The sequence below is a fragment of the Pan paniscus genome, chromosome 1 (assembly GCF_029289425.2).
Source record: "Pan paniscus chromosome 1, NHGRI_mPanPan1-v2.0_pri, whole genome shotgun sequence".
Classification (NCBI taxonomy): Eukaryota; Metazoa; Chordata; class Mammalia; order Primates; family Hominidae; genus Pan; species Pan paniscus.
The window spans coordinates 48,884,155-48,956,243 of record NC_073249.2 but is presented as its reverse complement, the minus strand read 5'-3'; the positions used below and the strand labels follow the sequence as shown (position 1 = coordinate 48,956,243).

At 40.6% G+C, this 72,089-nt stretch overlaps 1 long non-coding RNA gene across 1 annotated transcript; it reads left to right on the top strand.

Annotated features, from left to right (window-relative positions):
* Positions 1-19,337: 19,337 nt before the first annotated feature.
* Positions 19,338-49,583, top strand: LOC100987486 (uncharacterized). Its single transcript, XR_008624750.1, has 2 exons — positions 19,338-20,013; positions 49,018-49,583. It is a non-coding gene; the product is annotated as an uncharacterized LOC100987486 (long non-coding RNA).
* The last annotated feature ends 22,506 nt before the right edge of the window (positions 49,584-72,089 follow it).

The window sequence follows — 72,089 nt, the reverse complement described above, 5'->3', positions numbered from 1 at the left end:
ATGGTGCACGTCTGTAATCCCAGCTACTCAGGAGGCATGAGAATCACTTGAACCTGGGAGGTAGAGGTTGCAGTGAGCTGAGATCGCTTCACTGTACTCCAGACTAAGTGACAGAGTGAGACTCTGTCTCAAAAAAAAAAAAAAAGAGGAATTAATTCTAAGCCAGGTGTGGTGGCACGTGCCTATAGGCCCAGCCACTTGGGAGGCCAAGGTGGGGGAATCCCTTGAGCCTGGGAATTGGAGGCCATTCTGAGCAACATAGCAAGACTTCATCTCTAAAAAAAAAAAAAGAATTAATTCCAGTTCCACTATGGCATTTGTTACGTAAAATAAATAAACCACTATTTTAAGGGCTACTCAACAAATAAAAACTGTAAATTTAGGGGGGTTGGAGTTTGCCTTGTTTGAGATGAAATATATTATAACCCTAATCAGTTTTCAGGTGTTGTAACTGAAGGGCTGTAGAGAGTAAATAAACTAGAAAAACTTTCAGAACAGAATTCTTTTTTTTTTTTTTAGCAGAGGTCTCTTTGTTGCCCAGGCTGAAGTGCAGTGGCTAGACTCAGGTGACATCATAGTGCCCTGCCACCTGGAACTCACCCTGGGCACAAGCAGTCTTCCTGCCTCAGCCTCCCGAGTAGCTGGGACTATAGGTGCACACAACTGCACCTGGCTCAGAACAGAATTTAAAGGGATTGGCAACAAAAAATTTCTTCTACAGCTTTTTTTTTTTTAAGTTAAGGTGATTGACCAGATATGATATAGGGCATACTAGATATAGAAGTATCATTTTACAGATCTATGCCACAAGGATTTCAAAATACTGCTTAAATATTATACGATTTAGGACCTTCTTGTTTGCAAATGACAGAAACTCAACTCAAACCAGATGAAGCATATAAAAGGAGAGGAGATTTATTGAAAGGATGGGTGGGGGGAGCTATAGGGATTGAAGAAATAATTTTTTTTTTTTTTTTTTTTTTTTTGAGATGGAGTTTCACTCTGTGTCCCAGGCTGGACTGCAGTGGCCCGATCTTGGCTCACTGCAACCTCCGCCCCCTAGATTCAATCGATTCTCATGTCTCAGCCTCCCGAGTAGCTGGGATTATAGGCACATGCAATCACGCCCGGCTAATTTTTCTATTTTTAATAGAGACGGGGTTTTGTTATATTGCCCAGGCTGGTTTTGAACTCCTGACCTCAAGTGATCCACCCACGTCGGCCTCCCAAAGTGCTGGAATTACAGGCGTGAGCCACGGCGCCTGACCAGAACTTAATAAATAATTGAAAAATTAAATCTTGAATGGCAAGAAGAGGACTGAATAAAGGATTCTGTATTTGTTTCTCTGCTCAGACCAATTTTTTCTGGTGGAGGATGTGCTGCCTAGCAGTTTTGGGCTCTCAGTCTTACAGCTCCTCTACAGGAAAAGGAATACCTTTTCCGTCATAACTCCTGAATGAAATTCTGGCCCCATTTAGGTCACATGTCCGTCAGTGGACCAATGACTGTGGTGTAGGGAGTGAGCTTTTGCAATTGGCTCAGACTGGCTTACAAGCCTACCCCTTAACCAATCAAGTGGCTAGAAAAGCAAGGTCCCTTAAGATGGCCACTTCCATTCAGATAGTTTAGCTAGAGCCAGAGGAAGACGGAGGGTAGGACAGGGAGAGTCACCTGAGGAATCATCAGCTACTCCAGTTAGTGTTTACTACAGACATGGTCGCTAGTCTTGGGACTTACAACTTAGCGGGAGAGCAAAACAAATAATTTGTGTATAAGAAAGGCACACTAATGTGGATTTATGGTATTCAGAAAATACAAAGTTAAATATTAGCTGGACATAGTGGCGCACACCCGTAGTCCCAGCTACTTGGGAGGCCGGGGCAGGAGAATCACTTGAACCCGGGAGGCAGAGATTGCAGTGAGCCGAGATCACACCACTGCACTGCAGCCTGGGCGACAGAGCAAGACTACGTCTCAAAAAAAAAAAGAAAAAGCCCTGACTAAATAAAGTTAACCAAATTCTGGTATCTCAAAGTGATATAATGTTATGCAGACATTAAATAATTTTTATGAAAAGTTTCAATCATGTGGAAAACTGATTAAGACACGAGTGAAGAAAAACAGTATACAAAAAGGATTATCTCAGTTATGTAAAAAAATGCATTTAAAGAGAATGGAAGGAAATATACCTAAGTTTTAATGATAATTATTATTATTATTCAGTTGTAGGATTGTGGATAATTTTTTATTTTCTTTATACTACTATATATTTTTCAAATTTTCTATTGCTTTTTTTTTTTTTTTTTTTTTTTTTTTTTGAGATAGGGTCTTCCTCTATCACTCAGGCTGGAGTGCAGCAGTATGATCATGGCTCACTGCAGCCTTGACTTCCTGGGCTCAGATGATTCTCCCACCTCATCCTCCTGAGTAGCTGGGACTACATGCATGTGCCACCACACCCAGCTAATTTTTTTGTATTTTTTGTAGAGACAGGGTTTTGCCATGTTGCCCAGGCTGGTTTATTGCTTTTATTATCAGAAAAGTATGTTATAAAAATAGATTTTAAAAATGTTTAATAATGCAGGGCAATAAATATTCTAATCTGTTAAATAACAAAAATCAGCATACAAATTTCTATCACAATGTATTCACAATTACATAAAACATAAAAAGATCTCCATAAACATAAAAACCGAATAAATGTGAAATATCCAGAGTAGCTGCTCTGCTTATTATTTATGAACTATTATACCTGTTAAAATCTAGACTCACTTTCATTTAAAAAGATATCACTACACAAAAAGTATCTTAACATTTTAGCAGAAACTCACAATCTGTTGAGCTTCCTAGAATTTCCCAGAAGATCACAGCTAACAAGTTGCATGCTTCCTGTTGTATCTAGAAGATAATTACGTAAAGTAGACTGTGGAAGGAAAATAGGTGTGTTGTGCTGTTTTGTCATCTGGTGACACAACATAAAGAAGGCAAGTGGATAAGAATTAAAAAGAGGCTGTAGGTGGGCGTGGTGTCTCACAGCCTGTAATCCCAGCACTTTGGGAGGCCAAGGCGGGGCAGCAGGGGGATCGCTTGAACCTAGGAGTTCAAGACCAGCCTAGGCAACATAGCACAACATAGCAAGACATCATCTCTACAGAAAATTAAAAAATTAGCTGGGTATGGTAGCACACGCCTGTAGTCCCAGCTACTGTAGAGCCTGAGGCAGGAGAATCACTTGAGCCCAGGGAGGTCAAGGCTGCAGTGAGCTGTGATCATGCCACTGCACTCCCACCTGGAGGACAGAATAAGACCGTGTCTCAAAAAAAAATTAGGCAAACAAATTCACTAATAATTGCCATGTGATCAGTTGAAAAATCCAAAAAAAGAAAGCATGAGAATTTTGGCATGTTGAACCAAGTTCTCTTTTGCCACAGTCGACTATAATTCATGGAACACATACAACTTTGACTTTGGACTACAGTTTGATAGAGTTCTCATCTAAGCCGGCCTGGCATCCCCTTCAGGTTGAACTTCATCAGGACCCACATTCATTGAACACATATTGTTGAGCCTTTACTATGAACACAAATTGTTGGGTACTTAAATGGCCTGGGTATCTGACTTTCAGAATTCTAGTCTCCTGACTCATCAAACCCAGGGTTTCAACTATTATACATATATTATACATATACTGATTGGTGTAAAATTTGATGTACTGTACATTACACCAAAAAAACTCTTTGAAATAAGAAATATGTATGAAACTTAAAAATCAACAATAAGATGGCAGAAGGCCAAAACGTTTGGAAATCCCCCTTAAATCTAGTCCTAGTCATAGTATTTATATGAGCCAGTACCTCGAAGGCTAGCTCTGTGCAAGTTCCCTTTTCCAGTGTGTGACATTTAATTTGTTCATTCACAAACATTTACATGATATTTTACACATTATAAGTGGCTTCTATGGAACATGATTTCATTTTAGCCTTACTATAACTCCATTTTTAAAAGGAAGAAAATAAATGACTTTCCCAGGATTGTAAAATAAAATAACAGAGTGAAGATAGAACCTACATTTTTGTGGCTTCTAGTTTGACATTTGTTCATGATAGCACGCTTCTGTTTAACAAACAAAATGGCTTATTCATGTTGGCTTCTTATTTATAGTTATCATCTCTGCTCACTTCATATGTTAGGCCAAAAATTAATTGGTGAGTTTCTTACAGAAGATAGTATACAAACACAAATTCCTTAGATGGATTTAAAGTCTTATCTAACCTATTTTTTAAAGGTGAAACTGGGCCAGGCACGGTGGCTCATGCCTATAATCCCAGCATTTGGGGAGGCTGAGGGAGGAGGATTGCTTGAACCCAGGAGTTTGAAACCAGCATGGGCAACATAGGGAGAGCCTGTGTCTACAAAAGTAAAAAAAATTAGCTGTGTGTGGTAGTGCATTCCTGTGGTCTCAGCTACTTGGGAGGCTGAGGTGGGAGGCTTGCTTGGGCCCAGGAGGTCAAGGTTGCAGTGTCCTATGATTATGTCATTGCACCATTGCACTCCAGCCTCAGTGACAAAGCAAAACCCTGTCTCAAAAAAAAAAAAAAAAAAAGTAAACTGATTAAATACACTATTTCTGCCAAATATCTTGAATTTTTTTACTCGAAAAAATTTTGTGCTTAACCTAAAACCTATGTGAAGATTAAGCAGCTTTCAAGAGAAATGAGTCCACTCTACCTCATATTCTGTTTTTTTTTCCACTGTGAGTGGTTGATAATGTAGATCTTTGCAACATAACCAGAACTGGCTCCCTTGACTCCATAAATAGTAACTAAATTGTCCCTAAGTCCCGGGCTATTAGTCATTCTTTTTCAAAAATCATGGTATATTACTGCTAACATCAGAGGAAAGAACTTTCAATCCTAAAAAGTATAAAATAAGGCTTTGTTGTATGTGCCTCTTTATTTTAATTTATAGTTAAATTAAATAACAGTTACTCTATGAACTGAATAAGCATTGGCCTCTTAGCTTATCAACTAGAGTGTTCCTTTCACCCGAGTGCTCACTTCAAAAGCAGCTAATCCTATTGGCTATTAGAGTCAGAAGCTTCAAACATATTGACAGCAAGAATGTTGTATTCAGTAGAACTTCTCAATCAGTTAAATAGACATAGAACAACTGCCCAATCAGATGACATTCAGGTACTTCGGTATGCCTTTGTGGCTAATATACTGAGGCTGGGTTAGAATGCATTACTAAGGTTAGAGTCCCTCAGGCCAAAATGATGTCTACTGTGTTACTGCTGTGAGATTCTGGGATTCCAGAGAGTTGTAAAAATGTTCAAAAACATAATTGCATGTATCCTACCTCGCACATCTACCATCCACGTACAAGTGTGCTAACCCACAGTCTGGAAGAGTGCCGGTGGATCCTAGTATGGCACAAGAGAAGGATGGTGCTGTCTTATCTCTGTCTTCTAAGGTTTATTGGAAGCCCTTCCATCAATGACACAGAACACCAGCTCTCCCCAGGGGTTCAAGCAACATTGACTTGCCCAAAGGCTTATTTGAAACACCTGATATTAATGAGAGATGGTATCTAGGGTATATGTCAACTATTCCTAGATTCTCTGAGTGCTATTTCTGTATAAAGTTAGATCATCAGAAAGCAGTGTATTTGGATCACATTAGCATGGGTTCGTTGAGTGATGACATTCTCTACATGAACTTTTTTTTTTTTTTTTGAGACGCAGTCTTGCTCTGTCGCCAGGCTGGAGTACAGTGGGGCAATCTCGGCTCACTGCAACCTCTGCCTCCCGGGTTCAAGCAATTCTCCTGCCTCAGCCTCCCGAATAGCTGGGACTACAGGCACGTGCCACCACGCCACAGTCTTTTGTATGTTTAGTAGAGACCAGGTTTCATCGTGTTGGCCAGGCTGGTCTCGAACTCCTGACCTCAGGTGATCCACCCGCCTGAGCCTCCCACAGGGCTGAGATTACAGGCATGAACCACCTCGCCCGGCCTACATTAACTTTTTAATTTAATTTTTATCCTTATCACAGTTACACATATACATGGGGTTTCTTTCATTATTATTATTATTATTATTTTTTTTTTTTTTTGAGGCAGTCTCCCTCTATTGCCCAGGCTGGAGTGCGGTGGCACAAACTTGGTTCACTGCAACCTCCACCTCCTGCATTCAAGTGATCCTCCCACCTCAGCCTCCTGAGAAGCTGGGACTACAAGCACATGCCACCATGCCCAGCTAATTTTTGTCTTTTTTGTAGAGACGGAGTTTCGCCATGTTGCCCAAGCCGATCTCCAACTCCTGAGTTCAAGTGATCCACCCGCCTCGGCCTCCCAAAGTGCTCAGATTACAGACAATGAGCCACCGCTCCTGGCCTTGTACATGGGGTTTAGAGTCAAATAGTTCTGCAAGACCTATGATTAAAAAAAAAAAAAAATTGACCTCCACCTTCAATTTCCCATTCCCCAGATGCAAATTTTCCACTCTTTTTCCCCCCTTTTATTTGAGACAGTCTGTCGCCCAGGATGGTGCAGTGGTGCGATCTGCGGTCACTGCAACCTCTGCCTCCTGGGTCCAAGTGATTCTCCTGCCTCAGCCGCCCAAGTAGCTGGGATTACAGGCATGTGCCACCACACCCAGCTAATTTTTGTATTTTTGTTAGAGACAGGGTTTCACTATGTTGGCCAGACTGGTCTCGAACTCCTGGGCTCATGTGATCCACCCACCTCGGCCTCCCAAAGTGCTGGGATTACAGGCATGAGCCACGGCACCTGGCCAAATTTTCCACTCTTTTTAGCTGATTGTTTTCATACTTACCTCCACATATCTAAATAATATATTTATATTGCTACGTCTTGATTTTCAGTATCTTGTTCTATCAGTTTTCCACAATGGAAAATGTAAATTTTGCTGACTGTATGATCAACCTCACTGACTGCTTGCTTTCCGTCCTCTGAGTTTATTTCTTTTTGGTGGAGCATATCCTTCAGTAGTTTTCTGAGAGAGGTAAATGGAAGGCAAAGTTGCTACCATGTATCTAAAAATGTCTTCATGCTGGACGGCGACTCATGCCCTGCACTTTGGGAAGCTGAGACAGGAGGATTGCTGGGAACCAGGAGTTTGAGACCAGCCTGGGCAACAAAGTAAGACCATGTCTGTACAAAAAAAATCAAAAAATTAGATGGGTATGGTGGTGCACACCTGTATCCCCAGCTATTCAGGAGGCTGAGGCAGGAGGATTGGTTGAACCCTGGAGGTTGAGGCTGCTGTGAGCCATGATCATGCCACTGCACTCTAGCCTGGGTGACAGAGTGAGCCCCTGTCTCAAAATTAAAAATTAAAAAAATAAAAATGGGCTGGGTGTGGTGGCTCATGCTTGTAATCCTAGCACTTTGGGAGGCTGAAGTGGGCAGATTGTTTGAGCCCAGAAGTTCGAGACCAGCCTGGGCAACATGACAAAACTCTGTTTCTACAAAAGATACAAAAAATAAGCCAGACGTGGTGGTGCATACAAGCAGTCCCAGCTACTCGGGAGGCTGAAGTGGGAGGATCACCTGAACCCAGGAGGTGGTGGTTGCAATGAGCTGTGATCACACCACTGTGCTCCAGCCTAGGTGACAGAGTGAGACCCTGTCCTAAAAAAGTTAAAAAAGAGCCTTTATTCTTTCTTCATACACAGTTGATAGTACTGAATTCTACTTTAGAAATTATTTTCCCTCAGAATTATAAAGGCATTTATCAGTTATCGTCTACCGTCTAGAACTGCTGTTGAGGAGTTGGATGTCATTCTCATACTTAATCCTTTTTGTGAAACCTACTTTTCTTGTCTGGAAGCCTGTTTCTCAGTATTTACAGTGTTTGATGATGTCATTGGTGTGGGTTAGTTTTCATTCATCATGCTGGAAATTTGATGTCCCTTTCTGCTGCAAATGCCTATTTTTTCTGTCTAAAATAAACTTTCTTAAAATGTTACTTTGATTATTTCTTTTCCTTCCCCTAATTTCCCTGATTTGTCCCCCCTCTTTTTGGAACACTCTATTACTTGAATGGTGGATATCCTGGATAGTGTCTCTACTATTTTCTTACTTTCTATCTCTTTATCTTTTTATTGTGCTTTCTGGAGGACTTCTTCAATTTTTTCTTCTTATCATCTATTTAGTTTTTTATTTATCATGCCATACTATTTTAACTTTCAAAAACTGTTTCCTGCGTTTCCCTTTTTTTCTTTTTAACAGTATTTGCACTTTATGGATACTATTGATATGAATATTAGTACTAATAATAGGATCTGTGTCTCTTTTAAAAGTTTTCTTTTACATATACTTAAGACTGGGACATGAAAAAACAATTTGCCTGGAAGCTCTGTGTTTGGGGTCAAAGGCCTGTCAACTGTGAGCTTCACCAGATGGTTATCTGAAGTGAGGTATTTTATTGGCTTAAAATATTATATCATGAGCATTTTGCTAGGTCATTAAAAATTTCTTAAAATAGGCCAGACACAATGGCTCACACCTGTAATCCCAGCACTTGGGAGGCCAAGGTAGGAGGATCACTTGAGCTCAGGAGTTCAAGACCAGCCTGGGCAACATAGCGAGACCTCATCTCTACTAAAAACTAAAAGAAATTAGCCAGGGGTGGTAGCAGGTGCCTGTAGTCCCAGCTACTCAGGAGGTTGAGGTGGGAGAATCACTTGATCCCAGGAGATGGAGCCTGCAGTGAGGTATGATTTTGCCACTGCACTCTAGCCTGGGCAACAGAGCAAGACCCTGTCTCAAAAAAAAAAAAAAAGGAAAGAAAGAAAGGAAAAAGAAACAAAGAAAGGAGAAAGGGAAAGGAAAGGAGAAGAAAAGAAAAAGAGAGAACTTGAGTACTTAACAAAAATGATAATCCATAAACTTCACTATTTGAGTTCGCAGGAGTGGAGAATATGATTTTGCCCAATACTTTGAATTGTGTTCTAAATGGCATTCATCAATACACTTGACAAAAGCTGAGTCAACATTGCAAAGTCACATGAGTGAAGTTGATTCTAGGTAAATTGACCACTATCAACCCAAAGAAACACAAAATGCACCAATCCTGGAGCCCGTGGTGGGATACTGGGATCCCAGTCCAGATGTAACCCGGATTATTCTGTATGTGACCACAGTCTCTTGAATGAGGTATTCAGGAATTTGGAAGTCAGAACTTTAAACTTGTGTTTTGTTTTGTTTTTTAATCTTGTTTTTGTCCAGTTTATATCATTTTAACGTCTCATCTGACACGGGAGAAGGTGAGGAAAATGCAAAAGGATCTAGAGTATATCAAGTGTCTATGGTGTCTACTGGACATGTTACACACTTCATTACATTTATTCCCAAAATAACCCTTTTATATATAAGAAAAGAGGCTCTGAGAAGCCAACTATCTTGCCCAAGGTCACAAGTTAGTAAGTGGCAGAGCAAGAAATTAAAACTGAGATCCAAGTGCATTTTCTTTCTCCTGAGACTGCACAGCCCTGTCATTGAAGTATATGGAAGAATCATGGGGTACAATGCATCTGTTGACAACTGTGGGGCAATTTTTTAAGAGTAGAGAATGTGGCCGGGCATGGTGGCTCATGCCTGTAATCCCAACACTTTGAGAGGCCAAGGCAGGTCAATCACTTGAGGTCAATATTTCAAGGCCAGCCTGGCCAACATGGTGAAACCCTGTCTCTACTACAAAAAAAAAAATACAAAAATTAGCCAGGCATGGTGACGGGTGCCTGTAATCCCAGCTACTCGAGAGGCTGAGGCAGGAGAATCACTTGGACTCGGGAGGCAGAGGTTGCAGTGAGCCGAAGTCGGGCCACTGCACCCCAGCCTGGGCAACAGAGCCTGAGCAAGACTCTGTCTCAAAAAAACAAAAAAAGTAGAGAATGTACTTGACATTCAAGAAAATTATACTTGGGGAGGAGAGTGCAAGACCCAGTGGCACTATATCCCAGTTATTTGTGGCAGTACCGATTTCTGCCTTACCTCATGAGCAGGAGCTCTGATTTTTGCTTCATACAATCTTTTCTGCATCAGTATATATTCTCATAAATAACAGAGTTAATGGGAAATGGTTCCTTTTTATAGCTCAGGACATTAAATTAGGATCAAAGGAGAGAACTCCTGTGTGAAAACACAAGGATTCTCTTCTGTGGTGCTCTGGATGAAGGACAGACATGTCCAGAAGTGACCAAGCTGCAGTCAGCTGTTCCCACAAAGAAGAGCTGCCATGTGGAAACCAAAAATGAGAGCAGAAACTATGCTGAGGTTTAAGAGAATGAAAATAACCGTCCTTTAGAGTAGAAACGTTTCCTCTAAAGGTCTCTCCTGTTGCGACTGTGCAAGTTTAAGACCTTTGATATCTAGACAGTTTTAGGAAAGATATCATCTGAAAAGAAAAGTCCCCAACACTTGAAGATAGATTGCTATGCCAACAGCAGGCCACTGAGCCTTCAGTGCAATTCAATTTTGGGGATGTTAACTGGGCACCAACTATGTGCGAGGCAGTGTGCCAGGTCCTGGGATATAGTCATGCCAAAATTCAGTCCCTCCTTTTAAGGAGTTAACTCTCTGGAAGAGGAGAGGGAAAGACGAACAATAAAATACAGAGTTTGTCCAGTACCAAAGTACAGAGGTTGTCCAGCACTGGGGTGAGTCAGGGATTTACTGGAAAAGACACCGGCTACTCTGTTAAAGACACTGGACACTATCCTAAGTATTTTTCATAAGTTTCAAAGGATGAATAGGAGTTCCCCAGAGAGCTACATTCTTAATAAATCCTCACTTCTTTAAGATTCGTCTCTGGGAAGAGATTTACCCAGTAGAGATCAGAGCCGGACATTTTATTGTTTTCCAAGTTTGACCTTTTCATTTCAGGAGCATCAAGCATGAAGAGCCAACCCAGTTTAAGTGTGGGCATCTTGAGAGTAACACTGTGTCTTGTTCCTTCTTGTGTTCCTGCTATTGACTGCAATGCTCAGTAAATGTTTCAGGCATCCACGAATGAATGATTGAACAAATCAACAAATTAATCAATTAATAAATGAAAGCTATAATCATCAGGTGGAAATAATACTTTTAAGTAAGACTAAGGGCTTTTATCACTACAGAGCATAATAGAAAGGAAACAAGCCAATTAATAAGAAATAATTTTGCTTAAAAAATAATTTTTCAGGCCTGGCTCGGTGGCCTCACATCTGTAATTCCAGCACTTTGGGAGGCCAAGGCAGGAGGATCACTTGAGCCCAGGAGTCTGAGACCACCCTGGGCAACATGGTGAAACCCTATCTCTACAAAAAATACAAAAAATTAGCCGGGTGTGGTGGTGCGTGCCTGTAGTCCCAGCTACTCAGGAGGCTGAGGTGAGAGGATCACTTGAGCCCGGGAGGTCGAGGCTGCAATGAGCCATAGTTGCCACCGCATTCCAGCCTGGGTGACAGAGTGAGACCTTGCCTCGAAAAAAAAAAAATTCCCCCAGGAATTTCTAGATTTATTCCATCCTAGCTGATTGCTTGTCTCCATATGATGGGCACTATCTTAGCATCCTCCTTCACATCCTCCTTCATTTGACATCTTGACTTCCAGATTTTTGCACCTAAGAAAGGAAACCCAGAGAGAGATGAGAAATTCTTCTTCTACCTCCCCAAGGCCTTCTGAGTTTAGTATTCCAAGGATTCCAAGGATTGCTGAGAATGATAATAAGCTCAGGCTCTGTCATGGAGAAGGAATCAAAGTATTGGATCTGGGCATGGTGTCATGTGCCTATACTCCCAGCTACTCAGGAGGCTGAGACAAGAGGATCACTTGAGCCCAGGAGTTTGAGATTGCAGTGAGCTATGATTGCACCACTGAACTCCAGCATGGACAACAAGACCTAAAGTCAAAGCTATTTTTTTTAATTTAAAAAAAAGGAATAAAGGGATTAGTAAGGTTTTGTGATGGGGCAAGATTCAGAGATAAGTAAAAATTTGGGGTAAGGATTAGAAATACGGTTCAGGGATGGTGTAAGGGGTTAGAATGTCTCTTGCACAGAATACTTGGTCCAAATGATTGTATTTTAAAAGGTATGTTAAAATAACTTTGTACTGTGGCAGACATCAGTGGGTCGTTTGGCATCAGTGTTAAAGTACCCTTGCCAAGAGAAGACAGCACAGTCAAAGCAGACCTACCATGAATAATTTTAATGGCCTTTGCATCATCAGTGGAAAGTAATTGAATGATCATTGCCAATTTCAGGTAGCACTACATATCTTTTATTAACAAAATTTTTCTTTATTGAGACAAATCCTGTAAGTGAAAAGACCTGAGGTTGCCCAGCAGGATTCATTTCCAAGTTTCTTTGGCCTGAGTTCATATCAAGAAATACCTCCTGGGGGTGATGAAATAATCTGCACGCCAAACCCCCGCGACATCCAATTTGCTTATATAACAAATCTGCACATATATCCCTGAACCTAAATTAAAATAATAAATAAATTTTACCACCCTAAAATGCTGGCTTTTGAGCCACAGGCTTCTCCAACTAAGGATTATGGGATTGTGATTTTCAATGACTGATAAAATGAAGATATAGTCCCAAATGAACAGAATGTGGGGCCAATGAGGATGAATATTTATGAAGGAAAAAATTAACCGTTGAACCTTAAAAGTGGGAGGAATCTTGTATGTCATTTGGAACAATTTTCTAGTACCGTAACTTCCTCATCAAGTGATTGCCTGCCCTCTCTGACCACTGAGAACAGTGGGCAACTTACTACTCTTACGGCCATTGTAGGGAGCCAGGTCTGTGGTCTGTTTTGGGGCAGCTTTAATTTATATTGTGAGATTGAGCTGAACTCTGCCTCTCTGTTAATTCCATTCCTTTGCCTCAGTTTTGCTCTTTGGGACAACACAGAAGACTTCTATGCTATTTCCATTGACGGCTCACAAAATATTTGAAGATATCAGACACGTGCCCACTTGTATCTTTTTTCCAAACTAATTGTGGGTTTTCTCAACATTGATCTATGACAGAGTTTCTGACCTTTCTCCTCTGGCTGAGCACACTGTAGATTTTAATGTGTCTTTTTACGGCAGTGCAAAACTGAAACTAAATCTACATGTGGTTGGACAAGCTCACAGTGCAACGAGTGGCACGTAAAAATTCTGTTAATGTAGCCTAAGATTGCATTAGAATTTTAGTATCTACATTATACTATGAGATTATGCACAATGAGCTTGCAATTAGATGAATTAAAACTCCAGATTTTGTTCAAATAAACTGTCAAATTACCCTTCTGCTATCATGTATGCTTTCTTTGGAGGATATGAAATGTGAGCTTCACATTTATCTCTTTTTCGTCTTGTTTTGGTATGTAGACTAGCTTTGTAAGATTAAAAGAAGAGTAAGTTGCTTTTTTAAAAAAAAAACTGTTCATTGTAAAAAATCCAAATAATAAAAGTATTAAGAATATATATTTATATATATATACCCATTATATATACCCATAATTTTACTACCTAGGAGTGGTTACATTAAAAAGTTAACATACAGAGTAATTTTTATAATAATATCAAAGTAAACAAACATCATTTATAATAGTAAATTTATAGTTGCATTTGATAATTTATGTTTTGCAATTCTTAGTATAGAAAGAAATCCGGGCTGGGCACGGTGACTCACGCCTGTAATCTCAGTACTTTGGGAGGCCGAGACAGGTGGATCACCTGAGGTCAGGAGTTTGAGGCCAGCCTGGCCAACATGATGAAACCCTGTCTCTACAGAAAATACAAAAATTAGCTGGGCATGGTGGTGGGTGCCTGTAATCCCAGCTACTCGGGAGGCTGATGCAGGAGAATCACTTGAACCCGGGAGGCGGAGGTTGCGGTGAGCCAAGATCACGCCACTGCACTCCAGCCTGGGTGACAGAGTGAGACTCCATCTCAAAAAAAAAAGGAAAGAAAGAAAGAAAGTAATCCATGACATAATACATGAAACATGCAAGTTGCCAAACTGTAGAATCCCACCCTTGTAAAAGACAAGAATAATCCATGCACACTGACATTATTATGTGGTACTCTATTGTATATGTGAAGTACAATTTAATGAGCAAGTAATTTGTTTCCAAATTACACTCTTACAAGTAGAACCATCATATATGGTCTTGTTGCACTTGCACAATGATCTCCTTTGTATAAATGTTTAGAAGTATTGCTACCACAACTTATAAAAACATTCTTGAGTGTGTCATCTGTTATAGCTCTCCAAGTTTTGCATTCTCTGTAAATGTGATAAGTACACCTCTTTTCCAAATCCAAGTAATTGATAAAAATGTCAAACACAAAACTCAAATCGAGTGTTAACCTTTTCTACAAAGCCTTTGGCAATGGCTTCCTTCTCCCACCTAGAATTAATTGCTCTTTTCTTAGTGTCCCCAGTGAACCCCATTCAGATTTGTATAGCAAAACATCTATAATACTCTTATCATTCTTGTTTTCTTTTAATGTGCTTTCCCATGGAATCTATTAGATGGCAAAGAACGGTACTTCCAAGTTTCACTTAGCTGCTGCCACCCCACACAGTTTCTTGCCCATAGTAGGTCATAATTATGATTGAAGTGAATGAATGAAGAAGTGAATGATTGCAGAGTTCTATACAGAATCAAGGACAAATTCCCACAGCATGCCATGAAGTGTTCATTTTTAGGCTGATTTAAACCTGATCATCTCAGAACTTTGGTTGCAGTTAAGTCATTGGTTCATTCACTTTGTCATTTATCCACCTATTTATTCTATACAGGAGTCATTTCTTTATTTGTTTCTTTGTAAAATTTATTGAGTACTTAAAATGCTGCAAAGTCACTGAGGTAAAGGCTATAGGGAAAGACAAAGGCCACGATGGAGGTATAGAAAAAATGCTTTCAGGATTCAGAGAAGCAAAATCATTTCCATAGCTCAGAGAGGGTGATGGTGGTGGGAGTTAACACGGATGAGTGAAGGGGGTAGTAGTGGGCAAACGTTTTCCTTCTTTAATTTTAATTGGATCAATTAAATAAATAAATTTGATTTGGGCCTTGAGGCAGAAATAGATGGATATGCAAAGATGGCGGAAGGACATTATAATTACATATGCAAAAGTGATAAGAGGATAAAGAAAGCACAGAGCAATGGGATAAAAACATTAGAAAAATAAAACCACTAGCATTCCAATATGTATTCAACAGCAAGCTAACAATATAACAGGAGAAAAGCGATAGCAAAAAAATGAGACAACATTCTGAAGAATTTCACATAAAAGAAGATTCGAATACCTGTAAAGATATGTGTCATGTAAAGAAACTTGCCTTATACTTCGACAGGAAGATTCATTGTAAAGACATTTATTCTCCCTAAATTAATTATTAATTTTAAAATGTAATGCAATCTTGGCTGGATGCGGTGGCTAACACTTGTAATCCCAGCACTTTGGGAGGCCAAGGCGGGCTGATCACTTGAGGCCAGGAGTTCGTGCCCAGCCTGGCCAACATGGTAAAACCCCGTCTCTATTAAAAATACAAAAATTAGCTGGGCGTGATGGCGCACGCCTGCAGTCCCAGCTACTCGGAAGGCTGAGGCAGGAGAATCGCTTGAACCGGGGAAGCAGAAGTTGCAGTGAGCTGAGATTGAGCCACTGCACTCCAGCCTGGGTGACAGAACAAGACTCCATCTAAAAACAACAACAACAACAAAAAAAAAAAAAGAAAGAAAGAAAGAAAGTAAGTAATGTAATGTAATCCAATCCCAATCAAAATAACAATAGGAATTTGAAGGGGTGCAGGGCTTGACAGAAACACACTGAAATTCATCCAAGAAAATAAATGTGTCAGACAGCAATTCCCAGACTTTGCTGCATGTTCTAATCAGTAGGGGAACTTCTGAAATTGCATTGATTTCACTGGGTCACATTGAGAAGCATCCCAGGTGACACTGAGAGTATGCAAAACATTTCCGAAAAAAGAAAGATAATAAGGGGATTAGCTCTACCACCTACCAAAATATACTCTAAAACTATAGCAATTGAAACAATTTGGCACTGACATGGGAGATACAATAGACAGTGAGGTGAAATAGAGCCCAGAAATAGATCAATATACATGGAAATGTAAGATAGAAGTTAAAGTGGTCAAAAAATCTGGTGCAACTGGCTAACCATTTCAGAGAAAATTGAATCTCTTCCTTATCAGTTCTGAATGACTCTCCTCTCCCTACCTCTCCTCCTATCCTCTGTGATCCAGCTTCCGTGCAACAGCCAGAGTAATCTTAAAATCCATGATCAGATCCTGCCTCTTGTAAACTGTTCAATGGTTTCTACTCACTTAGAAGGAAATCCCAGCCCTTGATGGTGACTTCCAAGCCCGGCTCTAATTGGTCTAGGCCCTCTCTTCAGCCTCCTTTCTGCTTCTCTCCCTTTGGCTTCTTCTGCACCGATACACTATTCTGTGAGTCCCAGAACACCCCACGCCCTTTCCACAGCAGGGCTTCTGCGTTCTCCTTGCCCCTCCTGATCCTTATAAAACTAGCTTCCTCTTGCATTCAGGTCTCAGATTCAACGTCACCTTCACGGAGCGGCCTTTCCTGACCTATTTAAGACATTCTCCATCCACTACTCATAATTCTCCATCACTGCATCCATCTGGACACCCCACTTACTTCTTTACTAGCTCTTACCATAATCGATGATTATGATGAATATCTGGGTTTTTTTTCTCCAACTCTCTTAAGCTACATAAGAGAGGACCTTGTTAATATTGTCACTCCTATACTCTCAGGATCTAGCACATAGTAGGTGCTCAATAAATATTTGTTACACGAGAGCTTTGTGTGAGGTAGAAGCTGAGCCTGAGGTCTAAGAGAGAAATTGTTCTTGTTCCACCAGTGGAACCCCGCAACTGCTTTGCATGACTGTAGTGGTACTCTGGGAGAGAGTTTTAAATCTCAGTCAAGGTGGGTTCCTTCCCCTCTTTAGGAGCTGTATCCCTAGGGTTAGAGTCAGAGTCCTAAGCTAAACTGTTTGCTGAAGCTCTGATGCCCAAACTGGGCATCAAATCCTTCTTAATCACTTTGTGCAGTATAAAGGCCATTCTCTTTGATGGGGGAAACATGGAAACAAAATAATAATAGGTTAGCAGCACAATTCTGATTTTTCTCTGTGACGTGAATAGCATCAGTTAAGATTGTCATAAAATGTTAATGCTAGGAAAATGCCTTGAATGTCATCTCCCAATGATTATAAAACAGTGCAGCCCTTTCATTTGACAGATGAAGTAAATCAGGCCCAGGCAGGTTCAGTGGTCTGCTCAGGCACACGGTGAATAGTGGCAATGAAGTCTGTATCTTACCCACATCTTGATGTGCAGTTGAGCACCTATGCTATAACAATATTCTCTTTGTTACATCTAAGAAAAATCATTTAAAACCACAGCTCATTTTGAAAACTTCGTTATTATTCAGTAACTTTATACATCTTCTGCAAGCAGTATACCTAACTCTTTCTTATTCACTTGATTTTAGAAGCTTTAAAAATAATTAATTAATTTGGGGAATGGGCCTAAAGACCCCAAATGAGGACTGTCTACAGAATACAGAGATGGGAAGATGGAGCCACAAGGTGACAGACTTGGGCCTGACTGGTCTTCTCTCTTGCTGTTGTGAAAGAATCTATCCTGGTGTTAGAAAACACCCAAAACAGGCCACCCTGTGAGGAAGCCTCTAAGGATCTGAGCTGATCAAGGGCCTCTTACCAATGTCAAGTCAGCAGTAACAGCAGAAAACCTGGGCTGTTTGAATGGGATAAAATGGTCTTGGCTCATCACCTAGACACTTCTCCCTCCTTGCACTCCTTCTAACCAAAAAGATAATCCAAGAAGAGTTATCTATTTGTTGTAGTATCCAGAGCAAGATGATCTTTGGCCTTTACCCTCTTTATGTTGTGGTTATTTTTGATGGAGGGAATATAAGTGCATGCCAACTCCACAGGCATTGCACAACAAAATAATATGAGCCACTGGAAATGCCAATGAGCACCTGCTTGCCAAGGTCTTATGTCAGACTTTTTTTTTTTTTTGAGATGGAGTCTCACTCTGTCGCCCAGGCTGGAGTACAGTGGCACGGTCTCAGCTCACTGCAACCTCCGCCTCCAAAGTTCAAGCTATTCTTGTGCCTCAGCCTCCCAAGTAGCTGGGATTACAGTTGCGTGCCACCACACCTAGCTAATTTTTTTTTTTTTTTTTTGTATTTTTAGTAGAGGCGGGGGTTTCACCATGTTGGCCAGGCTGGTCTTGAACTCCTGACCTCAGGTGATCCGCCTGCCTCAGCCTCCCAAAGCGCTGGGATTACACGCATGAGCCACTGTGACCAGCCGTGTCGGACTTTTACGATTGAGTAACAGTCTTTAAAAAAAGTTTATTAAGATACTGTGGCCTTAAGAAAACCAGAGCAGATATCACTATTTAAAAAATAATAATAATGTTATCTCAGTTTACTGTGATACTTGGGAGCACTGCTAGTTTAATTGTTTGTTTGTTTTTGAGAAAGGGTAGCCCAGGTTGGAGTGCAGTGGCGCAACCGTGGCTCACTGTAGCCTCAACCTCCTGGGCTTAATCGATTCTTCTACCTCAGCCTCCCGAGTAGCTGGGACTGCAGGTGCATGTCACCATACCCGCCTAATTTTTAAAATATTTTTTGTAGAGGCAGGGTCTCACCATGTTGCCCAGGCTGGTCTCAAGCTTCTGGGCTCAAGCAAGCCTCCCTCCTTGGCCTCCCAAAGTGCTGGGATTACAGGCATGAACCACGGCGCCCTGCCTTAGTTTAATTGTTAAAGTCTACTCTACATTATGAGCAATTATTCTGACTTGGCTAGGATCAGTGTGGCCATCTTATCTCTGTCTTCAATACTAGGCAATGCTTTAATCAAAAGACCTCAAAGCACTTTGAATAGAATATAATTAAACCTTCAGTTCCTGTGGAAGAGATCTATTTTGAATTGCCAAAGTATGCAAATTCATCTTTAATCATCATATAATTACATTTTAGGATCTTGCCAGAAAATGTAACCTTGAACTTACTGTACCCTGTTCTTATCGAAGCCCAGTTATGAAAAATGATACCTATGGGATGATTTCCAGAAAGATATACAGCCTGCCCCTTCCTACTTTTTCTCAATTTTGTCTGGAACCAAGCCAGACCATTAGAGGATCATATACTAGATTGCAATGTTTTTAACTGTCTTAGGATTGTTTTTTTATAATGCCTTTATTGAGACATAAACATATCACTCATTTGAAGTGTGCAATTGAATGGTATTAAGAATATTCACAGAGTTGTGCAAATGTCACCACAATTTTAGAAAAATTTTATCATTTCTAAAAAAAAAAAAATCTGTGCCCTTTAATTATTACCTTTTCCCTAGTCTTTCTACTCCTCCCCCTGCCCCCAATCCTAAACAACCACTCATCTACTTTCAGTCTCTATAGGTTTGCCTATTCTGGAAACTATATAAATGGGATCATATTATATGCCATCTTTTGTGACTGGCTTCTTTCACTTTTTTTTCATTGTTTAACGTAATATTTTCAAAGTTCATCTGTGTTGTGGCATGTATCAGTACTTCATTCCATCTTTTTTTTTTTTTTAATTTAAAAGACAGGTTCTTACGTTGCCCAAGCTGGAGTACAGTGGCCATTCAACAGGTGGGATCATAGCACACCGCAGCCTCAAATTCCTGGGCTCCAGCGATCCTCCCATCTCAGCCTCCCAAGTAGCTGGGGCTATAGGCGTGTGCCACCACACCCAGCTATTCCTTCTTATAGCCAAATAATATTCCATTGTATGGATCATTTTTTTTCTTTTCTTTTTTTTCTGAGATGGAGTCTCACTCTGTCGCCCAGACGAGTGCAGTGGCACAATCTTGGCTCACTGCAACCTTCACCTCCTGGTTCAAGCAATTCTCCTGCCTCAGCCTCCCAAGTAAGTAACTGGGATTACAGGCACACCACCACACTCGGCTAATTTTAGTAGAGATGGGGTTTCACCATGTTGGTCAGGCTGTTCTCAAACTCCTGACCTCAGGTGATCCACCTGCCACAGCCTCCCAAAGTGTTGGAATTACAGGCGTGAGCCACTGTGCCAGGCCCATTATATGGATCTTGCACATATTGTTTATTCATTCATCAGTTGATGGGCATTTGGGTTGTCTCCACCTTTGGGACATTATGAATAATGTGGCTATGAACATTCATATGCAGGTTTTGGGGTGGACATATGTCTTCATTTCTCTTGAATGTATACCTAGGACTGGAATTGCTGAATCAAATGGTACTTTCATGTTTAAATTTTTAAGGGACTGTCAGACTGTTTTCCACAGTGGTGTGTGAGGGTTCTGATTTATCCAATCCTCTTGAACATTTGTCATTATCTGACTTTATTACAGCCATCCTACTCAGAGTGATGTGGTGTCTTGTGGTTTTGGCTTGCATTTCCCTGATGACTAATGAAGTGGAGCATCTTTCCATGTACCTATAGGGTCATTTGTATATTTCCTTAGGAGAATTGTCTATTCAGATCATTTGCCCATATTAGTTAAATTGAATTATTTGTCTTTTTCTTATTTAAGAGTTTTTAAAATATATTTTAAAAGAAGTCCCTTATCAGATCTATGATTTGCAAATATATTCTCCCATTCTGTGGGTTGTGTTTTTACTGTCTTTCTTTCTTTCTTTTTTCTTTTTCTTTTTTTTTTTTTTTTGAGATGGGGACTGGTTCTGTCACCCACGCCAGAGTGCAGTGATGTGATCTCGGCTCACTGCAACCTCCGCCTCTTGGGCTCAAGCGATCCTCCCACCCCAGCCTCCCAAGTAGCTGGGACTACAGGCTCATGCCACCACACCTGGCTAATTTTTGTATTTTTTGTAGGGGCAGATTTCACCATATTGCCCAGGCTGGTCTTAAACTCCCAAGTTCAAGTGATCTGCCTGCCTTGGCCTCTCAAAGTGTTAGGATTACAGGTGTGAGCCACCATACCTGGCCCTGTTGTTACTTTCTTGATAGTGTTCTTTAAAGCACAAAAGCTTTTAATGTTGTTGAAGTTAAATTTATTTTTTATTGTTGATGTTTGTGCTTTTGGTGTCATGTCTAAGGGTCCATTGCCAAATCCAAGATCACAAAGATTTACCCCTATATTTTCTTCTAAAAGTTTCCTAATTATTGCTTACATTTAATGTTATTGCTTACATTTAGGTCTAATCTATTTTGAGTTAATTTTTGTATATGGTGTGAGGTAAGGTTCCAACTTCATTCTTTTGCATGCAGTGATCCTAGGATTGTTTTTCTCAAAGGCCAGTTAGGCATTCCAATAAACAGCTCCAAGGAACACAACTTTGTATGTTTTGAAGAGATGTGGTTGACAATAGTGTTCACTACATCACAGTGTTCATTACATCTTTTATGAAGATCTGCATAAGAAATTTGCTTCCAGGAAACCAGATTTGCTCAACTATTCACTCACTCACTAAATCACTCATTCATTCCCTCACTCACTCACTCAATCAATTCATCATTTAGTACATATACTTAAAATGCTTTTTAGGGGATTCACCTGAGGGCAGGGGACTTTGTTTCCAAGAAACTTTATCTGATAAATAAAATGAACTGACACAGATTGGATACTTTAGCAATTGAGAAGCTCAGACTCAAACATGCTGCCCATCTCTATGAATACCTTATGCCAGTGGTCCCCAACCTTTTTGACACCAGGGACTGGTTTCATGGAAGACAATTTTTCCATGGATGTGGAGGTGGCACGGATGGTTTCAGGATGAAACTGTTCACCTCAGATTATCAGGCATTAGATTCTCACAAGGAATGCACAACCTAGATCTCTCACAGGCACAGTTCACAAGAGGGTTTGTGTTCCTATGAGAATCTAATGCTGCTACTGACCTGACAGGAGGCAGAGCTCAGGCGGTGATGCTTACTTGCTCGCACTCACTCCTGTTGTGTGGCCTGGTTCCTAATAGGCCACAGACTAGCACTGATCAGTGGCCTGGTGGTTGAGGACCCCTGCCTTATGCTTAAGGTGAACATTTTGTGTATACTACTGACTGATTTGACCTTATTTTCCTGCCTTTATATTCCTCGGATTTCCTCATGTTTTATTTTGATTCTGCTGTATCACATGCATCCCTGGAGCCACCCCAAATTGTATTTTGGAACAAAATGAGGTAGAAATAAGTAAACAAAAACTCCCAAAGTATGTTGGTATTTTTGGGCATTTCTCAAATTTCGCCTCATTCTGTGGTTCCTTATTAACATGTCCAAATTCCATACTAGAATTTATGGGCAAATAATAAGTCTCATTAACCTTTGTATTCTGTGCTGCCCCTCTCCAGCCCCTAGGTGAATTCCCTAAAAAGTACTTAAAATGTATCTACTTAATGACTGATTGAGTGAATGAGTGAGGGAACGAATGAGTGATTCTGTGAAGGAGCGAATAGTTGGAAGAATAAATTTGGCCTTACTGAAGGCAGGTGAAGCGCTTCCTCCCTGATTCCATTTTAGGAGCCACCGGGAAAAGTCCAACATTCAACACAATAATTCATCCTGCCCACTGGGTAGTGTTTATAATTCCACCCATCTGAGCTTCTTCCCATTATAAAAGAAAGCATTTCTCTGTGTGGTCCTCTACATCAGAATCAGCTCAGTTACTTATTAATAATGTAGATTCCTAGGCCTCACCCAGGGGAAATAGAGAAGGAATTGCATTTTAACAAGGACCCCAGTAGACTCTTTTGGACCTTAAAGTTCGAGAAATATTGCCTTGAAATGATAAGATTTGGAAAGGGTATCATTTTAAGTGGTTATTGGTGCTTTATGACCTGGTGTGAATGATTTTTGCGTAGAGAAAAGGAAAAATGTGTTAGGACCCCAAAAACATCAATGCAAGAATACGCCAAAACACTGTCTTTAAAAAATGTACCTATGGTTAGTTTTGTGGGGAAATGAACACAATCTAGTTAAAATTCCATAAACATGAAGATTCAGGTGATATGGCTTAAATTATAAATTTCATGAATTTTGTTGGCTTATGATAAGGGACAGCTATACTGTAAGAAATATGACACTAAAACAATAACTTTCATAAGCAAGGTTACTTTTAGCGATCCCTGTATACATAGATTTCAGATGGCTGGTTGGCTTTGAAAAGAGAATGAAAGGGTTATTTTGGCAACTTTGTACTTTCGTACTGATCCTGAACCGTGTCTTCCTGGAGGCCATTTTGAAGTGTGAAATTGAAGAGAAATACCAGGCAGGTGGCCAAAATTTTAGAGATTGGATGGAAAGTAATTCTTTTTTCTTTTGACTGGGACAGTGAAACCTAAAGATCTCTTCTGCATTTGAAGATGTATTTTTGGCCTACTTTTACAGTACTCGTAAATAACACTTTTTAACTGGAAAACCCCCAAAACTCTCATATAGAAACCAAACCTTGTAATTTTATTCTTTCCTTATGTCAGCATGGGTCATTCATGTTTTGAAAGCAGCTTCAGCAAAATCCCCTGGTTTCAATTTTATTAAGATAACTGTTTCATTCATTCTTTTTGATAATATTCTTCTAAGCCAAACTCATTACCCCAGTTCCTCTTGTGTATCCAGAGAAATCCATTGCCTTGGGCCCCAGCTGGATAGACAACCATCTCAGAACGCAAAATACTAAAAAAAAAGTACCTGAAATAACATCTTTCAGAACCTCTGTGGTGAAACTTGCTTGAACTTTCTAAAACGCATAAGAAAAAGATTGATTAACTTAGTAAAGTTGAGTTTTATTTATTTCTTTGAGACAGGAGTCTTGCTTTGTCACCCAGGCTAGAGTACGGCAGCACGATCTAGGCTCACTGCAACCTCTGCCTCCTGGGTTCAAGTGATTCTCCTGCCTCTGCCTCCCGAGTAGCTGTGATTACAGGGGTCCACCACCACCCCCAGCTAATTTTTGTATTTTTAGTACAGACAGGGTTTCACCATGTTGGCCAGGCTGGTCTCGAAATTCTGACCTTATGTGATCTGCCTGCCTCGGCCTCCAAAAATGCTGGGATTACAGGCATGAGCCACTGCATCCAGCTGAATTTTAAATAACAATAAAATAAAAACATATGTGATGTACTGAAGAAAAAAACAAAAACAACTTAAAAGTTCAATAATGAAAACGTGGTTAAATAAATTAAATTTTATCCAAATGATAAACGATTATGCAGCCATTAATTTTTCAAAGAATTTTTAGCAACTAGAAACATTGGTTATGGTAGATACAATTTTAGGAAAGAAGAGTACAGAGTGTGTGATGTCAGTTATATAAATGTATTGAGATTTGCATAATGAAAAAGATGGAAAGGAAATAGCCAAAATAGTAACGGGGATTTTCTCTAGTTGTATAATTTTCTGTGATTCTCATTATCTAAATTTCCTAATTTTTTAAACAAAATAATTGCATTAAATTATGTCATTTTATTTCTTTGGTTTTTTTTGTTTATTATTTTTAGATTTGTGCTGGCAAAACAAGCATTGTAAGTAAATTTTAAAGTCCGAGCTAGGAACATTAAATTATAGTATCTTTCCATTGTGATTTCCTGTTATAGCACTGATTCCCAATCTCTTGGCTGTCACCCTAATTTAGAAATTTTCCCACCTTAGTGTACAGAAGCTCACCTGGTATGCCCTGCCTCCACCCCGGGTCCCAGATTTGCTAAAGAAAGTCTGAGCACAGGCCCAGGAACCTGCATTTTTAACAGGCGTATCTGGTGATCTGATGCAGGTGGTAAGTGGCCCACTTAACAGGCACTACTCTAAAATCTCCTAACCTCATCCCCTCATTTTCGTTTTCTCTCTTCTTATTGTGCCAATCAAATTCTCCTGGAGTAGGGAATAACTTTATACAAGCCTCTTATATCCATCTGGTAGTGGTATTAGAAATTCCTGATGGGAATATGGATCATGGCAGCCATGTGAGGAAGTCGTGTGTCAGGGGATCAATTTTCCTGTCTATCCTCTTTATCCAACCTATAAACCTTTTCCATCAGTCTCACTCCATTTATGAAAAAGGTTCCTCTTTGAAAATTGTGTTTAAGGATTCCTTTTTAATCATTGAGCCACTGGTTGAAAGGCTGTAAGTAAGTTATGTAGTCTTGCTAACCCTAAATTTCCTCATCTAAAAAAGGAGAATACTGTAATATCACCTTGTATAGAGGTAGTAAGGATTAGAAATAATATAAGTAAAATACTACCACAAAGCGAGACTCAATCAAAGACAATATTATCATTATTTACAGGGATACAGTTTATTGAGAAGCAAAACAAATCAACCCAATTTATAGTGTAATGTTATTTTCTTGAACCCACCTGAAAAAAAAGAGTGTCTGAATGTGCAAATAAGAATTACTCTATTAGACTTCCCATATCAAAAAACTTATAATTGTCACTTTATTTTTCAAAAATAAATGAGCTCTGTTGAGCTAAATCAAAATATATTTAAGAAATAATGTTCATGGCGGTGGAGTATAAAACATAATGGACAGCTTTTGCAGGTGATTAAACATCCAAGTGATGCTGAGACACATTGGATAACCACAAATGTAATGACTGTGAGTACCTGCCAATGCCAAAATCATTATTATTAATACATGACAAGGAAGAGCCAACAAACCACAACAGGAGAGGGGGAAAATAGTGTTTTTTTATCTCTATTACTGTAAGATATGGTTATGGTCCTACAGTCGCGCACATACACACCCACACACCAACACACACTCAAGTTACCTGTTACTTCAGCTGGATTCTGAAGGACATCTAAGTGTTTCATTGTCATGTTGGGTCATCATTTTGCTAAGTAAATTTGATTAATCGTATCATTGATACGATGGGTCTTTACAACAGAAGACTACTTTACCTAATCTGTCCAATATGGTCAGCAGAATATGAAAGGCCTAATACCAATGTATATTTGAAAAGACAGATGTGAAAGACCTGGTACCAAAAATATACTCGAAAAGGTAAGGGAAGAGAAATTGACCAATTTAGGGGGAGACAAAAGCAGAAGGTGAAAGAAAGCATCAAAAAAAGAAAATGAATGAAAACATACTACTAATTAAATACAAAATCAATACTAATTAGAACTATAGTATGCATTCATTCAACAAACATCTACAGAATCTCTACTGCATGCCTGGTGATGTAAGAGACTGAGAGATGAGGCTGCTAGAGCCCCTGCCCTACATTGGTTGTTGAATTGGGGAGATAGGGTATATGACACCTAGTAGATGAGTTACTGGGAAGCTTTCATTTGTTCAGTCAACAATCATTTAACACCTCTGATAAGCCGGGCTTTATGCTAAGCAGTGATGCATATACAAAATGATGATGAGAATACAACGATTATTTGAGTTCAGAAGAGATAGAGCACTTATGGGATTAGATGTTGGATAACAATATTAGGATAAATAGATATGAGTGAATATTATAATGATGTTATTCAATAGTGACTCAAGCAAATACCGTATCTCTTGTGCAAATGCATTAAGTTAGATGCTTAATAAGTGTTAACTGGGGGCAGATAAATTTTATTTATTTATTTTTTTACTTGATTTTTCTGCTTTTTTTTAAAATATACTTTAAGTTCTAGGGTACATGTGCACAACGTGCAGGCTCATTACACAGATATACATGTGCCATGCCGGCTCGCTGCACTCATCAACCCGTCATTTACATTAGGTATTACTCCCAATGCTATCCCTCCCCCTGCCCCTCACCCCACGACAGGCCCAGTGTGTGATGTCCCCCACCTTGTGTCCAAGTGTTCTCATTATTCAATTCCCACCTATGAGTGAGAACATGTGGTGTTTGGTTTTCTGTCCTTGTGATAGTTTGCTCAGAATGATGGTTTCCAGCTGCATCCATGTCCCTGCAAAGGACATGAACTCAGGGGGCAGATAAATTTTATTAAAAAACAAAAAGGGAAACATACTTTCTACCTCTTGGTGGTCGTCTTTGTGGTTGCCAACAGGCTAGACTTTTATTTGTTTTGTATTACAAGTGTCCAAATGTGTAATTCTTTCTAATTTATTGATCTACCTTGAATACTATGATGTACCTTGAATACCATCAAATAAGGTCAGTTTAGTTGGCAGGGCATGTCTTCAGAGGAGGGCAAACAGTCTCAGCAGTCTATAAATGCAAATGTACCAATCTGGGGCTTTCTTAGAGAACTAACTGGAGCATTAAATCAGGGAAATAGATAACTAAACTTAAATTTCACATTCAGGCGAGACACACATTCTGAATTCCTACTTGATTAAAAGAAAAATTTATAAATGACAATGTTGTTTATAAATATATCAATATCCATACATTTTAAAATATATTCACTCACAGGGCTAAGAAAGTTCTGTATGTTTTATATGTTCTTCATAATCAATAACCTGTAAGATTTGTATTCAGATTTTAACCCTCACTTACTAAGGACTTAAGAAATAGTAGGGCTTTTGGCTGGATGTGGTGGCTCATGCCTATAATCCCAGCACTTTTGGAGGCCCAGGCGGGCAGATCACCTGAGGTCAGAAGTTCAAGACCAGCCTGGTTTTTAGTGAAACCCCGTCTCTACTAAAAATACAAAAATGAGCCGGGTGTGGTGGTGGGTGCCTGTAGTCCTAGCTACTCAGGAGGCTGAGGCAGGAGAATCACTTGATCCCAGGAGGCAGAGGTTGCAGTGAACTGAGATAGTGCCACTGCACTCCAGCCTGGGTGACAGAGGAGACTCTGTCTGAAAAAAAAAAATAGTAGGGCTTTTTATCAATACAGTTCAACACACCCTTATTGAGTGTTTTGGAGCAAAAATTACTAAGAGTCCTTAACCTCTAACAGTTCACGATCTAATGGGAAAAAGTCACCCCTTTTTTAGACTATTTCACTTCTCTCCTTTTCCAGGTTAAAGGACACAGTCCTTATTTCAAGAGCATCTATAGAGATTTCCAAACTCCCTTGCTCCTCCCTGCCCTCCTGCTACTTAGGACGGCTGTCTCTCCTCCCCTCACCACAGGTCCCATTCTCCCCTTCTTTCTTAGGAATGTTTTACTCTCTCCATGCTTATCCCTTTTCTCTCTGGGAATTTCAATTCACTCTCTCAAAAGAGATTGAAACGTGCTCAAGATTATCTCATCTAAATAAAAACAAACAGCAAAAACCTCCCTAAGACCCTATATCCTTCTTCAGCCTTATCGCTCTCTTCCTTTTTACAGTCAAGTTTCTAAAGCATTATCTGTACTTCCTGTGTATTTCCTTACTTCCCACTGGCTCCTCAACTCACTTTAATACAGCTTCCACCCCTTCCCCCCGAGACAGCTCCTACTATCAATTATCTCCCAAATGCCATGGGTACATTTGAGGCCATATCTCTGTCCACCTCCTTGAAATGCTTGGTTTCAGTGATACTGAGATCTCATGTTCTTCCCACCTAGTGACTGCCATGCTGGAGCAGCCTGGCAATAGTGGTCCTTCAATGTCATCCTCGGAAGAAACGAGAGGTGGCTACCATCTCCCCACTCTTCCTCTGCAGATGCTCTTCTACCCTAAAGCCCAGAGTCCAGGCTGTCCTTGAAGCAGAGCCTCTCCCCAGATGATATGACTGGGGTTTTTTGTTTTGTTTTGTTTTGTTTTGCTTTGTTTTTTTGAGATAGGGTTTCACTCTGTCGCCCAGGCTGGAGAGCAGTGGCGCAATCAGGGCTCACTGCACCCTGATTGTTTCTATTTACAGAATTTTTATAGAGGAAACATGGTCAGGCTCCAGAAGATGGGGAAATTAAAAAAAAAAGAGAGAAAAAAGAAAAAGATGGGAGCAGAGGGAAGAGAGGTTTTCGGGCTGGGAATTGGACCAGGAAATCTTCCTTGCCTTTCCTCCTCTCCATTCTTGCCCCTGCATCTTAAGGTGGCTCCCATCTACCTATTTATATAAGAAAAGGAAAAGGTGCCGAACTTCACTGTGACTTGGAAATGGGGATTAAAAGGTACATTGGAAGGGTTTTGGACAGGGTAGAACTGTGGTGTAAATGCTTTATAAATCAACACATCATTGATCAGTTAAAAAATTTTAGAGCGTGTAACCATCTAGATTTGCCTCAAGACATAAATAACCCGGATTTCAGAGTTTTAGGAACATGAGATAATGTTGGAAAGTTTTTCTCTGTAAAAAAACAGTGTGATATACTGGAATACCAGAATTCAGAAAGCTGGAGTTGAAGTCAGGTCTCTACCTTTTTGGCCCCTCCTCAGCCTCATTCTTCCTTCCCCAAACTTTAAAGGCTAGAATTTCCCATGACTAGTCCCAAACACTGTACTTCTCTCACACCCAACCTCTCCTGAGGCCGTCTGTCTTAGCTGTGACCATAGCCTGGTGACACTCACATTTTTTTTTCTTTTCTTTTCTTTTTTTTTTTTTTTTTTACAGAAACAGTCTCACTATATTGCCCAGGCTGGTCTCAAACTCCTAGGCTCAAGCGATCCTCCCACCTTGGCCTCCCAAAGTGTTGGAATTACAGGCCTTATCTCCAGGCCTGATCACTCACTTGAGCACCAGACACAAATGTCCAGCTGCCACCTCGGCATCTCCACTTGCTTATCTCAGGCCACACATGGTTTTTCAGGGTTCCCTCTGTCAGGAGATGACAATGCCATCCACCCAGTTGTGTGAACCAGAACCTTTCCCCCAGTCCTGATGACTTTTCCTCCTGAACATAAGCCGGGTTTGTAAGCTTCTCCGCATCTTCACCATCCCCCCAGCTCACACCTCCATGGTTGTGCCACCAGGCCGCTCCAGCAGCATCCCAACAAGCTTCCTGCATCCAGGCAGGCCCTTCTCCAGTGTATTCTTCTCAAGTAACAGTAATGATCTTTATAAAACTCAAGCCACATTATATTGTATCAGCTGTTACTTAATGCTCTCTAACAGATTCCCACTGCTCTTAGGGCAAATACTCAAATCCTGAACATGGTCTACTAAACCCTATCCAGCCTGACGCCCCTGTACCTTCCAGTCTCATCTTGCACAGTCCTTGCTTTCAGGTCTGGCCATATTAAATGTCTTTTAGTTTCTTCAGTACATGACACTTCCTTCAGCCACAGGGCCTCTGCGCATGGTGTTTCCTCTCCCCAGAATACCCAGTCCCCACTAATGAACACTTACACTTTTCACCTTTCCACCTAGATATCGTTTTCCTAATGCCCTAGGGCCTGCCTGCACTAGCTATGGTTCCCCTGGGGCATTCTCTCTCTTTTTTTTTTTTTTTTTGAGATGGGGTCTTGCTCTGTCATCTAGGCTGGAGTGCAGTGGTGCGATCTCGGCTCACTGCAGCCTCTGCTTCCTGGGTTCCAGTGATTCTCCTGCCTCAGCCTCTGGGTAGCTGGGATTACAGGCACGCGCCACCACGCCCAGCTAATTTTTGTATTTTTAGTAGAGACGGGCCAGGCTGGTCTCAAACTCCTGACAGGTGATCCGCCCACCTCAGCCTCCCAAAGTGCTGGTATTACAGGTGTGAGCCACGGCACCCAGCCTCCCTGGTGCATTCTCTTATACTGCCATGCATATCTTTCCTTCATAGACGTATCCAATGTAAACCCAGTTGGATCTAGTTTTAATTGTATGCTTCTTATGACTTACTTTATTTTGTGATTTACTAGTCTGCAAACTCCATGAAAACAGGAATAAGGTCCGGTGCTGTTCACCCTGGTATTCCCAGTACCTATAACATTACCTAGCACATTTTTAGGCACTCCATTGAAGATTAACCACCAAAGTACATTAATTTGAATAACCATAAGTTATCTCATGATGACTTTAAATTTTAAGTCATATAGTTCCCCTTTCCCCTTTCATTTTTTCTCAAATCTTTCTTAAGCCTCTCCTACATTTTCTCACTCCCTTAACCTCTTTTAAACCTTCTCACCTTTGCCTCCTGTCCTCTGTTACCAGAGACCTTATTTGATAACATTTATTTTTGTTTATTTATTTATTTATTTTTCTCATTCTGTCGCCTAGGCTGGAGTGCAGTGGCACGATCTCAACTCACTGCACCTCTACCTCCCGGGTTCAAGCGATTCTACTGCCTTAGCCTCCCAGGTAGCTGGGATTACAGGTACCCGCCACTATGCCCAGCTAATTTTTGTATTTTTAGTAGAGACGGGGTTTTGCCATGTTGGCCAGCCTGGTCTCAAACTCCTGACCTCAGGTAATCCACCCACCTCGGCCTCCCAAAGTGCTGGGATTACAGGTGTGAGCCACCATGCCCAGCCGATAACATTTAACAATATAAAGTTAACAATATAAATATAAACATTTAACAATATAAAATATAAAAAAATACTCAGAATGTTCCCTGAGTATTCTTGAGCCTGTGGAAAAATAAAAAATCAAAGTTTTTACTTTCTTCCTTGTGTTTTTCCCTCCAACCCTTTGGCACTGGCTATTAGATTACCCATGAACAGTAGCCAGGGATGACTATGGGCCTGTAGGACTGTCACAGTAGACAGTCTCCTTCTAGGTATTGTTAAATGCCTTTTAGAAGTTGGATCTGGAAGATGATGGTGTCTCAGTTGTGACCTTGTGTCCAAAATACCTCATCAACCAGCTTTCCATCCAAGGCGTCTAGCATGTGCCCTCTTAGCCTCCTATACAGCTCCTTTGAAGTACTCCCCAAATTATAATTACTCACTTTGCAATTACATAGTTGTTTAATATCTGTTTCTCCCAGAATTAATCCCCACAGCTGGTTGTTGGCTGTGTCCACACTGCCTGGCACAAAGTAGAAGCTCAATAAATAACATTGAATGAATAAATATAATTAACCAAAGTAAAGATTTGGCAGACTTTCCCACTTGGTTATGCTTTTCTCTGGACAGCTAAATACTCTCATTAAAGGCTATCATTGCTGTACATTAAATACTATCATAAATATCAGTTATACTAACATTAGTAATTACACTGAAATTAAAACTATATAATTTAGAGCAACATTTAGAGAAATGCAAAAATGAAGGTACAGTTACTTTTCACATAAATCCTTACTCATTTGATAGCTACTTATCTCTTTCATGTTTTTTCCCTCAGGCTGAAGTAGAAAGTGTCATATTTAAGGTCTTTTCCATGTCTAGAACCTCAAATGGTTTCAAGAGCTATCATAAGCATCTTCCTTGAGATTCAAATGCAACAGTGATTTGAGTATTTTCTACACACCAGGCGCAATGTTAAATATTTCCCCTGTACTATTTTATTTTATCCTTATTATATCTCTCTAGAGTGGGGATTATCTTTTTAAACCCAACTCAACTTTTCCTTGGTATGATTTGTGTAGTGTCTTCTTAAAATTTCCAAGCAGCTTTTTTCTGAGATGGAATCTCACTCTGTTGCCCAGGCTGGAGTGCAGTGGCTTGATCTTGGCTCACTGCAACTTCCACCTCCTGGGTTCAAGAGATTCTCCTGCCTCAACCTCCCGAGTAGCTGGGATTACAGGCGTGCAACACCATGCTCAGCTAATGTTTCTATTTTTAGTAGAGATGGCGTTTCACCATGTTGGCCAGGCTGGCCTCAAACTCCTGACCTCAAGTGATCTGCCCCCCTCTGCCTCCCAAAGTGCTGGGATTACAGGCATGAGCCACTGCACCTGGCTAAGCAGCTCTTTAAAACTGCAAGTCTCCTTATTGTGTGTGTATGCAGACAATTGAGGTTTAAAAGTTTCTTTAAACACCATCTGAATTAAAAGTTAAATGTTAAAGTATAGAAAAATCAGATGTACTTATTACCTCTTTGGAAAAATGATAATTTCCTAAGCTTTGAAAAAAAAAAAAGAAATCACAAAAAAACAGATTCCAGTCAAAGACAATAAAAATATTGCTGAAATGAGGGTGTTATAAGAAAAAAAAACACAATAAGTGTTTAAAACACAAAAACTACTAAATAAAAGGAAGTTGGGAAACATATCTCAAATATTATACAGAGAGACTCTACTTACTGCTAATAAAATCCCTCATAGATGAATCACTTGAACTTGGGAGGCGGAGGTTGCAGTGAGCCGAGACCGGGCCACTGCGCTCCAGCCTGGGAGACAGAGCAAGACTCCGTCTCAAACAAACAAACAAAAATCCCTCATAGATGCTATGTTATTCCATCATTTGGGGTGAGCTATTTGACATTGGGGTGATCCGAATCCTCCACCAGGGTAGACTTCACATCTTAGTTATCTTTCTCTTCCTGACATCTTCCAAAACATCTGAACAATTGTAGACATGCACGCATGTACATACATACAGGCACACATGCACACACAGGTGCACGTGTGTGCAATGCACATAATACATCTAATAAATAACCTGGCAAAAAGTAGACTTTCAACAATTTTATTAAACTAAACTAAATTGTCTTAATCATTATTTGTTGAAATTTTATTTATTCTTTTTTTTTTTGAGACAGAGTCTCACTCTATTGTCCCAGCTGGAGTGCAGTGATGTGATCACGGCTCACTGCAGCTTCGACTTCCCAGGCTCAATTGATTCTCCTACCTCAGCCTCTCAAGCAGCTGGGACTACAGGCACACACCACCACACCTGGCTAATTTTTGTATATTTTTGTAGAGGTGGGGTTTCGCCATGTTGCCCGAGATGCTCTCAAACTCCTGAGCTCACCTCAGTCTCCCAAAGTACTGGAATTACAGGCCTGAACCCCTGTGACTGGCCTATCTTCGTTTTGAATTTTAAAGGTACAGTCAGACATTTCACATGAAATACATTAGGAATCAATGAAAATGTTATATTTTATTTGTATAGGTGTGAAAATACTCAGCTGGATCTAGGGGTGTGCTTTGGTTCATACATCCAGTCGGTATTAAAGCTGATGTAAAAAGGCTCACTGCTATCGTTTGAATGTGTCCTCCGAAGTTCGTATGTGGGAAACTTAATCCCCAATGCATCAGTGTTTGGAGGCGGAGTCTAACAAGAGGTGGCTAGGTCATGAGGGCTCTGCCTCATGAAAAAATTAACGCCGTTATCGCGGGAGTGTGTTTGTTATATCAGGAGTGGGCTCCTTATGAAAGCGTGAGTTTACTCCCCTCCCTTCCCTCGCCCTCTCTTTACTCTTCCACTCATCTGTCATGTGAGGAACAGTGTTCTTCCCCCGCGCCCCCGTAGGATGCAGCATTCAAGACGCCATCTTAGAAGTGGAAGCCAGGTCCGCAGCACACACCAAACCTGCCAGCACCTTGACCCTGGACTTTCTAGCCTCCAGAACTATGAGCCAATAAATTTCTGCTCATTATTTTTAAATTACACAGAACTTCCCAAACGGTTGGGATTTTTGTTTTTGTTTTTACTAAATTGTGATTGTTATCACTAACACAAATATTTAAGTTTACTTCTATATCTTCTAGTAATAGGAATATAAATATATTAGAAAATGGTTAGAAAATAAACTCAGAAAGGATTTGGGTATATTTTATCAGTCCTACTTTGCTATAGTTCTGTACTCTCTTGCTTCTAATATAAAATGTTCAATATTCTAGAAAGGAGATAACATGCCTTCACCCACAGTGAGGCTGGAAATGTGGGACCAGGTGGGTTCTCCTTCTATTCTCATTGTCTGCCTATTTCTCAACCTTAAGCAAGATATTCAACACATATTAGTCACAGTCATGTCCTTAGTTTTTTTTTCTTTAATATTTCATCAGATAGAAATCATGTGGTATCTACACCTAGCAAGGATCTTCACAATGTTTTGTCTCAACAGAGAGCTGACCACTGAGACCTGTGCTAATTCTAAGACAGCTGAGGCCCCAGGAAGTTATTTCATCTTCTACTTCCCTTGAATCCCTTTCTGTACTCAGCACAGTACTGCAAACATAGGAGGACCGTTTGAGGCAGAACTGGTGGGGTTTTTTTGTTTGTTTGTTTGTTCATTTGTTTGAGACAGAGTCTCACTCTATGGCCCAGGCTGGAGTGCAGTCGCGCAATCTTGGCTCACTGCAACCTTGCCTCCCTGGTTCAAGCAATTCTCATGTCTCACTCTTCCAAGTGGCTGGGACTATAGGCACGAGCCACCGTGCCCAGCTGATTTTTTGTATTTTTAATAGAGAAGGGGTTTCGCCATGTTGGCCAGGCTGGTCTCAAACTCCTGACCCCAAATGATCTGCCCGCCTTGGCCTCCCAAAGTGCTGGGATTACAGGCATGAGCCACCACGCCTGGCCAGAACTGATGTTTTTGGTTTTGGTTTTGGTTTTTTTGGAAATAGGGTCTCTCTGTTGCCCAGGCTGGAATGCAGTGCCATGAACATGGCTCACTGCAGCCTAGACCTAATGGGATCAAGCGATCCTCCTGCCTCAGCCTCCAAAGCAGCTGGGACTACAGGTGCATGCCGCCACACCCAGCTAATTTTTTAACAAAAATTTGTAGAGACAGGGTCTCACCATTATGCCCAGGTGGGTCTTGAACTCCTGGGCTCAAGCAATCGTCCTGCCTTGACCTCTCAAAGTGCTGGGATTACAGGTATGAGCCACTGTACCTTGCCTTACTGCTGCTTTTTACTAAAGAATGTGTGGTAAAATGTACAATATGAAGAGTAGATAGTACACTCAGAATTTACCAAAAAGAAGAAAAACAGAATAACAGTAGGCTGCATTTGAAGTATAAAATTTGGTGATCTTTAAAATTAATTTCTTTTCTTTTCTTTTTTTGAGATGGAGTCTTGCTCCGTCATCCAGGCTGGAGTGCAATGGCATGATCCTGGCTCACTGCAACTTCTGCCTCCCAGGTTCAAGCGATTTTCCTGCCTCAGCCTCCCGAGTAGGTGGGATTACAGGCGCCTGCCAACACACCCGGCTAATTTTTGTATTTTTAGCAGAGATAGGGTTCCACCATGTTGGTCAGACTGGTCTCAAACTCCTGACCTCAGGTAATCCACCCTCCTCGGCCTCCCAAAGTTGTGAGATTACAGGCATGAGCCACCGTGCCCGGCCTAAAATTAATTTCATAAAAGAAAAACAAACCCAATACACCACTATTTTATAGTGCCTAAAACAGCTAGCTTTAGCTCTTATTTTTAAAGTAACCAACACCAAGAAAGTCCTAATAGTTTTATACATACCTATGTCAGACAATTTTTAAAAAGTGGCAGTAATTAAATTCAATGACAATTTGGGTGGCTTCTTGTTTAAGACATGAAACCAAAAGCCAAAAGGAGCTCAAAGATGAAGTCCACTTGTCATTGCCTTGAAAAAATTAAAGTATAATAAATAATGACATGGAAATAACTAATATAGAGCAAAATTTCAGACTTATAAGTGAGAGATCAGGTGATGGAATAGAAGGGGCAGACAGGAAGATTTTATGGAGGAAATAACCTTTCAACTGGACTTTGAAGAAATAGCAAGACTTTGACAAAGAGGAGGATATTCCATGCACAAGGAACTAAATAACATCCATGAAAAAAATCAATAAAGCCCATGCCTATGTTGACATTTCTGTTCTCAACTGAACAGTGACTTCAGTTACCTGAAGACTGTCTGTCTTTCTTTGAGTTGTTAATCTAAAGTTGTGCTTCTGAGCAGAGCTATTTTTATTTCCAGAAGTACCACCTACCAAACTAGAGATCAGCCACTATCACTAAGTTATAGCCCAACTACTTCACGTGGGCCTAGCCCTAGGCAAGTTGAAGGCCTACGGAGAATTTAAGGGTGTGTAAATTCCCAATAATTAAAAAATTTAGACTATCCAATCACGCTGAAAGAGAGTGGCCTATAGTAGCAAGTGTAAAGGCTCTAGAAGAGATTATTGGGACTTGGTTATCTACTAACATTGAACCTAGTTTCAATTCATTGTCCTTTTGGAGACTTTCATCAACTATTCTTAGTGCAATAGGTTCTGTCAGTGCCTGGTACATAGTAGGTGCACAGTACATATTAGGTAAGATATAGAACTTTTTTTTCACATGGATTTCTACCCTTTTTGTAATAAAAACTATTCACATATTATATTAAAAGTACCTGCTTTGGGCCAGGTGCAGTGGCTCACACCTGTAATCTCAACACTTTGGGAGGCTGAGGTGGGTGGATCACCTGAGGTCAGGAGTTCAAGACCAGCCTTACCAACATGGTGAAACCCCGTCTCTACTAAAAATGCAAAAATTAGCCAGCCATGGTGGCACATGCCTGTAATCCCAGCTACTTGGGAGGCTGAGGCAGGAGAATCACTTGAACCTAGGAGGTGAAGGTTGCATTGAGCCAGGATCGTGCCATTGTACTCCAGCCTGGGCGACAGAGCGAGACTCTGGAAAAAAAAAAAAAGTACCTGCTTTGAACACTCAATTCTACATTTATTTATAGCCTTTTATGTCCAAAATATTGATGCTTTGTGTACCTCTTCAGTTTGCAGGATGTTTTCTCATACAATATCTTATTGGATTCTCACAACAGTCTAGTGGGATCAGTAGGACAAATACCAGTATTCCTGTTTTACAGATGGAACTACTGAGATTCATGGAGGTCAGGAGACTTGTCCAAGGTCAGAAAACCCAAACCTAGATTTAGGCTTAGACATGTCGTCAGTCCTACTTTTCACAGTGTCACAGTTTCCAGACATTAGCAGCATTCCTTACTAGTCTTGCTTAATATTTCTGGCATCAACCATATTAATGTGACATGGTTTATGTAACAACTAATTATATGTCTATCTATCTTTCTGTCTATAATCTATCAAGAGAGCAATATATGTAAACAGAAATGACAAAAGCATTTGTATTTTATTTTCAAGTATAAAAACATACTTTTCATTTAAAAATCCTAATGACAAAGCATTGGTTTAAGCTTAACATTATGGTAATGTTCATGAATAGATTACAGAACAGTTAGAAAAATTTTAGCTAAATACCTTAGCATTTTTCAGAAAATGCGTCTAGATTTTGCTAGAATTGGATCAATGAGTTATTTCTGAGCATAAATGACATGCGGTGCTAATTGTATTCCTGACATAAAATGTCCTCGAGTTTTCTTTGGCCAATGGACTGAGAACAAGGAGCCTGCCTTACATTTCACAGATCTAAATAATAATTTGATGGTTAGCTCATTACAGGGAATGTGGTAGTGTAAAACAGCCATAGTACATCTATCCCGGATTTTTAGGGTTCCTATAGAATCCCTCCATGATTTGTTTATGATGTAGAGATGATTGACTCTGTCAGTTACTAATAAATGGTAAATAAAAAAGTAACCTGTGATATTAAAGTACCACATTAGCTACATTGTGATTAAATTACAGTAACACCACCAGCTATAAACCTTTATAGAATCTTCTCAACCATGCAGTAATTCTCCTAACTATACTATTATGTAGAGCACAAATATTTCTTTGTAAGTCCAAAGCAATACATCAGCGAAGTGTTTACTGCTGAAGCTAGATTGAGAGTAAATGCATCTTGGGTTGCTATGAATAAAAGCTCTAGCTTCTCATTACTTTATGACAAGACACAGAAATTCACTTTACTTTTCATTTAAGGTTTTCGGCTTCCGTTTATAGATGTATGCCTTCACGCTTTTATTCCCTTCTTGCTTCAGCCGTACGTAATAAATGATTATAAATTTTCACATTTGACCACCTCTCTGCTAGTCTCATGCTTAATGCACAAAGTTAGGAAGCTGCAGGTAAAATTTCACAAACACTTTTATTTATGATGTTGTCCTTGGTAACGGAAATTTCAATGTACTGAAATGAAAAGTATGATTAAAGGGATACGACGTCCTGACAAGGATAGTAGAGGGCAGCCTTCTATTTCCTACTGAAAATATATAATACCTTTCTGACATCAATTTCATAGAGAATAGACATGGGTTAGTCATGGAAAAAAGACACAAACATGTTTCCAACTTCAGTTTTCTTGAATGTTTGCTGTTATAACTTATATTAGAAGTATCTCCTCTGAATTGATGAGCTTGTGAATTGAAAAAAAAAATTTTATCCCAATTAAAATGTAATATGAAGGACTGAACAGAAATTGAGGAAAAATATAATTTGGAACACATGAGTTCTTTTTCTGGAAAGCAAAATAAGTGGAAAAGTACTGGTTTTTTCAAACCATTTTAATCATTGCAATAACTGATTTTATTATTTTAAATCTCTATGTAGTGAGAAAGAAAGAATCAAGAAAGATTGGAAAAGTTAAAAACGTTCATAAACATAGTTGTTTAGTTTCTTGTGTATTTCCCAAAAATTGCCATTAAGCAAACAAAATGCAACCCTTGTGTGCTTCCTGTTTATAAAGTTAAATATCTTTGAGTATTTGAGGCTATATGATTTCCCCTTTTCCTATCATTTAGGGTGAAAAAGAAATTAAACAATTGGTAGGACTTCCCCTAGTAAAGTCACTTCTCAAATAAAATTCTGCTGCTACAAAGTACAGTTTCTGTGCCTGGAAATTAGAATTGCTTGAGACATACTAGTTTCACCCACAAGTCTTATTCTAGTCTCCTACCAGTTAATAAAATGTGTTATCAGGAGACTTGAGTTCAAGGATCATTATAATTCCTTCAGCCTTGTACTGCCACAGCAGGGCGTGAGAGCTATTTCCTACTCAATGGAAGAAGATATAACATCTTGATTTCAAATCTCTGAAAACAAGATATTGTGGAAACTTTAAAATATATATCCTCTTGATTTCATAGCTATGGAAATAAGAAACTGGAAACTTAGTTTAAATAGCTACAGATTTAGCCAGGATGTGACCAATCTCTGGCATTGATACCTGGATTATCTTTAGGATATTCTGTGTTCCTAGCTTCAGTGTCATGAATTCACTCACAATGTATCTACGGAATTTCCACGTTGTGCTGAGCACCATGCCAAGCCCAGGAAGGAGAGAAGACGCACAAAATGCATCAAGCATAGTGCATGTTGCTCAGGAGCATACAGTCTGGCAAAGGAGATAAGACTTGCACACGAATAACCAAAATTACAAATCAGCAAATAATCAGAGCCAGATGAGGAGAGAGGGAAATTCCACGAAATTATGCCGCATGGAAAAGGCCCTGCACAACTGCCATGTGCTGGTTGCTGGGAGTTTGGGTGGTCTATTCGTCGGTCTCAGTTCATGGCTTGGGCAGAGGTCAGTAAACTCAGTAGATTTGAGCGCCGCCAGTTAAGGACCAGGAGCTAAAGCCCCTGCAGTGTCCTTGGTGCCACAGAGCAATCCAGAGCACAGACAGAACAGAAAAGACAGGAAGAAAGAGGAAGAGGGACGGGTCTAGAGAACAGGAGGTAAGACAGCATCAAATGCTCAGTAATGTGCGTGTGATGACACAGGGTGAGTTGAAAAGATCCTTGAAAGACATCATGCCGGTTTTGCATCAGTGAAAATAAGAGGATTTCAAAAGCCTAGGCAGAGGGCTTGCTGTATGCCACACGTCCACAGTCAATTACATTTTTAGGAAAGTATTCTACTCATGCATAGGCTAAAAAAATGTAGTCTGTGTAGCGTTTCAACAACCTCGCAGCTTTCTTCCATAACTGTTCCTACAAATACTTTCTGACAGCTTCCATTTGTTGCTTGGCTATTGCAGAACCCTGAAAAATATATTATGTCTCATGTCAGTTATAAAAATAACACCACAAATTATAACCAAAACAAAATTACCCAGTAATTATCATTTAGATGTCCATTTTAATCCTTTTCAGAGTTACCTTTACTTTAGGAGCCAGACAGTTTAACACAAGGCAAGCTGGAGGGGTTTATTTAAATCTTTCTCTTTACCATGTGCTATGATAATATCTGAAATCTACCTTTCTGAGCACTCTGTGACTGCCTTAATCTCAAGAGCACTTCTAAATACATTGAATACTAACAGCCTTAAATTTGACGAAAATAGACATAGTAAACATGTGGTGTCAATTATGGGAAAACCCGAACAAAGGTTAGAGGAATAAGAACAGAGCTCACATTTTCTTTTAACTTGTTAATGTCTCTGACCCTTTTGTACAAAAATCACTTTAATCAACATTATATACATTTCATTGTGGCCTTACCATTTAACAGCCTGTAAAAAATGTTTGGCTATCAATTATACATATCAAGTTGATATGCTCCAGGACTGGGGGCCATTTATGCTCGCAATTAAATCTGAGGGGACTTGAGGAGACCCACATGGTTAGCCAGCCCTCCTTTCTCCACCCGACTCAGCTTTTTTGAAGCTTGCAGAGATGAGGAAGCTTAATTAAACTTATCAGAGATCTCTTTTTCCATCCTAGAAATTGGAGAGCCATGATCATAGGTATAGAGATGTTGAAATCTAGGTCCTTCTTCCTCCTCATCTTATACCATCCCCTCTCCCATGTACTCACATAGCCACAGTCACATACACATACAGATTTTAGTCAAACAAATTTGTTAAAAATAGATTCTTAGACCAGCCACGGTGGCTCACACCTGTAACCTCAGTACTTTGCAGGCAGATGGTGGAGATTACTTTAGGCGAGGAGTTTGAGACCAGCCTGGGCAAATAGGTAGACCACATCTCAGAAATAAATAAAAAGTAAAAAATAAAAATAAGTAGATTCTTGACTTGCTTTGGGTCTCATCAGAAGCCAAAACAATCATCCAAGTCTAAGTATGGCCACTGATGTCTGCAGTGCTGGTGTGAGATTGGGTCAGTGCACACCAATTCTCCACCCATAATCACGAATCAGAGGCCACACCATGGCTTCCATCCTCCTAATCCTGTATAAAAGTTGATGGGGTGTGCAATCTAAAATGATAAGAAAAGATTCTCAATTAAGCGATCTTGAACTGGTACAGCTTCAGACCCAACTCAACAACCCCAAATATTCTTTAACAATCCACACAGAGAAGAAGGATTAATGTCCAGCTGTGCTAACAAATATTTTAAATGGTGTTCTACATACATCTGAGGGCTACGAAGGTTAGCACTCCAAAGCAGGTAAATATTTGGCTTCTTTTATTTTACTTCATGGATTCTTCCTTTCCTTTCCTTCCCTGCAACCTCATACTCTGAGATGAGGACCCAGCCACTGGATCTCAAAGCAAATGTTAAAATACCACTCCCTCCACATTCATTCAGCCACTCAAATATTTAATTAGTGTCTATCATATCTAAGGCATTATGCTAGGTACTGTTTTCAATTTAGTACGACTACTTTTTATAATACAATATTCCACAGACAGTGTGTTAGAGTCAAATTCATCTTTACATGATGTAGTACCAAATTCCAAAAAAAGAACTTCCCTTTTAGATTGGGCAGTCTGAGGAATTAGGGAAAAAAAAAAACCATCTCCAAATGTCAGTTCGGAGGAGCCATCCACTCTTCAACCTTACAGGAGGCGGGGAAGGTGGGATTTTGATGTTCACAAGCCCATTAAGACAATTTTCAAATGCCATGACTTGGCTGATACATAGAACATTAAGAATATTTTGAGGCAGTCTGCTGTGTGCAAGGAGCATCTATTTTAATTGGTGCATTTTGATGGTAACAATGTTGTAGTCTATGGTCTCTTCCTCCGTGTGTTCACGTGTTAAAATAAATAGTGGTGTACATAGCAAGGGAAGGCGAGAAAACATATTGCCATATCTTTATTAATATTCTACTATTGTATGATCTTAGCACTTTTTGGCTTTGCTCCTGAAAGCATGTTTTCTTCTTGTGCTTGTTCCTGAGGCAGTGTTCAACATACTAGACTGATGAATAAGTCATTATTTATTGGAAGTCTTTGTATATATGAATCGGAAATACTACTTCCCATCTAAAGATCTAATTGTGTATCTCTTGTGGAGGTAAATACCCATATAGATCAATTTTTTATTTAAAATGGGTATATTTTGTTTAAGGGAGCATTTTAAAAATATCATTTCTATTTGTAGACCCAACTGTTAACTATTTATTAAAATGTCAATGTCTAAAAGTCTCACATAGGTATAGTCTCCTACTCATACCCTCCTGGGCTTAAAATAGGTCTATGCATCCCCAAAACTACCTAAGAAAATGGGAGACACTAGTTGAAAAATATTAGCATGTCTGCTTTCTGGTTTAATACTGGTTAGTTTTTGATGTTCAGTAAAAATGCAGTAATCACATATTTGTTGATTAGATTTTATTATAAACAATACTTCATGGTTTTATGAAGTCTTACAAATTGCCTATAAATGAACTTGGACTATTTTAATTGGTTTAAGAAGAGCCAAAAGGAAGAAAGTTTGGATTCGTTTTTAAAATCTGAAAATATGTGGTGATAGAAACAAGGAAGAAAAGGAAGTTTCTTGGTTCTTTTCTCCACTCCAGGAGAGATGAAGCATATGCATGAGTTATTACAATGCATTGATCTGACTCCAACCTGAAGTTACCAAGGTTTTATAAGGCTGCAATAAAGCTTTCTTTGCATTAACCAGCCAAGCACATAAACATTTTAATGAACTGTTTTTACATGGTTCATTGGGCAGCTACCAGGCTACTATAATACAAATCACCACTCTGCCACATCCAGCTTTCTCATGATGGCTGTACTTTTTTCAGCTTACCAAATGCAAATTGAATATCACAGCTATGGAGCTTAATCTAATACTTGACTATTCGAGCATAGGAAATTCTCAAGCCCAGAATTTACTGTATTCTAGGATAGTCTATTCAAAGAACTGAATCTTAGAGAATTTTTACTCTCGAGCTTCTAAACCAAAAGTGAAGTTTATTGTGATAATCACTTGAGACCACTAAAAAATAAGATCCTCAAAGTCACCACTCCGTGTTAAAATGGTTTTAGGCAATGAATGACAGTGTGGCCATGAGAAGCAAGTAGCTGAATCATCATTAGTCACAGAAGAGATGGTATCCCAAAACTGATATTTCTTTTAGTGATCTGAAGGCTTGAATGAATTATTAAACTCAATACCAATGCAGATCAAATCTCCTTGGAATAATTAAGGATCATTACTGACAAACATTTGTGTACATTCTAGTCAACACTTAAAGTAACACTAAATTATAAAATATTTGTCATGTATTCTGAGAGCTTCATGACACTGTATTTTTAAGATTAAAGATTAGCCCAACACATAATTTAATAATGAATGCAAATTATAAATGAATATTTAACAAACCATACCACCTTTTATGTCTTAACATCTGTTCTGCCAGTGGTATGACTGAATGAAAAATGGCTCCATGATGTATTGTCCTGCTGCCTAATGCTCCAGTGGAAACAAGGTGTTTTCACCTTGATGCGGCCTTTAAAATAAATTAATTTGTTAACATTTAAAAATGCAGTGTAACCGATGACATAAAACATTTATAAGACAGTTTATGACCCAACCAACCATGTTCTAATCCAATAATATTTATTAAAACATTTTATTTGACTAATCATTTCATGGCCAAGATTTGGAAATGTTTGTTTTTCAGGTTGAGTCAAGGATTTAAATGGTTCTAATGGTACCATAAAGATGTTATATGGTGTTAATATAACTTGAGTATTAAAAATATAATGAATTTGCTATTTATGAACCATTAAGTTTTGCCTCACCCCCAGAATAAATTTTATATCATTACAGACCTATTAATACACCCTCTTTGTTTTTCCATCTTCCCTAGGATATACACATTCACAAGCCAAATTTATAGATACATAAAGATAAGTCAGAATTTTTTTTTTATTCTGGAAAGTGTGTTTGCATTGAACAGAGGATATAAAATGGTGCTTTTTTCACTTTAAATTTTCTTCATAGTTATCACCTTGGTGTTTCTAAGCTAGGAATCACTCCATATATTAATAAAACATGGGTCAGATAAGCAACTTCATTCTAGTAGAAGTTTTTAACTCCTCTGCTAACTTAAAACCAGGCGAGAAAGCTTTCTTTCTTATTTCTTATTGAAAATTAAAGAATGTCATATTTTTCCAGCTATGCACACCATTTAAACTTAGCAATTCTGGGACTATAACATAGTTATTCTAGCTTTTAAAACATTTGTATATACAAACATATTTGCCAGTAAGACATTGGAGATATTCTCAAAATCCAGCTATGGAGTAACTCTGGACCATCTGCTAGATAGAATATTATGTAGACATTAAAAATCTTGTTTTTGAAAGTGAAATAAGCTAGGAACAGAAAGTTAAGCACCACATATTCTCACTCATATATGGAAGCTTAAAAAAAAAAGTTGATCTCACTGAAGTAAAAAGTAGAAGAGAGGCTACTAGAGGCTGGGAAGGGGCGGGAGAAGGGCAGTATAGAAAGAGATTTGTTAAAGGATACAAAATTACAGCTAGATAGGAGGAATAAGTTCTAGTGTTCTCTAGCACTGTAGAATGACTATAGTTAATAATAATATATAGAATTCAAATATCTAGAAGGAGGATATTAAGTGTTCCCAATACAAACAGATGATGAATGTTTGAGATGCTGGATATGCTAATTATCCTGATTTGATCACTATACATCATGTATAATCGCCTCCCTATGTACTCCATAAATATGCATGACTATTACGTGTCAATTAAAAAAAAATTTTTTTTGAGACGGAGTTTCACTCTTGTTGCCCAGGCTGGAGTGTCATGGCACGATCTTGGCTCACTGCAACCTCCATCTCCTGGGTTCAAGCAATTCTCCTGCCTCAGCCTCCCAAGTAGCTGGGATTACAGGCACCCGCCACCATGCCCAGCTAATTTTTTGTATTTTTAGTAGAGATGGGGGTTTCACCATGTTGGCCAGGCTGGTCTCAAACTCCTGACCTCAGGTAATTCACCCGCCTCAGCCTCTCAAAGTGTTGGGGTTACAGGCATGAGCCACCACGCTGACCTAAAAAATTTTTTTAATCTTGTCTTTGAATCATATTTAAGACCATAGCAAATGCATATTCTAAGCTAACCATATTAATTCAAATTCAAACAGATATAACGCTAGGGCCGAGTGAGGTGGATCATGCCTGTAATCCCAACACTTTGGGAGGCTGAGGAGGGTGGATTGCTTGAGCCCAGGAGTTCGGGCCAGGTTTGGCAACATGGTGAAACCCCATCTCCATAAAAAATACAAACATTAACCAGGTGTGGTGGCATGGGCCTGTAGTCCCAGATACTTGGGAAGCTGAGGTAGGAAGATCACTTGAGCCCAGGAGATGTAAGTTGCAGTAAGTTGTGATCACACCACTGCACTCCTGCCTGGGTGACAGAGCGAGAGCCTGTCGCAAAAAAAAAAAAAAAAAAAAAGGATATAGCACTAAAGAGAAAGAAAAAGTAGGGCAGGACATTGAATCTGGTGCTTGAGGAGAACTATGTAAAAGTAAAACAAAGTTCTAAAATAAGATGACAATAAAAAGAAAGTTTGAGTAGTTGCTATTATTATCAATGAGATCATATATGAAGTTGGGTTTTTTTGTTTTTTTGTTTTTGTTTTTTTTTTTTTGAGACAGGCTCTCACTCTGTTACCCAGCCTGGAGTACAGTGGCACAATCATGGCTCACTGCAGCCTCAACCAACTGGGCTCTGATATCCCACCTCAGCCTCCCGGGCAGCTGAGGCTACAGTCAGTCGTACACCACCATGCCCAGTTAATTTTTTGTATTTTTTGTAGAGATGGGTTTTCACCATGTTGCTCAGGCTAGTCTCAAACTCCTGGGCTCAAGTGATCCAAACATCTCAGCCTCCCAAAGTGCTGGGATTACAGGCATGAGCCACTGTACCTATCCCCATATATGTAGTTTATAAAATAATTAAAAACAAAATATTTTTAAAGATAAAGAGTTTGAATTAATACTGCTAGCTTAGAATATGCATTTTCTTCACTCTTCTGCTTTCCCTGCAGTGTATGGAGATAGTCTGAATTTAGACATGATGTTTACATATTATTGTTCTTAGGGTAACTCTTTCACTGGTATTATGTAAAATTGCATCTGTCCCAAAATGAAAGTGGAAAGTCACTGTAATAAAGAGAATGATAGGGTGACATCATCAGGTATCATAAAAAGGATCATCTTAATTGTCATGCACTTGTTCATTTCAAGACCACATTTATCGGCCATTTGTTTTTCCTTTCCTACAGTCTCTCTCTGCTGCTGTTCTCCCTCCTCCAGATATTTTCATTTCTTCTGCAAAGCGGAGGACTAAAACTGCAGTTTTAGGTGATTTTCAACTTACATAATCTTTCTTCAAGGTTTTTCTCAGGTTTACCCTATACTTGCCTATGATAAAAGATTCCCTCAGTTCATAAGAGGATGGATGAAGTGGGGGCTGATGGGAGGGAAGGATCCAGGTATTTTTCAGATTTTCTTTAAACAAGAGAAGTAGAAACTTGCTGTGCTAATGAACGTTTTAGCTTGGTTCCTATAAAGGCAACAGAGATCTCGTGGGATTCTTGGGAGAACTGAGGGAAGTTAATGCAGGTAAAGCACATGGAACCAGGCAAGCTTCCTGGTAAGTGCTCAGTAAATATTACCCAGCATCTTCTGCATAATCACCAATATCAGCAGTTGCTGCTTTTTTTTTTTCTTGCCTGCAAGATCAAAAAGGAAATCACAGTCTCGCCCCCAAAACGCTAGAATTTTTCCCTGATTCTCTGTCATAAATTTATTTTCTCTCTAAAGCTCAAACCACTCTAACAATGAAATTCTGTGCTTTAAAAATTCAAGCGAATGAGCAGATTTTAACAACTACAATTGCAAAAAGTTGGATGCTTTTCCAGAAGTGCTTATAAAACTGGTAAGCAAAGGAGATAGATAAAATCAAAACAAAAGATCTGTTCTCGTCACATTTAGTAAGAGCAATGCTGGCTTTACTGATGACTTCAGTAGTCAGAAACCTGGATGACATTCATCTCCCTCTCCACTACCCCCACTCCCAAAAAGAGGAACACCCACCTGTATCAGAATATCACTGCATCCTGATCTTATTCTCATGCTTCAGTGCCATACCTGATCACACCAGAGCTGTTACTTCTTGTGATTACTCATCCAATATCTATTTTTCACCTTGCAATAGATCCATACAAGGGACCAGGGCAGGGTTTGGCGAGAGAATTTCCTACAAATCCTTAACCTAGGGAAAGCAATACTTTTCAGGTTTAAAGCCAGGGTAGGGTTTGGCCAGGTGCCGGTGGCTCACGCCTTTAATCCCAGCACTTTGGGAGGCTGAGGCGGGCGGATCACAAGGTCAAGAGATCGAAACCATTCTGGCCAACATTGTGAAACTCCGTCTCTACTGAAAATACAAAAATTAGCTGGGCGTGGTGGCACACGCCTGTAGTCCCAGCTACTCAGGAGGCTGAGGCAGGAGAATTGCCTGAACCTGAGAGATGGAGATTGTAGTTAGCCGAGATTGCGCCACTGCACTCCAGCCTGGGCAACGGAGTGAGACTCTGTCTCCAAAAAAAGAAAAAAAAAAAGTCAGGGCAGAGTTTGACAGATGGAGCCGCCAATTTCTATCAAAGCTTATCAGCTGTGGGAGTCACAACAGGATGGTGTCAACCCCAGGATATCAGGTCCCAGATGAAACCCAACTTTCTTTGCTGTTTCAGAAGCCACCTAGAAAGTAGAAATGGGAAGCAAATTCACTATGTCCCCCTTGTCAGTTAGCAAACTTTCTAAATGCTTTTTGTGTGCCCTTGAATTTGGACATCCCCTTTTCTACAGTCAGCCTGGAACATTTATAAAGTGGAAGCCACTGAACTGTCTAAAGGCCTTTAGAAAATTGTCTAAGCATCTTTGCAATTGCCTCTTTTCTTCCAACCCTACCCCCACCTCACCCCTTGGATGTGGACCACACATACGATGCTATGCCATAAGCATCAAACATTTCCCACTTGTGATTTTATGCCAAATCATAACCATGATTCAGAACACTAAAGGGCTCTGTTTCATTCTAACCTAGTTTCCTGTAAACTACATACAGTGATAGTTTCTTTTTTGTTTTTCAGAGTGGAGGAAGAAGAGAATCACCACATATCGTATTTAGAGGTCCTGCAGAAAGGGCAGAGCGAGTTTCATGTTTGAGTGCAGCGGATGCATGGGCAAAGCATTACACAGCCGCTCCATGGAAGTGACAATGAGCCTTGTCTTTCACACGTAACTCCAGGAACCAGGGGAAACAAAACCAATTCCACCCAGAGGTACAGACAAAGAAGAGCACCCTCCCAAAGGAGCCCGCATGATAAGTGGCCACGGCGAACATCACTGTGATCAGTCAGAAAGGCAGGCGAGTTATTAGCTTAGCCCTGAACCTCCTACTTAATGTAGAACCAGTGGTGATGGTTAACAGACCCTGGCTGCAGTGACAAGCCTGGGACCTGCTCGAGGAAATCCAATTGAAAAGCAGCCAAGAGGAACAACAAGCTAGAAACAGATGTTCCAGCTACCAGGATGTGCACGCATTTAACCTGAATATGTAGTTGGGGTGGGATGGTAGCATTCGTTTCTAAATATAGTGATTTCACTTCTTCCCCCATATAGATATTGTCAAGTTCAATTATAGCCATGCACATTAGTTTTGTCAAATTTTCAGCAATTTCTTTAAAATAAGAAGATGTCAGAATGATAACTGCTATTAAGGGAATTCAGGGTGTTTGATTTATCTACCCAGTCTTACTAAAACATTTCAGTTAAATCATCCACTCTTAAACTCCAGTCTCCTAGCAATTAAAAATTATCTTTTAAAAAATTGCCCAAATGAAATTCCAACAGTTCATGTAATTATTTGATTTAATATTACCATGTTGGTAAAATATCTTTAAGATAGTTATATTTTCATGAGTCACTTTCTTAGTCACTTCTAGTTCCTAAATAGGGGAGTTTGGGTTGACAGAGGTGTGATAACCATGCGAACAGGGGCTAGAAAATATAAGCTTAACAGAATCAGTTAATTAGATTTGAAAGAGAGTTGAGTCTTGTGAACCACAGTGATATGTCATGTACATTAGGAAACATTCTCCTTTACGTCAACACAATTCTGGTTTTCTCTAATGGGATTTATACGAGGAGAGAGACCATCTCACTGTGTTGATTTTTCTCAAGAAAAAAATCAATACTCTCAATGGATTTTAAGTAGATCTAATGTAGTACTGCACTATGCTCATAAGAAGATAAGCATATGTAAAAGATTTTAAAATGTGAATTAATGCATGCCACACTGAAACCAGACCATACCCCACACTCATGTTGTTATTATGTGTACCTAAAGCAAAGAACAGCTGCAGAGTATTTTCTCTGGTAACACTTCATTTTTTATTGGTAGGTTTTAATCTGATACATTTTTGGGGTCACTGAATTCTTATTTGCTTTAGAATGCCCGATTATATCATTCTGCAAAGGATAAAAGGGCTTGAGCCATCATCCTGTGCTGAAATTTATTGAAGGTATTTATGAAGAGGGTGATCTTGAGGAATGCAAGCTTTTAAAATCTAAGAACAGCAGCAAAAATAAATTAATCAGGAATCCATCACTAATTTATACATGAGTCACTTACAAGGAAGGTAAAACGGTTCAGTAAATTATGGATTTACAAATAAACTTGATTCTAGGGCCTTGGAAAATACTTCGATCGGAATATAGATCCATTCTTCCTCAAAACAATTTTCACTTCAACTTCAGATGTAGGGGACATAAAACCAAATCCCCTCTCTGAAAATTCAAGGGGAACTCTTTTCTGGTAACGTGAGGCATGAGTGGTGATGGTTCACAGGGATTCATCTGCTCTCCACAAACTCAGGGGTGGGACCCATCTATCGTTTTTCTAACTCATTCCCATGAATTCTAAATTGTCAACACCTAAGGTTAATGATACCTGTCTTTTTGCCATCATAAACAGTTAGGGTGGTTTAGCAAGAGATAAATCATCTTTACACAGAGGATTGTGCTATTGTTCTCAGCAAACAAAGGACAAAGCTTATTTCTGTATAATGTTAAACACTGTTCTAATGAAATAGGCTTTTTTTTTCTTTTATGCATTAATGAAATTATTAGCCTACAACACATTTCTTTCTTGATTTGGAACATCTGTGCTTCAAAAGTGTGTAGAGTAATAATGGAGAGTTTCTACACATGATAGCTCACTCTCATCTCAAAATATACACTGATTTTTAAGGAATGTGCAGAGGGAAAAGCCAACCATCCTTTTGATTATTGGATTAACCACCAGAGCTGCCTTCATCTGAAACATACTCCACTCGATTGAGGATGATACTTTTAGCTACTAAATAAATACACAGAGGAGGTGTGGAATAACAACTTTACCAAGAATAGCCAACAAGTTCATCTTACAACTACTATGAGCAAAAAGTGTTCATAAAAAATATCTTTTTTTTTTTTTTTCTTGAGATGGAGTTTCACTCTTTTTGCCCAGGCTGGAGTGCAGTGGCATGATCCCAGCTCACTGCAACCTCTGCCTCTCAGCTTCAAGAGATTCTCCTGCCTCAGCCTCCAAGTAGCTGGGATTACAGGCACCCACCACCACACCTGGCTAATTTTGTATTTTTAGTAGAGACGGGGTTTTGCCATATTGATCTCGAACTCCTGACCTCATGTGATCCACCCACCTCTGCCTTCCAAAGTGCTGGGATTACAGGCATGACCCACCACGCCTGGCCCAAAAAAATATCAGAAAAAAAAAATTGTTTTCACCCCTTTAAATATTAAATAATTGATTTTTTTCTGAAAATATTTCTTATACAATTCAATAAGCACACTAATTTTAGAATGGAGTGTCATTAATGCTGTAACAAAATTGGAAATATTTGCCATTATATGTTTTTAATACACACTAGGTACATATTAAATACTATATCTGTGTAATAGTTAAACATATTAGGTAGTTCATTAGGTTCATTTAAAATTGGCCAAGCTCAGTAGCTCACGCCTGTAATCCCAGCATTTTTGGAGGCTGAGGCAGGCAAATCACTTGAGGTCAGGAGTTCAAGACCTGCCTGGCCAACATGGTGAAACCCCGTCTCTACAGAAAATACAAAAATTAGCTGAGCGTGGTGGCATGTGCCTGTGGTCCTAGCTACTTGGGAGGCTGAGGCAGGAGAACTGCTTGAATCCAGGAGGCAGAGGTTGCAGTGAGATGAGACTGTGCCACTGCACTCCAGCCTGGGTGACAGAGTTAGACTCCATCTCAAAAAAATAAAATAATATAATATAATATAAGGCCAAGGGCTCAGCAACAACGTAATATAAGGTGCTTAGGTATAATTTTACAATTTTAAGAGAGAATGTGCTTGAGCTAGGAACCATTGAGAGAGAGTAGGAGATGGTGGCAATAGTCAGTCAATTGTGCTACAAATACATTGCAATGGAAAATATATCATACACTACGAAATTTTACAAAAGTAGCAAACAAAAAACTTTTTTTTTTTTAAATTTTTTTTGACCAAGTCTTGCTCTATCACGCAGGCTGGAGTGCAGTGGCATGATCTCAGCTCACTGCAACCTCTGCCTCCCAGCTTCAAACGATTCTCATGCCTCAGCCTTCCAAGTAGCTGGGACTATAAGCGTGCGCCACCACACCCGGCTAATTTTTATATTTTTAGTAGAGACAGGGTTTCTCCATATTGGCCAGGCTGGTCTTGAACTCCTGGACTTGAGTGATGCACCCTCCTCGGCCTTCCAAAGTGCTAGGATTACAGACGTGAGCCACCGCGCCCAGCCGGCAAACAAAAATTTACCTATGATTCAATAAATGGTTTTCCCCTACCAGCCTTCCCCCACCACACATATACACTTTTTCTGATTCTGTTTTACCATAATGATGACACAGGTGCTTAACCAGCTCCGTGAGCTATTGGGGTGGCTCTTTGCCTTGATTTAGTCTTGTGCCCACACACTGACCCATGCAGACTTAGCCATGCATCCAGCACAAATTATGCTATTTTACATGTTTGGTTTAATGTATTTGTACCTGCTAGACATTGTAGCCAAAAGATTGTTTGCTGCCTAACCCTAGCCAGCTCTTAGGGTGACTGCCTAAGCCTGTATTGCTGGCTTCACAAGTTTTTGTGTTTCAGGTAAATAAAAATCAAAGAGCGTTCGAGGCGGCCGCATTGACTCACCTTGCAGACAAGCAAGCAGAGCCGCAGAGCAGTGACCCGTGCCCAGCGCCTCGCAGCTAGAGCTGGATTGGAATCCAGGGCTTTGCAGGCTTCCTGCTTCACTCAATCCTCTTTCTGTTGCCTCTGGCCTCAAGGTGTTGGCCTGGGAGGAAGTAGCAGATTAAATTCCATGGGCACGAAGTCCGTGGCTGATGAATACTTAATATGTTGCAGTTTTACAGTGAAAGTTGGCAAGTCCAGGGTGGGAACATGCCTCAAGCAGCTGAGTCTTCTGGATTTTACTTCTGTTCTTTGCCTCTCAATTTTTGATTTTGTTATATAAAAAGCAAATCAGTAACTATTGCATTATATTCTGCAGTGACTTAACAGCGACACTTATTCAGCCAACCAAGGTTTATTGAACTGCTCATGGTGCCGGGAACCGTGCTGGGATAGGATACAGGGACCAACCAGTCCTGATCATTAGCTTAGCCAGAGAGGTAAACTGACCGACAATCAATCTGCCAGGGATCAATTACTATGGAAGCTCATAGTGTGGGCCCCTAACCCAGACTGTGGGTCTGAGGAGGTCTCCTGGAGGGAGTGCTATCCTAACAGAGACCTGAAGGGTACTTGGAATCCAGCCACAGAATACTATTTACCATCTCATTTTACTCTCATGAGAATTCTCCCCACTGTAGGCAGGATGGGTGTTGATTTAAAAGAAAAAAAAGTAGCCTGGCGGGGTGGCTCATGCCTGTAATCCCAGCACTTTGAGAGGCCAAGGCGGGCAGATCACCTGAGGTCAGGAGTTCGAGACCAGCCTGACCAACATGGAGAAACCCCATCTCTACTAAAAATACAAAATTAGCCGGACATGGTGGTGCAGCCTGTAGTACCAGCTACTTGGGAGGCTGAGGCAGGAGAATCGCTTGAACCCGGGAGGCAGAGGTTGCGGTGAGCCGAGATCATGCCATTGTACTCCAGCCTGGGCAACAAGAGCGAAACTCCGTCTCAAAAAAAAAGTAAACAGAATAACAAACTTAAGGGTGGCCAGCATTAGAGCTGGAATGGAACCCTGATGTCCAATGAGCTCCCTGTAGAGTGGACTTTGTACAGGACCATGTTCTCATAAAGTGACTAGAGAGCAGGAGCCACCTGTCACTCAATGCAGCAGCATTGGACCCTCCCAGCCAAACCCCACTCCCACCTCCCATCCTACTGGAGTCACTTTCCCTTTGTCTTGGTCTACTTGAGTAGATAGGGTCCTAGTTGGTGCAAACAATCTGTGATTTATGACCCAGATAGTCCTGCCAGGTCACAGAGAAGTGTACTCTGCACCCAGTGGTCCTCAAGACAGACTTAGGCTCTCAGTTCCTGCAAGGCACCCCTAGAGGACAGCCTCTCAGCAGTACCCAGCACCCTGCACAGGGCCACTTTTGTAGCCTCCACCTGCCTGCTCACTCCCTTTTTCTCTCCTTGGCCTTCTCCACCCTGAATGCTTGTGCAAGCATGCTCACTCTCCTTCCCCAGCCCCTCCGCACACACTGACACACACTCAGCTCCCAGCTTTCATCCTCTCTCCCACCTCTTGTGGTGAGTTCTGAGCCTCTCCATGGCCATCCTCCCAGCCCAGGCCATCCTCCCAACCCAGCCTCTCCATGGCCATCTTCCCAGCCCAGACCATCCTCCCAGCCCAGCCTCTCCAGCCCATGGCCAGCCTCCCAGCCCAGCCTTTCCATGGCCATCCTCCCAGCCCAGGCCATCCTCCCAGCCTAGCCTCTCCAGCCCGTGACCAGCCTCCCAGCCCAGCCTCTCCAGCCCAGGCCATCTTCCCAGCCCAGCCTCTCTAGCCCATGGCCATCCTCCCATCCCAGCCTCTCCATGGCCATCCTCCCAGCCCAGCCCCACCTCCCCAGCCCATGGCCATCCCTCCCAGCCCAGGTCAGGCTCTGAGCCCAGGCTCTCTAGCCCATGGCTATACTTCCAGCCCAGCCTCTCCATGGCCATCCTCCCAGCCCAGGTCATTCTCCCAGCCCAGGAGTATTTCTGGAAATGCTCCCAGCCCAGCATTTCCAGAAAAGGAAAATACAGCCAATGCTGAGAGTCTCAAAGGTCGCTCAGTTCAGACCTACAGGAATGTTTTTGTTTTATTTTTTTACTTGGGATCTTTCAACCAGTCAGCCTGATGCTCTTGTTTGATTTCCATGTTTGTTGTAGTGAAATACTGATAATCAAAAAGTTATTCTACATGATGAGCTGTTCCTCCTACTTCTTTACAGTTTCTCCATTTTCCAAAATTTCTACAATCAAGATGTATTGCTTTTATAATCATAAAAAGTTAAAATGTTAACATATTCTGACAGAAATATAGGAATTATTAAGACTTTTTTCTAGGTGGTGGAATTATGGGTAACTGTTTTTTGTTTGTTCTGTATATTTCCAAATCATCTAAAATCAACATATATTGCATTTAGGTTTGTGTGTGAGGGGTTTTTTCCCCCATTTTTAAATTTGTGTGTGGTTTTTTTATTTGTTTGTTTTCTTTTTTTCAGATGGGGGATCTCGCTATGTTGCCCAGGCTGGTCTCGAACTCCTAGGCTCAAGCAACCTTCCCATCTCAGCCTCCCAAGCACCTGATGAGGTTTTTCTCTAAAAAGGAAAAACATGTGGAAGACAATCAGAGATGATTTTTGAGTAATGCAGAACAACTCCAAAAGAATAAGCAGAATGAATGCTCATAAGGTGAAAGCATTTCAGAAAACCTATTACAAGCAACAATGGAAGAAAATAGATTGAAACTGTGCCTACCTTCCCTAACACTCTCCACCTTCATCTAAGGTTTGTGATCCACAGACTCAAGCCATCATGGACCACGTCTTCATAGTCCCACACTATTGTCTGCATGATTTATACAAATGCAAAGCCTACCATTACTTAAATGGTAAAAGAAATACAGGAAGCAGAGACTGTGCTATATCAAAATGTATCTTTCTCTACTACCACTGTTTTGCTTCATGCTGTGCAGACCTGCCACTAAGCATTTTCATAGTCGAGAGAGCCAGAGACACAGAAAGAGAGAAATTATGGTCAAATTATGGCACCATACCATTAACGTACGAGAGATTGGTGCCGCTAGTGTATGATTACTGCTTTTAATATGATTTTCGCTTTTTATCTTGTAAAATACTGTGAATTTACTGCTGAGCCTGTGTACTGCTACTCTCCCAAAGAGAAAATTACTTCTTCCAGAGGATCTGCTTGCACAAGCGTAAAATCTTTGCAGCTCTCTGAGCAGCAAGAGAACCACATCAGACTTGATACGCTGATTTGGCTCTTTTGAGTTACCTGTTCCAGAGAATTTTGGGCAGGGATTTTTCCAAGATGTCATTTTCTTTATATGTTACTTTCTTTATATTTGTATCCATTCACATCATCAAGTGTCTTATTGAGTACCTCCTAATTGCAAATGATCTTAGTGGCTGCTGTGAGAGACACATGGATTCTAATACAGGGTGCTTGGTTTAGAGAGACTTGTAAGCACCAACTGATATCGAGGGGGAAAACAAGCAGAGGGAACAGGAAGTGCAAAGGCCCTCAGGAAGAAATGAGCAAGGCCAACAGGGCTGGGAAGATGAAGGTAGAGGAGATGAGAATGAAGAGGTGGGTAGGGGTGCGGTCTTGTAACATTTGAGGAGCTGAATTATATTCTAAATGTGATAAGAAGCCATTTGAAAGCTTTGAGCAAGAGAATAAGGGCATCTGATTTTTTTTTATCCCTCTAGCTATGAGAATAGGCTATAGGGGACTAAAAGCAGAAGCGAGTAGGCCAGTTAGTAGGACGCAACTGCAGACATTTAGGCTGGAGAAGACAGTGACTTGGACGACGGTGGTGGTGTGAAGGTCACTGAGGTGTGTGGAGACTGGAAGGCACAGAGTCGGAGGACTTGTCTTCTAACTCCATGATACTGCTCCAGATGATTAACAGGCACTCAGAAGGAACCCAATAAACATGTCTTCCTGAATGTATGGCTGAATGAAGAGTACCGACCCCCTCACTTATAAGTAGGAGCTAAGCTATGAGTATAAAAAGGCGTAAGAATGAGATAATGGGCTTTGGGGATTCAGGGGGAAAGGGGTGAGGGAGGTGAGGAATAAAAAACAACACATTGGGTACAGCATATACTGCTCAGGTGACAGGTGCAGCAAAATCTCAGAAATCACCACTAAAGAACTGATCCATGTAACAAAAAAATCACCTGTTCCCCAAAAACTATTGAAAATTAAAAAAAAAAATTAAGCAACCGAATAGGAATGCTCCACTGATTGTAGATATTTTCTTTCTTTCTTTCTTTCTTTCTTTTTTTTTTTTGAGATGGAGTTTCACTCTTGTCGCCCAGATTGGAATGCAGGGGCACGATCTCAGCTCACCACAACCTTCGCCTCCCAGGTTCAAGCGATTCTCCTGCCTCAGCCTCCCGAGTAGCTGGGATTACAGGCATATGCCACCATGTCTGGCTAATTTTGTATTAGTAGAGATGGGGTTTCTCCATGTTGGTCAGGCTGGTGTCGAACTCCCGACCTCAGGTGATCCACCCACCTCGGCCTCCCAAAAGTGCTGGGATTATAGGCATGAGCCACCGCGCACGGCCTTTTTTTTTTTTTTTTTTTTTGAGTTGGAGTTTCGATCTTGTTGCCCAGGCTGAAGTGCAATGGCGTGATCTCAGCTAACGGCAGCCTCCGCCTCCTGGGTTCAAGCAACTATCCAGCCTCAGCTTCCCGAGCAGCTGAGATTACAGGCACCTGCCACCACACCCAGCTAAAAAAATTTTTTTTAAGAGACGTGGTCTCGCTATGTTGCCCAGGTTGGTCTCAAACTCCTAGGCTCAAGCGATCCGCCTACCTCAGCCTCCAAAGTGCTGGGATTACAGCCATGAGCCACCGCGCCCAGACTCTGTTTGTAGATATTTTAATTAGAGAAAAATATAAAATTTCAAGCCCATCAACCAGTTCTGCTCTATAATAATCAAAAACTATCTTTGCAATAGAAAAAGTTATTAAAAAAAAAAAAAGTACTTACCCCTAGAATCACTCTCAAATGTAAGATCAGGGAACTCCCTCTAGACTCAAGGGTGCCTGAGAGGCCACGTGGTTTTTAGACTCTCCTGGTTCAGCTTCACCACCTGATGCTCTTCCCTTCCACCTAGAGCTTTTCGCAGCCCACAAAAGATGTGCTCCATGATTCCAAAACAGAAAGGCTTCTGGTTAGGAGAGAACACTAAGGCAGCAAAGTAAGCCCTCAATCAAAATCCCTTTCACTAGCACTCTTTAGAAGTAGAAATCGTTGGGACACCCAAATGCTTCTGAAAAAGTTCTGTGGTGCATCCAAAGATCATCCCAGTAGTTTGTTTGCCTTAAAAGTGTTTGTTAAAACATGAAAACTGTATGTCTACGTAAGTGATTTTCAATCCTAGCTGCATATTAAAAATCCCTGAAGAGCCTTTAGAATGGGCCAGCCTTCAGGCTCCACCCCATTCCAAGTCCATCAGAATCTCTGGCATGAGGTCCTGGCATCAGTAGTATTTAAAAGCTCCCAGGTGATTCTTATGTGCGTCAGGGTGGAGGGGCACTGCTGTATGTGAAGTGAGTCATTTTCCTATCTGCCCTTCACCGCAGGACATGAGTAATCCTGTGAACCAGCCACAGCTGATGACAGTGTTCAGCATTCTACATGGAGCTCAAATCCCCCAACCCCTCCTTTTAAGCGCTTGAAAGAATTGCTCAGAAAACTTATACTACAAACATATTTTAAAATTTAGGGCTTAGGAGTGGACTGCCCCCAGTAGCTCAACGTTTTATTACTCCTGCCTTAGTCACCCATTTCTTCTTTCTCTCTGCCTTGCTCTTTCTCTTCTCCTCCCCCTGCTGTCCTTCCCACTCTCTTCCATCAACCTGCCCTTAGCACTGTAGGCAGGCTGCCCACCTGGAGGCTCCAGGCTGCAGAGATCAGCCCTTAGGAGAAGGTCTGGATAAAAAGTGGAACTTGTGGAAAGGGCATATCATTTATAAAATTTCTTGCTTTACTGCAAAAATGTGTGCTTCACTGCTTTGGAAAACAGTCTGGCAGTTCTTCAAAAGGTAAAACATGGAGCCAGGCATGGTGGCTTATGCCTACGATCCCAGCACTTTGGAAGGCTGAGGCAAGGGATTGCTTGGGAGTTGGGAGTTGCAGTGAGCTATGAGTTTGGGTGCAGTGGGTACAACGTACGCCTGCTCAGGGAACAGGTGCACTAAAACATCAGAAATCATCGCTAAAGAACATACCCACACAACAAAAAAATCACCTGCTCCCCCAAAACAATTGGAAACATAAAATAAAAAATATAGCAACCCAATAGGTATACTCCACTGATTGTTTGTAGATATTTTGTTTTTGTTTTTGTTTTTGTTTTTTTGAGATGGAGTCTCACTCTGTCATCCAGGCTGGAGTGCAGTGGCGTGAGCTCGGCTCACTGCAACCTCTGCCTCCCAGGTTCAAGCGATTCTCCTGCCTCAGACTCCACAATAGTTGGGACTACAGGCACATGCCAACACGCCCGGCTAATTTTGTATTTTTAATAGAGACAGGGTTTCACCGTATTGGCCAGGCTGGTCTCAAAGTCCTAACCTCAAGTGATCCAACCACCTCTGCCTCCCAGGGCACCCAGCCTCTTTTTTTTGTTTGTTTGTTTTTTAGAAACGTGGTCTATGTTGCCCAGGGTAGGTCTCCAAGTCCTGGGCTGAAGCAATCTGCCCACCTCCACCTCCCAAAGTGCTGGAATTAGGGAGGGAGTTTGAGGTTGCAGTGAGCTATGATTACATACTGCACTCCAACCTGGGTGACAAAGAAAGGCTCTGTCTCAAACAAAAATAAAGAAAAGAAAAGGTGAAACATGGAGGTATCATATGGTCCAGCAACTCTACTCCTTGATATATACCCAAGCTAAATAAAAACATATATCCACACAGAAATGTATACACCAATGTGCATAGCAGCATTATTCATAATATTCAAAAAGTGAAAACAATTCAAATGCTCATCAACTGATAACTGGATAAACAAAATGTGGTACATCCACACACTGGAATATTATTCATTGATAAAAAGCAACGAAGTACTGATACATGCTACAACTTGGATGAACCTTATAAAAATTATGCTAAGTGGGCCAGGCACAGTGGCTCACGCCCGTAATCCCAGCACTTTGGGAGGCCAAAGCAGGTAGATCACCAGGTCAGGAATTCAAGACCAGACTGGCCAACATAGTGAAACCCTGTCTCTATTAAAAATACAAAAAATTAGCTGAATGTGGTGGTGGGAACCTGTAATCCCAGCTACTCGGGAGGCTGAGGCAGGAGAATCGCTCAAACCCAGGAGTGGGAGGTTGCAGTGAGCCGAGATCGCACCACTGCACTCCAGCCCGGGCGACAGTGTGAGACTCCATCTAAAAAACAAAAAAAAAATTATGCTAAGTGAAAGAAGTCAGTCATAAAAGTTGACATATTGCTGAGCGTATGGTGTGCACCTGCAGTCCCAGCAACTTGGGAGGTGGAGGTGAGAGGATCACTTGAGCCCTGGAGTTCCAGGTTGCAGTGCACTATGATTGTACCACTGCACTCCAGTCGGGGTGGCCAAGAAAGAACTTGCCTCAAAAAAAAAAAAAAGTTGACAAATTCTATAATTCTACTTCTATGAAATGTCCAGACTAGGTAAATCTATAGAGACAGAAAGGAAATTAGTGATGGCCAGAGGCTGAGGGTAGAGAAGAATGGGGAGTGATTACTAATGGGTACACTTCATTTGGGGTGATAAAAATGTTCTAAAATTGATTGGAGTGATGGTTGCACAACTAAAATACACCAAATACCATCAAACTGTACATTTTTAAGTGGACAGATTATATGGTAAGTGCGTTATATCTTACTAAAGCTGTTAAAAATAAAATATGTATTTCAACAGCAGAAAACTGTGAATGCTGAAATGATCGTATTTTTTAAAAATCATCTAGTCTCTAAAAGAGTGTGTTGACTGGACGATTATATTCATAGCAGTAGGCATTATAACACAAAGAGATATGATCAATCACCTCTAGAAATATTTTCCTTAATTATAGAAAGTACAACAACCTTTGCATGCATTGTTTGAGCATTTTATAAATTCTTTTTCATCTTCGCACTTTAATAATGACTCTTTCTTTTCAATAACAAAGAGTTTTCTCTACTTGTCTCACTAATTTTCACAGCCTCCACTTCCAGGCACTCATGGAACCTTAACCCTTCTTACAAAGGAGATCAAGGGGTTCAGTGTTTTAAAGACCCTGCTCTGAGGCACAGGGCCAACTCCAGTCCCAAGTGACATCCTTACCCCAAATCTACCCACGTCCATTCACTTAGCCCCACACTAGGGCTACAAGGGATTTTGTGGGTCCCCCACTCAGTTCCACATTAAACTCCCAGCTTTGCAGGATTTCTCCCTTTAAATGTCTCCCCACTAACTTCCCCCTACCCTCCGTGCCTCTTCCAGGCCAGCTCCCCAGAGTTTTCCCAAATTGTTCCAGAAGCTCCATGATCCACTTCAGTCACTTCTCCTCAGAATACTCCTGGAGCTGAGAGTTTTGGAATCGCCCTCAGTTTCTTCACAGATTTCTCCTTTGCTGGACCCTCCACCGGCCCTCCCCACAGCCCATCTGAGAGGTTTTGAGCAACCTGTTCCTCTTCTAAGCACCTCACGTAGATGACCTCAGTGACACTTCCCCACAGCCCTTTGAGGCACTTTATCTCATCATCATCTCTGTTTTATGAAGTGAAAACTGAGGGCACCTGGAGATGAAGTCATTTCCCAAGGTCACACATCTAGGAAAGATGGAGTCAGGACTTAGCCCTGATCGGTTTGGCTCAGAGCACACATTTTAACCCCACACCTCCTGTCATGAAATGCCCTGTGTATTGAGAGTCTACTGGGTGCCGGGTACTGTTCCGAGTTCTTTACATGTATTTACTCACAACACTCCTCTCAGATGCTTCCATCAGAAAATAGCAAAGTTTAAACGATGGACATCCTCATAAAGCCAAGCCGATTGTGCTTGGTCAGGAAGACCTGGAAATACTCACTTATTCAAAAAATATTTAATAGGCACTATGTTCCAGGCATTGCTCTAGGAAATGGGAAAACATCAATCAGTAAGATAAACAAAAATCTTTGCCTTCATAGAACTTACCTCCGTATGAGGTGAGACAGACAATAAATATAGAAAATAAGTGGCCGGGCGTGGTGGCTCACCCCTGTAATCCCAGCACTTTGGGAGGCCGAGGCAGGCGGATCACGAGGTCAGGAGATTGAGACCATCCTGGCTAACACAGTGAAACCCCATTTCTACTAAAAATACAAAAAATCAGCCGGGCCTGATGGCAGGCACCTGTAGTCCCAGCTACTCAGGAGCCTGAGGCAGGAGAATGGCATGAACCTGGGAGGTGGAGCTTGCAGTGAGCCGAGGTCACGCCACTGCACTCCAGCCTGGGCGACAGAGCGAGACTCTCAAAAAAAAAAAAAAAAAAAAAGGAAAAAAGAGAAAATAAGTAGGCTGGGCAACACGGCAAAACCCCATCTGTACTAAAAATAGGAAAAATTAGCCAGGTGTGGTGGCATGAGCCTATAGCCCCAGCTACTCAGAAGGCTGAGGTGAGAGGATCACTTGAGCTCAAGAGGCACAGGCTGCAATAAGCCGTGATTGTGCCACTGCACTCCAGCCTGGGTGACTATACCTTGTCTCAAGAAGAGACAGAGAGAGAGAGAGACAGGGAGGGAGAGGGAGAGAGAGAGAGAGAAACAAAAAACAAAACAAAACAAAAAACAAGTTATACAGCATGTTAGCTACAAGGTCTTAAGTGCTGCCTAAAAATGGGTAGTAGGGCCAGGCGCGGTGGCTCAGGCCTGTAATCCCAGCACTTTGGGAGGCTGAGGCGGGCGGATCACCTAAGGTCGGGAGTTCGAGACCAGCTTGACCAACATGGAGAAACCCCATCTCTACTAAAAATACAAAATTAGCCGGGCATGGGGGCGCATGCCTGTAATCCTAGCTACTCGGGAGGCTGAGTTAGGATAATCGCTTGAACCTAGGAGGCGGAAGTTGCAGTGAGCCGAAATCGCACCATGGCACTCCAGCCTGGGCAACAAGAGCAAAACTCTGTCTCAATAATAATAATAATAATAATAATAATAATAATAATAATAATGGGGGTAGCGGGTAGCTCATGCTAATGCATGTTGAGGCTGGGGCTGCAATTTTTGGAAGCACAGTCACAGTGGGTCTCATGGAAAAGGCAACATTTGACAAAGACTCAAAGGAGGGAGACTTGGGAGAATATCTTGGAAGAGAGCCCAGGTAGAGGGAACAGCCGGTGCAAAGGCCTGAAGTGGGAGTGCAGACGGCGTCTGTGGGGCTGGAGTGGCCTGAGGGATGGGGCGAGGAGTAGGAAAAAAGTGAGGGAGGGAAGAGGGCAAAGCAGGTTAACAGCGTCTCAACTTCACTCTGGGAGCCGGGAAGCCGCTGGAGGGTTTAGGTTGAAAAAGCCTAGTCCACAGAGATTCCTCTGGCTCCTATATGGATGATAAGCTGCACAGCTGAAGTTAACAGAGCGTCTGAAGAACCTCATTTTAATCAGTAATTTCAGCCCTTAGAAGGGAAGGGAGTTGCTGAGGAGTTGTAAAGCTGCCTCCACCACCTTCATCTGTTTTTCTATACCTCAACACCCCCTGGTGGAGATAAATGGCCATGCGGAAGAAGCAGAAAAGGAATTTGCATAATGCCCGGACTGGAAAAGCCAGACTAGGACACTACAGTGCGACTAATTCCTAAGCTTTTCTTCTGTTTCCTCTCCTGAATTCTCTTTTGAGTATCTTACTCATTTGTTTAATCCCCCATGGTGCTGTACAGTTATTTCATAAATGCGGATGAGCGAATGAATTTGTTAATGAATGAAATGTGGATGAATGAATGAAAGAATGAAATGCCGAATGAATGAATAAGTGCATGGGGGCATCCATTACACTAAGGGAGAGAAGGGCATTGGTTTATAACAGTCATTGAAAGGTAGAATGAGTAGCACGTTTTAAAAAACTTTTAGGTTCAGGGGTACATGTGCAGGTTGTTATACTTTTTTCTTTCTTTCCTTTTCTTTTTTTTTGGGGGGGTGGGTAGGGGAGGCAGGGTCTCACTCCCATCACTCAGGCTGGAGTGCAGTGGCACAATCAAGGCTTACTGCAGCCTTGAACTCCTAGGCTCAAGCAATCCTCCCACCTCAGCCCCTGAAGTAGTTGGGACTACAGGCATGCACCATCATGCCTGCCTAAGTTTTTTGTATTTTAGTAGAGATGGGGTCTCATTATGTTACCCAGGCTGGTGTTGAACTCCTGGACTCAAGGGTCCTCTGCCTCAGCCTCCCAGAGTGCTGGAATTACAGATAGGAGCCATCAAGCCTGGCCTCAGTTTTGTTATGTAGGTAAATTACATGTCATGGTGGTTTGGTGTACAGACTACTTCATCACCCAGGTAATAAGCATAGTACCTGATGGGTAGTTTTGCGATCCTCACCCTCCTCTCACGCTCCACCCTTGCACTTCTTAACTAACCTACAAAAGTTCAGGATACTTTCTTGAAATGTTCCCTCGTTGGTGGCAGATTCCTGACCCAGGTAAGCTCTGATCAAATCAAGAAAGTGATAACACCATGGTTGATGTACAATATATAGTAATGCAAAAAAGTAAATATGTTTTCAAATTTATACTTCTACTGAGGAGTGGCAGTTAAAATTCATGTGAATGTATACTTTTATTGCAGAAATTTAGGGAGGAGTGTTCTTTATTTTAAAAGTATCTGTTTAAATATTAGTACATAGATTAGCCATTTATTAAACATACTCTGTTGATATCATTATCTGGAGCTGTTGTACACTTTATTTATATTTAAAGTTACCACATGCAAACTAGGGGGAAATTATATATTCAGAAAATTACCAAAATATGTTTCTAATACAGCATATATACCTACCTACATATATACTCATCTTCAAGCACATGTGTGACTATAAGAAATTGAAATGCACTTTTCTTGCAAATTACTGGTATGTTCAAAGTTCAAAGTTGATTGACACATGCTTTCACTTAATGAAGGTAATTACAAAGAATAACAATTCCAAACAGATCTGTTCAGTGTAACAATCTTGTCCTGCCATGTTCAGTGTAACAATCATGTCCTGCCATCTCATGATTACATTGAGAGCTGTCAGATATGCAGTTTTACCACCAATCATGTGTAAGCACATTTGTAAGACAAGAAACAGATTAATAAGCATCAACACTTTCCTCTAAACACTTGTTTAAAAGAATAAAAGCTGCTGGCACTGAAGGAAATGATACAACGGTGGAAGCTTTTTCTATCTAGCCTCCAAAAAATAACCCTGCAAGATTCACAGGAAGGACAAAAGTGCATGCTGGAGCCCTTGCAACAGCTCCTCTCTTGGAGGAAGGTAAAACCACACAGAGCTGCCTTTGCTGGTCTTACTTTGTCTAATAGATTGGGCATATATAGCTCCTTTTACTGATAATCTCTGCTGAACACTTTGGGGTAATAGACCAAAGTAATAGACCAAAGAGAAGTTTGGCTTCTCCTCCAGACAGTTAGCACTTGTTGAGTAACTAGTATTTGGTAAAGACTAGTCTAGCTAAAAATCAAGTGGTATTGGGGTGATTGATCATATATTTAGAGGCAGATGGTTACCTAGACCTCATTTAGGAAACCCAAATACATATGGAAAATGTCTGTGATTACAATTACATTGCAAGGTAGGTTTAGTCCTAACTTCAAACACCGGGATTATAAAAGAAGTTTCCACTATATTTAGTTTTATCCGGCTAAGTATGTTGGGTAAATGAACATTGTACCTAAAATACCAAAGAGTGGATTTCCACTTTACTTTTTACTAACATGTATAATAGCAGGTAAAATGAAAATGGATGGGCAAAGAACATTGAAACAATCAAACTGTATATAACATTAACTTTGTTACTATATCATAATTGTGGGGCCTTTTATTGCAAAGCTGGTAGGATTTAGGGTCATGTTTTTTTATAGCAAGGGGGCATAGAATTATAGCCAGTCAGTTATATGATCCCAGCCTAGTCATTAATGTAATGTGACTGTGTTTGCTTTTGTGTGACACGAGGCATTATGAAACACTGCTGACATATCAGATAATGGCAAAATAAATAAATAGTAGAACTTTAAGACAAAAGCTCTTCGGTCAAGCTGCATTCAGGAATATGCATTTAACATTTAAAAATAAAGGGAAACATGTTTATTCCATGTTTGGAAATAGAGAAAAATGTATATTTAAAAATTAACTTTCTCCCATGGAAAATACATTTCTGTAATCTTGTTTTCAGAAGAGAGTAGGCTTATGGGTCTCTCAACACCACTCAGAAAAATTACCTGCAGTGCTGTGTAGAACAGTGAATGAAGAAAGAGTAAGCTAGCCAACTTGCAAAGCCAAGTGCATCTTTAGTAGGGGAATGTTGGACATTATTTGGAGTGGTATGGATGTTTGAGGTATCTTTAGTCATGTCCCATTTTAGTAGTGTGAAATTCACCAAACAAGAGTTTCTTCAAAAATGTTTTAATGTATTAGTTGTGCTCATATCTCTGACACTGCTATAAAAGGGATCATAAGCTTTAAACTTAAGTGCTTATTGCATTATTCTCATTATTTACTTGTATACTACTTATTAAGTCATATTTCAATGCAATGAAAACAAATAATGTAAAATAATCTCATTCCTTTTCTGACTTTAAAGGTACTACTCACCTTCTCAGAATGAACAAAGTCTACATTTGAGGATACAGCCTTTGAAACAATGCCAACCACCGCAGTCACCCAGGCCTGAAAAGCCAGGTTTTGTATTTCAGAATCATAGACTTACAGAGCACAAGAGCTGGAAGAGACTTCGTAGATTATGAAGTGTTGTCCTCTGTTTTTTAAAAAAGAAAAATGGGCTGCACGTGGTGGCTCACACCTGTAATCCCAGCACTTTGGGAGGCTGAGGCAGAAGGATCACTTGAGCCCAGGAGTTTGAGACCAGCCTGAGCAACATGGTGAGACCCCATCTCTACAAAAATAAAAGTACAAAATTATCCAGGCATGGTGATGTGCACCTGTAGTCCCAGCTACTTGTGAGGCTGAGGCAGGGGGATCGCTTGAGCCTGAAAGGTTGAGGCTGCGATGAGCCGTGATTGTACCACTGCACTCCAGCCTGGGCAACAGAGTGAGACGCTGTCTCAAAAAAAAAAAGTATTAATATGATGCCGTGTTATAGGGAGAAAACAGCATGAGGACTCAAAAGATCTGGGTCTTATTTCTAGCCTCAGTTTCTTCATGTGTAATATGGGAATAGCAACACCTGTTCAGCTAACATGATAAACACTTCATGTATTGCTGATATCTTTAGTGACCTTGAAACCTCACCCACGCATTGCACCTTGAGGTGAATTTGGAGGTCTGCTTTTGTGGCTTACCTTTGGCTTCTCCCTCAGCCAGGCTAAGTCCTTATTGAGGAGAGAATGGGGCGAGCCTTCTGAGACTGCTGAGCAAGTGTGTGTTGAAGGTGATCTGAGTGTCTGTTGCTATGTGATGGGCCACCTTAGTATAGGCGGGGATGAGAATGCATTGCTGCAATGGACGCGTTAACTCGGAAACCAAGTCTCACTTGACCATTCTATACGTGGGAGCCTCCAAAAGCACATGTGAGGCTCACCTGTCAGTCACCTCTGTAAAACATTTATTTTATTTTATTTTTATTTTATTTTATTTTATTTTATTTTATTTTATTTATTTTGAGACAGAGTCTCTCTATGTCACCCAGGCTGGAGTGCAGTGCCGCGATCTTGGCTCACTGCAACCTCCACCTCCCAGGTTCAAGCAATTCTTGTGTCTCAGCCTCCCACATAGCTGGGATCACAGGCATGCACCACGACACCCTGCTAATTTTTGTATTTTTAATAGAGACAGGGTTTCACCATCTTGGCCAGGCCATGTAAAACATTTTAGAAAAAGAAATGTAAGGAAACAAAATGTTTCTTTATAATGTTATACATTGTTTCTTTTTCTAAAAGAAACAATGTAAAACATTCCACTACTAAGGATGCACTTGGCTTTGCAACTTGGCTAGCCTGCTCCCTCTCTCTCCAAAGTTAGCATGCATTTGTTCCCCCTCACTCCTGGGGAAGGCAGGAATGGGGAATTGCTAAGGTAATGTCCTAAACCGCAACAAATACGTGCATCTGACCAGATTCTCAGAGCCAGCTGCTTCTATGGCATCTTGGCGTCTGAGCAAATAATTTACAGAAATTCCACAGGAAAGGAGGTGCTTTAAAGTCTGCAAGAGAGAATAGGCACAGCTGTGACAGCTGGGAGCAGGAGCTGCCACTGATCTGTTTCCCTGCTTATCACAACACCATTAATCAATCCCAATCCCAGCAGGGCCCAACAAAACTTACTCCACTTCTCAGAGCCTGACGGTTCAACTGGAATCTCCTTGAAACCATGTCCTGAGAAGGACATCTCATTGATGCATTACACAATTTGCTTCATTAAAAATATTTAAACTGTGGGTGGGGAAATTTAAGGAAAGAAGAATACAACGTTAGCAGACCTTCCCTAAATTTCCATTACACATAATTTCTCTACTGTTTTATAAGGCATTTAAATGAGGTATTTGTTTGCACTTGAAACCTACTGTTGCCCAGTGAGGCCTGTTATGTGCTGCTCCTTATTTCTGGCAAGCTGAACTTGACCACAGAGGTCACCAGAAATATATTAAATAATCTGTAGCTAATGAAGCTCATCGTCTACAACATCAGATCACACTTACCTTATGCAGCTGGGGAGGAGAACGTACTGTCTCTGCTGCCATTGCAGACATAACAGCTTCTAATTGTACAGAGATTTGCTAAACAATAACTCAAGAAGCAACAGTGGTAATAGCCACCATTAATTAAGTGTGTACTGTGTGCCAGACGCTTTAAAAAATTAGCTCACTTGACCCATATAATCACCCTGTGAAGTATTATTATTACTGTTGCTATGTATAGGTAACATTTTGTAGTGTATTTTTATTTCTGTCTCAAAAATTTTTTTTGATACAGGGTCTTGCTCTGTCGCCCAAGCTGGAATGCAGTGGCATTATTATGGCTCATTGCAGCCTCAACATCCCAGGCTCAAACAATCCTCCCAAGTAGCTGAGACTACAGGCACATGCCATCATGCCCAACTAATTTTTTCATTTTTTGTAGAAATGGGGTCTCTCTGTCTTGCTCAGGCTGCTATCAAACTCCTGGCCTCAAGTGATCCTCTTGCCTGAGCCTCCCAAAGTGCTGGGATTACAGGCGTGAGCCACCTTGCCCAGCTTGTAGTGTACTTTAAAATATAAGTCCAAGTTCCTGAAATTTCCCAATTTGACTAAAGTCTTGGGCTCAAGACCGCAAATGCAACAGCCATTGGAGGAGTAGGGGCATAAATAATTTTATAATTTTATCTGAAATTTATGTATGAATCAGTTCATCAGACTCTTTACCTAATAGGAAAATAGAAAAGGGAGGTAGGGCTGACTCTTAAAAAAAAAAAGAAAAGAAAAAAAAAGCAGGAAATAAGTGGGGTCCAGAAATGGATACAGCTTGGAAACAATGAAGCAAGAGGAAGCTCCACGCATTTCATCCCACAGCCCCCAGGCCACCCAGCACTTCCTTCAATGCTCAGGGACTGAGGCAAGAATGGTGGCAGCAGCTCATGCTTCATGAACTCACCTCCTAGTGGAAAGGACACCCTAAAAGTTTAGAATATCGCAAACCATCTACTATTTTAGAGGAATTTTCAGAAAACTTGGGAGATAACTTTGACTATAAAGTAATTGCCATAAATAAGTGGCAACAACATTGTCTAAAGAAAACTCTTTTACATATTTTGACAATATCTGTATCTTCTAAAAGGTCATAAAGAGTGTGACTTATTTACATTTTGTATATAATGTAGCCTCTGGCAGGTAGTAGGTGAAAAATCAAGTGATCACACAGACCTGCCTTGTTTTGAGCAGTTATGGGAGGAAAGGGAAAATTCTGGAAAGGATCTTAGTCTTTGCTGTCCATCAATTATATATTGAGGGACAATGAGAACCACCTTCTTTTAAAGCATGGAATCAAAAATCCCCATGATATATTCAAAAAGCCTCTGATCTCATCTTGACCCTTGGGGTAGCTTATGCTGTCATATTAATGGTCCCAAAGAGAGATTATTAGCTAGAAATTTATAATTAAAACTGTACAAATATCATATTTCAACTAATTTAAGATGCCATGGTAAGACGTCTCATAATTTTGTGTGCCACCCAGAAAAAACAAAACCTGCAATTAAACTGGGTTGTATTATCAATTGCTTGATGCATTCTGATTCCAGATATGTTAAAATGTTGACACATGGATCTGAGAACAAAATATGGTATCTCTAAACTTGTAACACAAAAAAAAAGATTAGTCTTCTGTCTTACTTTGGAGTTTGGAATTATTGTATGTGTATATCTTACTTGCCCAACTGTTTTTCATCAAACCCTGGCATCCTTGCCTCTTGAATATATTTGTCTTCTGCCTTTTTAGTCTCTCAGTCACAAGCCCCCATGACTTCCCAGCTGTCTATGAAAACAGATTTCTAATTGTCTCTGTGCCCCCCAAATTTTAGTCCCTGTGCACATAACCCAGTCATCTGAGTACCTCATACTGACCTTTCTAGAGGGTCTCCCTCCGCTAGCCCAACCCTTATCAGAATCCTTCTCATTGCCTACAACCATCCTTCTCAAACTAGGGTAAGAGGGCTTCCAGGAGTGTGTGGTGAAGCCCTCGAAACCACTGAATGAACAGAGCAAATTTTCCTGAAGCATTAATTTTATGCAATGTAAGCAATTTAAGACATTAATTTTTTTTTAATGGAGTCTCACTCTGTCACCCAGGCTGGAGTGCAATGGCACAGTCTTGGCTCACTACAGCCTCTGCCTCCTGGGTTCAAGCCATTCTCCTGCCCCAGCCTCCCAAATAGTGGGATTACAGGTGCCCGCCACCATACCCAGCTAATTTTTTTGTATTTCTTAGTAAAGTATTTTGTATTTTTAGTAAACACTTTTAGTAACATATTTTTGTATTTTTAGTAAAATTTTTTTTGTATTTTTAGATTTCACCATGTTGGCCAGGCTGATTTCCAACTTCTGACCTTAAGTGATTTGCCCGCCTTGGCCTCCCAAAGTGCTGGGATTACAGGCATGAGCCACTGTGCGTGGCTGACATTAATTGTTTATGCTAAAACAAACATTATGAAATAAAACGATAAATTGAGTTAACTTTTATGATAAAACAGTTTATAGAAATAGTATCATTTCAAGTTATCATTCCCCTCTGCTGTTGAACTGGAGCATTTCCAGATGCTCTGGCCTACAGGATTAGCCTATTCTCCAGAATGTCCCACCATCTTTTCAGTCTTATCACTCTCTGTCTATTCCTCAATGCAAATTATTTTCCTGCCAAATTATCTTCTCAACATTTCTCCCAATTACTCAGCTTTGCTTTGTTGCTCTTGATGGTCATCTGACTTCAACACCTGCTTTTCCTCCTCTCTGCTTTCCAAACCTGATCATGCCTTCAAGACCAAGACAACTCCACCTCCTACCGCAATGCTGCCTGCCTAACCACAGGAGCCCAGATATCTTCTTGTTGTTTTTTCTATTTTTTAGAGATGGGGTCTCACTATGTTGTCCAGGCTGGTCTCAAACTCCTTGGCTCTAGCAATCCTCCCACTTTGGCCTCTCAAGGTCCTGGGATTACAGATATGAGCCACTGAGC